Below are 51785 nucleotides of genomic sequence, written 5' to 3' on the forward strand. Positions count from 1 at the left end.
GTAACATGGTCAGTTAATGTTTTTGCAGTGTAACTCTTTTAGCGATGCAACAATCTATAAAATGACATTAAATCAAAAATATCCCAGGGTGGAAAAAGGAGAAAATGCTGATGCGTGACCAAGGTGCGCTCTGCTGGAAAATACATAGCTTTTTTGCTATGAAGAAATAGGTAAAACTATTCCATATTTTTCTAGATTTTTATCTATAATCAGATCTGTTGAATCTCAAATTTCTTTTTTATCGAAGAATCAGCTTCAAAGGACACTCAAGTGAATACAAGGTAAACATGTTTTTCCTTTCATAAAATGAGTTGTTATGAAATCTGGGGGTTTTTTTTCTTATTTAAATTATTTTGTCATTTAAATAATCACCAAAGTATGATAATATTTTACAGACTACTATGAATACAGGACTTCCCTCTGAGGTTTACATTTGACATGTGAGGTCTGGGATGAATGACACTATTCTCATGACATTTAAAAAAATCAGAAAAGTGTCAGTCCTAGTACTCCAGAGCCAAAAATAAAAATAGGCAGAAATAAAGGCAGAGCTGATCAGTCTCATTCAGCTGTCTAAAATTAGTGAAATGCAAACAATAAATTAGATACAGGGTTTAAAAGAAACTGTATTTTCAAAATTCTATTCAGTGCCAAAAACTGTGGGTTATTAGTAATAAAAGAAGCAATATTATAATTTATTTCAGCTTAATGTAAAACTGCACTGTTAGCCTTAGACCCAAGGAGGAAACTACAAATAATCTGCCCAGCTTCATATGTTGGATAAGCAAATGAAAACCCTTAACTGGACTATTTATTTTTCTACAGAGATTCACATGATGTACGTAGTCTTTGTGATCCCTTAAAATTGCAGTGTGCTCTCTTGACTAGGAAAAATGCAGTAACAAGTCGTGCTGATGATATTCTTCTCTCTCTCTCTCTCTTTTTAACACCTAAATGTTGCAGGAAATGTTACAACTGAGTATTCTGTGACCAAAACTGTGCGCAGGGAAAAAAAAAAGGCAGAGTCAAGTCCGTATTGCTTCCATGTTAATTTGCGTTTATGTGGTTGGTTTACATATTATTAAAGCCACCCATCTGATCTATAACGGCAGCCCTGCTGACACTGTCTGACCCAGTTTGACAATCTGGATAGAAATTGTAGGGCTGGCTGTTCAATGTCTGTGACTTTAACAGCATTGCTTTGGGCCTGGAATCAATTCTCTCTGTTTACAGACCATTTCACAGCCCTTTACCTGCAACATCACTTGTGTCAGTCCCATAAATACTTTGGTGTATATAATGCTTGAATTAGCATAATGGTTTAGGCACAGAGCTTTAAGCACAAAGAAGGACATGTCAACATGTTCTCTTCACTTAAGCAATTAAGAGCCATTATGCTGCTTCAGTGGAAATATCATCAAGGTTAAAGACAATCCCAAACACCCCTCTAACCTTTTTATTCTAAGTCTAATAAATGAGGCATAGAAATTGAAATGTTAGTAAACAGTGCTACTTGCAAGCTCTTTTTGTATCATGTTTAATCAGACCTCTCATTCACCACTTGTGAAGTGTAAGGAAATGTGCAGGTTAACCATGGTCACAAGGTAAAAGGACTATTTTTCTTTTTGCAGAAGATCACCTCTTAGCAAAGGTTTGTTTTACATCTAATGTCAAGTTCTAGATGCTCTGACATGGCAGTGTAAAAAAAGAAAATAAAGTAAACTTATGTGTAGGTAACACACAGACTGGGTCACACATAATAATTCTTGCCAAAACCTTTCTCTGTATGTGTTGGTGGGTATCACCTCCTCTTTTTGGTGTTTACTCCAGGCTTTGTATTTTTCTCTCCATGTTACTTAAGAAAATGACCCAGTGGAAATTTGTTATTACAATGGATCTATTTTTATTTTAAGCTGGCAAGATTCAGCCAAACCCAGAACTAAGCTGTTGTTGCTCACATGTAATTCTGGTGAGATGCAGCACGGAGGAACCTAGGCACTGAGTTTTCATGGCTTGATTTTGGTGTGTGTGGTGGTTTATTTAGGTTTGGGGTTTTTTGTTGTGGGGTTTTTTTGGTTTTGGTTTTTGGTTTTGTTTTTTTTTTTAATTAATTCATAATGCTCAGTCCCTTGATTCTGAAGCCTTTGCAAAGTCTTAGGAAAAAGTGGGAGAGAAAGTGAGCAGCTGTAGCAGAGAGAGAGAAACCTCTGGTAGGGGAAAGCCCTAACAGTGCAGAGAGGAGAGAAGCCAGGCAACAGAACCCAGCAGCATGCTGCCTGCAGATGACTGAGCAGCGTTACAGAGCAATTATTTCACTCTGATACTGCCATTGTGCCAGAAGACAACAGAATAACCACTTCAACGTGTGGTGGAAGCAAGGTAACCTATAAAAACATGATTCAAAGGGAAAGAATTGCTTCCCTTGGAAAGGTTGACTGGCACCACAGACCCCAAACTCTGTATCCCCCCTCCTGCAGCAGCAAGTGCAGCCCTCAGCATGTCATTATATTAGCTAGGCAGCCCAGCATCAGCTTTTGCACTTCACAAGCCTCATCTTTAACCAAAAGTGACTATTTTGGTGGCCAAAAAAGCCACTCGGTCTCCAAGCTCAGCAGTCTTGAGTTGGTAACACCCTGGACGGTGCTTGGTAGCACCCTCCTAAGCTAAGTCCTTCTTTTCCCACTGCAGTATTTGAAGTATTTCATGTTTGGGAAACACTTGAGCTCTGTTTTGGGTTAACATAAATGTTGGAGATGAAACAACTTTCTTTTATTAATGCTTTGATTAATTTTTAGGTTTTTTATTAATGCTTTTAAAAAAATTTTTAACTAATGTTTTGAGTCACTTCCCCAGATCTTCTGGGAGAAGACAGTGAGTGGGCTACCTCAGTTGTATAAAGGCTATAACAATTATATAGCAAGCACAAGTGGTGGCTAAAAGCCAGGCTTCTCAGACATTCATTGCAGTAGTTGCTCTCTAACAATTACATGTTTCCTGCTTGCACCTCTGTAATTGCATGTCTGTTAGCTTTCCTGTCAGGAACCTCACCGGGCATCTTGGCTACTAGAAGCAACATTGTTAAACTCCCCAAGCACCAGTAGTTAGTGGCAGCTCCCTTCCTATTACCCTCAGGAAAGGGGCAAGGATCCTGAACCATCTAGCTGGGACTGTGCTTAACAGTTTCGGTGGCTTTGTGAGCACAACAGAGTTTGCAGAGTCTCACCTCCATTATTAGAGTGCTTTTTTCTCTTTTTTTTTTTAAAGCATATGATTTTTATATGCTCCAAAGAGGACAGTTTGAATCACTCTGATTTCAGTTTTCAAGAACTTCACCATTCGCCAGGAGAACATGCTGAATTTTTGTATGGATCATCTCATCCCACCTGCACCTAAACTCCATCCCCCCTCCCTACTGCCACTCCTCGCTGAGATATGGCAGCAGCTGGAAATGGCTGTTTCACTCCAGAAGAGCTTTAAACAAATCTCACCTTCATTTCAATACCATCAGCTTAAGCTGCAAACCCAGAAGCCTGATGGAAGTGAATTGCCTTCTTATTTTATGCTACCCCCTCAGGACCATCCTGAGAAGATTGCCAAATTACAGCAGAGATTTCCTCAGAATGAGGCAGAGCTGAAATTAAGTTAGTCTCACTTTTAAAGAGATCCAGCTATGGTAACTTTATAATTGAGCCATTTTGTTCTGCTCTCAATCAGCTTCAAATCGAAGGACAAATTGCTCGGAGATAGCATAGGTTGCAGTTTGAAAACTGACAATAATAAGCAAACATTACAGTCTGATTCGATCTGCTCTCACTCCAGTGTAATAACTTTCTTTGAAGGTTGGTTTGAGATACATGGTAATGCCTGGAGGCCAAGAACTTGATTTTGTTCTTCTTACAAGTTCTGTGTGCTGCAATCTCTGTACTATATATCAGCGGATGCTTGGCAGCTTCTCTTGACTAACCATGAGTGTCATCCACATTCTTCAGGTGAGAGAACCACAGAGCATAGCCAAGCTGCGCTGAGGCATTGGTGTGCAGCCATCCATATTTCATAAATCTTATGGTTTGATAAAAAGCTGCAGATTGCACATTCAAGGTGTACAGGACCATCAGGTAAGGTCCTGCAACAGGATTCCTGTTCCATGTTCAGATCTCATGAGGCAAGTTGTGTTCCTTCCCATAAAGTGACGTTCGTCTTCCATTGCAAGTGTGCTCCCATGTTTCCTGAAAAAAATATGCTAGAGGAGAGTCATTTGGTAGTGTTTGGAGCTTGGATGGGAAAACTGTTTTACAGAGCTGAGAGTGGTACGGAAGGGTCATTGCAGAAAGGTCTCTGCTTTGAGGAATAGAGGTAGTACGTTATGCACTTGCCCTGTAGGCTTCATACAGCACCTTGCAAACTGACAGCTAGTTAATAGTCCCTTTTCTCTTCTATGTTTAGAGCTACAAAGATTGTTTTTAGTATATAGTAACACTTTAGCACCTTTTGAGGATCTCAAAGCAGATATTAATTAAGCTTCCTAGCACCTATGGGAAGGGAGTAAATAGCCCAATTGCCACTTTATAGAAAGGAAATGACTAGCCAAGGTCATCCACTGAGGCAGAGCCAGGAATAGCATGTAGGCAATAAAACAAGAATTACATAGCTGCCTTTTCTCCAAAGAAAGATGACCCAAAAGAAAAGCTCACCAGAACTTTTACTCAAATTTGGGGGAAAAATATGCAAAACAATTAATAAGAATTTTCCTTTCTACACCATCAGAACTCTTGTTACATTTTCCAGCCCCAAATCTGAACGCTCTCATTCGGAGACATTGTCTGTGCTTGATGAATGAATATTATGCTCCTGGTAGGAGTCTTTGATGAGTAATTTTATTTTTTCTTTTAGCCTGATTTCCTAAACATATGGACACATGCAAATAATGTTAATTCTTATATGTTTTCTGTAGCTAAGTATTAGTCTCACTTACCTATTACAACAGCCTGCAATAGATCCAAAATTATGAATCTACAATATTTCTAGGAATTTCCTAGTTAAAGAAAAAGAAGTCAATTGCAAAGGATTATGGCTACAACTGAGGATAAATTAAAAGAAGGACTTTTGAAATGTTTTAAGTTCCAAGTCCTTTTGGGACCCAAACAGTGTTGACCAATCCCCTAGAAGTTATAAAGCTTCCAAGCAGCTGCTAGATCAAAACTCCTTGGTAGAAATAAGAATCAGAGCAGCCTCTGCAATACTGTGGGAACTGTTTCTTCTGTTGTCTTGGGCTGGAAATAGTTCGGTAGTTACTTTTCAGGGATGTTCTCAGCAATGGAAACTGAGAACTAGAAACAGAATCCAGAAAACATTTTGAGCAACAGAGCAGATCTTTGACCTTTTGAAACTTACTCATTAGAGCTCCATAACAGCAGTTGTGACTGAGATTGTGTCTTCACCTTCTGAAGCTGAGATACCTGCTGCTTGCATTCAGGTAGATTTACCATCTTCTGTTGACAGTGTGGGACCTACCACAAGAGGTCATTCACCCCAGAAAGAAAGAGCAGGCTTAGCCACAAACATTCTCATTATTTTATATCTCTCATTTGTCATTCAAACATCCCTGTCCACTTTCACCCTATATAAGAAACTGTAATTGAAAGCAAGCATCCGTTCATATGTTTTGCAGCTAGAGTGACTCTGTGATCATTTAGCTTTATCCAGGCTTTAACAAATGCTGCCACAGATGCTTATTCCACTTTTTTCTGCATGAATAAATAAAGAGCACTTATACAAATGACATGTATGTCAATCTTTACGTCACAATACTTCCTGCAGTTTTATCCCAAGTAGGAGACATCAAACTGAAGCCATTTAAGAATTAACAGCCTGTACCCAAGACAGAAAATGGAGTTTATAAAACAGGTGGATGAAGACCAGTATTCACTTGCATCACATTAAAGCAAATCTGTTTATATTTTATTTCCTATATACTGACTTGAATGTCCATTTTTACAATAATCATACTCCACGGTTTCTCTAGGGTATGTGATATTTGCAGGTGGATTGGTATGGTCTAGTAGACTTTCCATGTAAGAAATGGTCTATCAGATGAGAAGAGGGAGTCACTGTCCAGACAATTCTATAGCAATCCACCAACTGTGCCAGCCAAGGGTTTGTCTTTCCAGCCTGAATCCACACATAGGTCATAGGATTCTTTTGTAATGCCATAAGTTGTACTTAAATACAGGGAAAAGTTAGCACCCAGTGCTTTAGGCAGAGACAGTTCTCTAGATTTTTATACAACTGCACACTTACATTGGTATTGCTATCCTGGGTGCATATTAACCATGATTGAAACAACGCCCATTGGAAGTCTTAAAACCTTAACCACCAGTTTTACTTCTAAAATAAAGTAAACTGCCAAAAGTTCTGATAAAAGTGACAATTTATATTTTTAAGTAGTACATCCGGAATTTTCCTATAGCTGTAGACAAAGAAATTCTTACCCAGATAAGTATAAGAGCACCAATAAATTTAAGGTAGCTTATGCAAGTTAGGCACTAATGAATGTCATCTTCTGTTTTGTCATGAAAAAAGATCTTTCTGCTGCTAAAGGAGACTGATTTAGATTATGAATAGCTGTAGTGATTTGCAAAAATGGCTCCAGAGAGATAGACTGAGATTCCATATACTCATGGCACTTGAGGTTTCTGCCCTTTTTGTTGAAAATTAATTTGTCCTGTGGGTTATTGGATTCTAGCTCAGCCAATGTATATTGCTCAGTCATCACAAATTTACTCAAAATTTAGTGTAGCTGAAGTTCATTCAACAAGACAAAAGTCTACAGTTGAAAGCTTCTAAAAATCTTTTTTAAAAACTGGCTAACGATGTAATTGAAAGCGCTGGAATCAAAGTAGATTTACAAAATGTTTTGCAGGTATCAATAAGTGTTTTTTTATATTAAGGACACTCTTCAGTTTCCTCTTTTGGTGGTGAAAACAAATCGGTGGTTTACTGTTCCCTTGATGCAAGGGGCTTTTAGTGTTTGGCACCGCGCCTCGAACCCAAAACTTACATTCCTAAAATGAGAAAAGGTGCCTTGTAACATATTCTACAGCTTCTTACACTACTTCTTTAATTTGACACATATTATTTTTTATGGAATAGGGAGAGAAACTCTAGTTATAAAATGTCAAATGCCTCCCCTTACATACTATTGCTTTTCTTTTTTTTCCTTTTCTTTTTTATCCCTTCTTTTCTCTGTTTACCTTTGATGCATGAGTAGAAATTTTGTTTGTATTCTTAGAATTCTTATCTAGTGAGAGCAGAGCATTTACTTCTCAGGATTAAACATTGCTGATGATTGGAGATTTGGTGTCCCAAAGACAAATACGTTAAGGTTAAAAAAAAAATCTAATTCTGTTCAAATCAGCAAGTTTCTTGTTTAAATTAAAAGGCTGTAACTAATTTGATTGATGGATCCAAGTCATCTCCTAGCCTCCATGTTGGTAAATCTGACTACCAAACCACCACCAATAGGGATCTGGAGGTAAAGGTTGTCAGAAATACAACCATACAAAGGTAGCTGTGGTGCAAAAACTAACATGGGCAGTGATATAAGGAGAGATGATTAAAGAATAAGCAGATCTTAAATGTTCACAGGAGAGTGGTTTTTCATTAACTATAAAGGATAAAAACCTTCTTGAAGAGAAATAATTCTCCTTATTTTAAGCTTTATCGGAAACAGTTTCATGTCTCATTTAAATGATGGGGATTTTTAAAAAGAAAAATATAAAGGCAGATAGAACTGATGGTATATGGGAAAAGCTCATTTTGTGCACAACTACTGTGTATGGTTCCCAAGTAGTAAGTCTATAAACAGTTTGTTTGTGTTCTTTCTACTGGGAATTATGCTTTAAAAAGACAAACAAGAATTTAAAATTCAGTTTAAATTTAATAATAGAATCACTTCATACATCTCAGTAAAGTAAGAAGAAACATTCTGAATAAAAATGCGTGTAGAGTCCAAATCTCTGTTCAGCTGGCTATTTTTTATATTTAAATTTTTTTTTTTTTATTCCTAGCTCTAGTGATATATCTGAATACGACTGATCAAGTTTAAGCTATGAGGCTCTCATCTCTTTCCTTGATACACAAGGCTTATACAAGTGCAAGAAATGAGATACAGTGTGATAACCAAATCATGACACAATGGACTGGAAATTTTAGATTAATAAACCTCTTTCGGAAGAGAACTAAATAACTTTTACAGTTTTATCTATGGCTATTTGTTTCTTTGAAGATTTATGGTCCTTGCAACAGATACGCATCTTATCTTTCACTCTTCAGATTAAAGGAAGATGATTTTAAACAGGCTTCTGACTGGCATAATCTGGAATTGCAGATGATCTCCCTTTAAAAAAATGCTAAAAGTGAACTTGCAAGTCAAATGAAAATATCATTACATATGTCAGAAGGGTCTGAGAAAAAAATCTGCATACAGCTAAACAAGATCTAATCCTTATTATCGCGACCCGATATCCTCAGACAGCACTTTATCAGCCAGGTGCAATCCATAACGCTTAACAAGGAATTAAAACTTTTCATGCTGCTGCTGCTTTAATTGATTGATGCTAAAAGTTTAGAAACTAAAATCTAACCAGCTATTACAAAGCTCCTTTAACCAAGCCTTCTCCTTTGAAAGCGGGATCCTCAATTGAAACTGGCAGCCCACATTTTTAGGTTTCAAGCAGCTCTGTCATTCTAGGAGGAATGTGTCTGCCACTTCACACGATAGCTTGAGCTGAAAGACATGTACTTTGAATCAGAGAATCAATAGAACACTTAATGGACAATTAGGAGAACAGCTGTAGGACTGTCAAAGGCCCATCTGTACACAGCTCAAACAGCCTCCGCCTGGACAGGGCATGCAAAAAACACAGCTTACTGCCCCAGGGCACCCGCTCCCATTACAAAATCCCCCTTTCATTTCACATTTAATGTTAATATAGTATTCTTTTTTCATTACAAATTTTAACACGTGTAGAAAATTATGGAAATTGCTCAGGCCATTTGTCAACTTATATCATGTGAATTGATCAATAAATTTCACCACTTTGTTGTTAATGTAGATAAATTTTGGCATTTAATTAAGCTACAGTGAAAATGCGGCCACTTTTAATTTCAGCAGATGCTACCTTTTCATCTGTAATACAGGAATACATTGGCAAATACAATCCAGTCGCTAAATATTTATAGACAACATGACAATTCCAAAAAGAGTTATCATCAATGATTTTGGTTCTGAAACAATTAACGTTTAAAAGAGCTCATGTGGAAAGCTGAAATAAATTCTAAACAGCAGATTAAGTTATGGCTACACAGATACATTGCATATATGTAAAGCACATAAATCTACACGTTATAAACACATATGCCCACACTGATTATTATAGGAATACTGTCTATGGCATATATGCACAAAAACATATGTAAATTCTGATAAACTGAGGTACAAATTCCCGTATGCATAAGTACTTGTGCACTACACATACACCTTTACATATATCTCTATGAATTAGACCTATATAGTGATATTTATCTTTAATGGAACTGCTTTGCAAAAACGTAATGAGAGAGATTGATCTCAGGAAGTAACATCACAGAAGGAAACATTTCATGTATAAACAGTTTATGCAGAAAAACTAAGAGTTGACAAAGGCATTGCTGTTTATAATAATAAATGTATTTAACTTTTAAAAATACCGGATAAATTTCTAAACCACAATAATCAGGGATTAGCCTTTAAACTTCTGGATATTTTTAAAGCACACACAGATTTGGCCAGACAATAAGAAACATAAATGAACATTTTAGGCTTTCTATATGGCCTTAGGGACCCCGAGATGAAATCCTGCCTCTGACAGCCAGAGGCCCTAGACACAGCACTCAGCAGCAAGACTTGACATGATAAACTGCTGTATCTCATTTGAGTGGGTAGGGGGAGGAGGTTGCCTGGTGGTGACATTGCCAGTGCCTCTGGGGTAGGAAAAGCCTTGAAATCCTATCGCTGGCTTTGCTATAATCCCCCTGACCAAGCAGGCTCCCAGCCTGACCTGCAATTTTTGCTGAAGAACTTGCTTATCATTTAGAGGCCAACTGTGCTGGCAGCATGAACTTGTGTGCAGGAGAAACCATGGGACAGGGAAATCAGAGGTGGTCACATACACTTAATCCTTATGAAGGACTCTCAGTAACTTGAGCAGACAGGTTCAACATCTTCCCACACTCAGGCAATGAAACAATCCCATATTCAAGCACCAGGCAGGAGGGCAGACATCAAGCATCCCATAGGTAAAATTCCTCTTGTTTGACTCCATTGTGAATTTCTCAGTTGTCACTGCTGGTAAAATCATGTAACTTGATAAGAAAGAATAAAAAAGAAAGAAAGAAAGAAAGAAAGAAAAAAGACCCACTCAGACACACCAATAATTTTTAAAGTGGAGTTTCTGGTTTTGTGGATTTGTCAGCACTGCAGCATGTTTTATTTTCAGGTTTTCAGAGAAACTGGTCAGCAGATTTCTTGAAGTTGTTAGGGAGTGCAGGGAAGAGGACTGGAATACTGTTCAAATTGAGACTAACTGGCTTTCAGCCAAGGGTTTGCAATTCATACAAAGAGATCAGGGAATCCAAATACAGTAACTGTGGTTTTGAACCACAGGGAAATATCTGGACAGGACAGAATATACTCAATAAATATGGAACATTCTAACCAAATCTTGAGTCATTGAAATTATCTCATTGGCCTTTTCTCTTAAACAGAAAGCTTTGTCTCAGTTTAGCAAGGCTTTTTTGCATTACACAGCACAGGCATTTACTCCTCCTGGACTGGATCAACACATGAATTGATCAGTGCATGCCCTGTTCCTGCTGGCACTGGGATGCAGAGTCTCCTCCTGCTGAGAAGGAGCAATGTTCCAGAGGAGGTGTCTCGGCCAGGCTCTCACCGCTGCTCCTGCAATGTGCCGTCCAGCCTACCTGCGTGCAGACAGGGTCTGCTGATGTGGCTACACTTCCAACACCCTTCAAAGAGCCTGCGCATATGTACATAAAAACACTCACTAGTAGGCAGGCACACACATAAGGAGGAGAGCGGTTCCACTGGAGGATGATCCAAAGAGAGATGGTGATGGGTCTCTACGGCTTCAGCCCAGCAGTTGTAACTTCTGCCTCACATGACACTCTGGTGAGTGGAGAGAGGCCTGTTGAGATGGTATGTGTGAGCTACTTTTTTATCCTTTTTTGTGGCCTAGCACGATGACCCATGCATTTTATGACAATTTTTTCAGGTGAAATTAGAAGAACTTTGAAAAAAAATCTAGCTTAAAGGTCTAAAAAAATCTCATTGCCATCTGCTGCAGTTAAATTTCATGTGCACCCATAGTGGATCAATGGTGATACCCACTGCTGAGCTGTTATAACACTCACCCTTTCTTCCCATTTCCACAGCAGAAGCAGAGGCAGTAAGCAGAGTGTGAAAGGACCCATCCCAGCCAGTGGCACAGCACTAAACCAGCAACTACAGCTTCTACATCATGTAAGTTGGCCGTGCCACAGTATCTTCTTCAGTAAAGTGAAAAATGCTTGACAGTTTGACATAGCTGTGCTTGTTTCTCAGTCTGATGGCATTATGAGGAATATTTACCAAGTTTTTAATGGTGAAGACCTGAACCCTAGATAGGAGGAGATTATACTAGAACGAGCAACAAAAAAGTCCATTAAACGATCTTTGTTTTTAAAAGATCTCAGTAACAACAAATCCATTTGTCCATTTCATCAGTAGAGAATTTTTGTGGGAGACTCCTATTTATCTGATTTATTAGAAATGCTCCATTGAGACACAAAGCATTTTTCTAATAAACCTAGAGGTTAGCACTATTGTTTTCAGTACAGCTGACCCTTGGATTTGCTGTAAAACCAGAATCATTAGAAATGCTCCATTGGTTATACTAGAGCATTTCTAATGAATCAGAGGGTCAGCTCTATTGAAATAATTTAAAATATCTAGATTCATGAGAAAAACTCCATTGAAATGCATGGAGCGTTTCTAATAAATCCAGATTTTAGTGGAGCTCAACCCTGAATCCATTAAAACGTTATGAAAAAATAGTTAGTGAGCATGCACCTTAAGTACTTTTTTCTGTGCTAATCTCTCATTTATTTTAAAATGCGTTGTAAAAATAGCAAAAGGCATCAGCGAAAATTTGTTATTTAAAGTCTGCCATTTCCTCTACTTACCTATGAACAGAAAGCCACTGTTGCCACCAGAAAGACAGCCCCTGGTACCTCATAACATGTGCTTTGCTTGCATTGCGCTCAAGCAGCTTCCAGAAAGGGGGATGCATACACATGGGGCTATGAGCACATCACACCACACTGGGTGCAATGCACAGCCCTGGATTTACTGTAGTCCTCCCAACATTAGGCACACACCAAATGGGAGTGAGTGTTGTGAGAATTACAGAGATCCAGGTTGCAACTGTCCAGAGGGGAGCTGTTTGTTGAGATCTCTCAGGTATCTTAGCCTTTTCTCAATGTGTGACTTCACTGCAGGAGGGATCATAGTTTTCTCCACTGCCACTTAACAGAGACTGGAGCGATGCTGGTGTCAATTCCCAGCAGAAAGCTTCCTGGGTCCCCACAGCAGGTTGTTCTCAGCAGGATGCCCTTGTTCAGGGTTTACTCTGAAGGGAAGGTCCAATTCTTTAACTGGATATTAAATGCTAGTTGTCTACAGCAGCTGAAGGCAGTTACTGATCATAAGCAGCAGGTTCATGGGCATTCTCTTCCCAGAAGTCTTCACTCACAGCCAGCTTCACTAAGAATAAGAGAAATGCACATATGATGGAGGGCAGGTTTGAAGCGTTTGGCTTGTGTATCCTATAAAAGAAGCTAAGCCTGAAGTGTCTTATTCTTTACTGAGTAATAGATGTAGAAGAGGATCTCTCTATGGCTTCAGGAAGGGACATCTTAAGTAAAAGCCTCAGTACCAGGCACAGGTGTGATGCACTTAGGGCACATGTCTGGGGATGAGTTGCCAGGTACCTTGAGGCTTCCGTAGTTCACTGGTGTAATTACTGATGAAGATTATGTTGTCTATACTTAAAGAGAAATCACAGCCTGCTTTCCCTTGCAAGTTAGATGTTTATTCTTAATTTACAATCACAAGGCCAGCAGTAGAATAAGACTTTTTTATTACTGCCAATCTGAATTGGCTTTTTCTACCATTTTTACTGTACAACACTATTCAAAGCCTGGCAGACTTACAAGTTTACTTTAAGGCAGCTTCAACAGCTGTAATCTTCTAAGGGTGTGTGCCTTAAGATGAGATGGTTTTGGCTTAATGCAATTTCAGATTTTGTTCTTGCCATACAACTAAATTACATATCCATGGCAGCTGTTGTCTTTAACCTATTTTTCTATTCAACACTGCCAGCTTGATTAACTCCCTGAAAACTGCGGCCTATGGTAATAAAAAATCAGTTATTAATAGTAGCACGCTATTGGCCAGAAGATGAAAACACAAACAAGAAGTCTTTCTGGTTTATTGTTTCACAACATAACAAGAAGAAGTAAACATTGGCAAATTTACTTCAAGAGCACGCATGAGTCAGTCCCTTGGTGCCTCTCTTGAATGGTCAAACCCCTCCTCAGAGGAGAGTTGAAGCTAATTTTGGCAATTTTGCAAATGAACTTCACGTGAAATCTGCTGTGGCAAGTTTTCATGATGATGACAATGATAATGCCCACTCCTTTCTTTTTTCAAAGCTAATGCTTTGTTATTGCACCTCTTATATTTCAGAATACTGCTGAGATGCACCTGCTATAGACATGGCACTGCATGTACCAACCAGGTACAACACTGGGGAAGTGTTTGGGGAAGTGGTTTGGATCACTGACCCTCCAAAAAGGCCCTGCTCTCAGGTAACACATTTCAAAAGCTCTGAAAACATAAGCAAAAGGTGTGCTGGTATTTAAGGGCTCAGCCAATAGACCCTGAGTGAGTGGCATGGGGTTCAGTGTACCTGATTTAGTAGGTGAAAGAGATGGATTAATCATGCTGGAATTGATTAGACCAGTTATGTTAGGCTACTTTCTTCCTGGTGTTTATGATGACTGTCTGAAGCCAGGGTAAGAAAGCACCTGGAGGTTTGAACATCGCTGCTCTATAATCCTTGCAGCTTTCTAGCCCAAGTCCCAATTTCAAAGGAATTGGAAGACATTGTAAGAGGCTTCTTTTTAGTTCAAGGGCAAGTCACGTGCCACTGACAAACAGCAAACCAGTGCTGGACAAAGGAGAATCTCCTCTATGCTGTGTAACACTGGAACCTCCAACACTGCATATCCATTGTTAAGGGGTCATGACAGTAGCCACACCAGGGTGGTGTGCAGCAGGGCTCTGAACACCTCAAGCAGCTTCTCTCTTTTGCAGCTTTACAGCCTACCTTAAATGTATTTCAGAATAGTTTGCTTAAATTTAAGCACAGAAAGACAATATATTCATCACATCCCCTTTGCAAGGCTGTTCAAGGAACTAGGCTTGTGTGTGTCGTAGCGTTTTATAGCAATGGTCTTTCTATAGGTCCCCATGCTTTCAGCAAATAGCGGTGAATCTGGCTCACCTCAGATGCAGAGTGGGTTCTGTTTATTTTATGAATGCATACAGCCAGCGTATCTGCAGTTTGTCAGCTTATGGTGCTATTCGTTTAGCTGCTTTGTACCAATACACATACATATATATAAAATATCTGTGAAAAGTATATTAATATAATCCTGTCTCAACAGATTTAATTCTTAAATGCTACATATACTTGTTTAATCTCTCATTTTAGAAGTAGGAAAGGTTAGATTATAACATCAGGTTAGCTCTCTTTGAAGCAGGTAATAATTAAGTTGATTCACTGTTGCAATTACTGTCAAATCCCCCTTAATTACCACGGATTTTATAGCAGCTTCATTATACGTCTGCTGTAATGCATTGTGGCCCAAAGGAGAAGTGTTGCAGGAAATTCTGCATAGCATGTATAATTCTAACCTGCAGTTAAAGCTTCTAGTGAAAGCCTCTGCACTAAATTTATCTTTTTTTGACATTCCCCCCCCCATTATTTAAAGCAGTTGAACTGGAGTAACACCACTAAAATATATAGCTAACTTCATAAGTGAAAATTGATCTCTTCACAGGTATTAGGAATAAAACCGGAGAAATGGTAAAATTAGCAATGAATTATTCTTGGGAAACTGCTCAGCAAAAATGAAGAACAATTCTAGTCTGGTGTAACATGGGGGAGAAAACTTCTGCCCCATCCTGCAAATCATATACCCCTGAACAACCTTTCCTCGCTTGAGCAGTCCCACTGAATACAGTTTTTAAGGTAGTGAGAATTTGCCAGATCAGCCTGCTACACATCGATATTTTCACCCATTGGTTCATTATACGTTTTACAAACTGGATTATACAAATATCAGGCACATGCACAACCGATAGTTCTGGTGGTTTTTATTTCACCTGCATATTGAATATACTGTTACAGTATATTATAAAAATATTTGACAAAAATAGCAATTTGGACAATAGGAACACCTATTTTACTATCAATCACGCAAGAATTTTTAAGCAACTCTTCTTTAGAACTGACCTTCCAACTAACTTTTGTAACAACATAGCCCCATGGAACTGCTGCTCATGTGTCACTGCTTGTTTCCATTGGAAAAATCTTTACAAATCAGGGTCTTTAAATTGAGCCTGCAACAGTTCAAAACAGATAACTGAATAATGTGTCCCATGGATTCTCTTGTAATGAAGGAATTTACTCCACAGAATATATTAGATGCAGAAAGGCCTTCAGTGTCAGTGACACTATTGGCAGCTGTGTTAACAGTTAAGGAGCTGGCTTTGTACAGCAGTACAGTTATTAAATTTCTCCAGAGACCATGACTCATTAATCAAATATTCATACATCTCTGTAAATACACACTGAACAGAGAATACCCTCAGAGTTGACCATCCCAGCACAAGTGCTCTTTCATGTAACACTGACAAAATCCTGAGAACATGCGGTCATGTTTTGCATTTCTAATGCTGTATGTACTCTGTAGTACCCCAATTCCTAAAAACAGAACACAAATGATCTTACTGATCGCAAGTGTTACACAGTCACAATTAAAATTGCTTCACTATTGCTTCATACCATCTTTTTAAAAGTGAAGACAGTGAATCAATTCTTCTGTTCTTTGTTTACCATCAGACAAGTAACTTTTTCCCATACGGATGGAGAAACCCAAGGCCATGCTCCTATTAATACAAGAATTTGTATTAGCATGAAAACAACAAACCACTGGTTGAACTGTGAAGGCCAAAGAACTTCATATATTTGCAAAGACATGAGCTTGTTATATTTAACAAATACTGTATTTTGGGTTTCCGCGCTGCTGTAAAATGGCATGTCTTCTCACCTGCTCCAGGGGAGGCATAAACACGACTGAAGTTTTGACCTTGGTCAGGTTGAGATCATGGTTCAGAGCTGAAGCACCTCTCTGTGATCAGCTGAAGCTCTTCTCTATAAGCCTTTGAAAAACGACAGTTTTCTGTTTGAACTCCCCATCCTCACGCATTCATATCTAGGACTTTGGTTTTCACGGTTGTAAGTTCTGATTTACACTTCTGATTAAGGCTCTCGGAAGTAGTCAGGTGCCTGTATATAGTGTTATTTGTAAATGGGGATTATCATATTGCTGAAAGTAAATTTTTAAAATTCTGTATTATTGTGCTCTGCTAAACTCAAGGGAACAAGGTAATGGAAGGGAACAACCTGAGTCTTCAAGTCCAACCTCCTGAAACTGTGGCCAGCACAAAATTCTGAATGATCTTGATAAGCGAAGGGGGATTTATAGATAAATCCTGGAAAGAGATGAGCCTCAGATTACATTTCTTTATAGTTTTTAGAGGCTGGGACATAGAATTCACCCCTGGAACCAGTCCGAAACTGCAGATTTCAAAGAGAAATTTGTAGATTTGCGTAACATCCTTATATTCTGGAACTTGCAAATGGCCCAGTTTAAGGATTGAACTCTGATCAGAAAATACTTCCTTTTTTAGTTCCTTTTCTAATAAATATAGATACTCTAGCTTCAGCACCTCCACAGTTCCTACCACATTAATTTCAGTGCATTTTGATTTTCTTTAACAAAGCTTGACATTTACATTTTACAAAGAAAATCCTCTCCTATATTTAATTAAGGCACTGGTTGAGATAGGATGGCAATAACTACCCACACTTCTGTGTAAGACAAAATCCACGCCACCACTCCGCAAGTCAGCACATGCCAATAAAGCAGTTGTGGGTGTCTGCTGTGTGCCACGCAGAAAACAGCACAAGGCTGCAATTACAAACCCCCTTGCCTCTTGTCCGCCTAAGTCCAGGGCCTCAATCCTAGGCATCCTACAACTAAGCCTACTACCCTGCATGATCTTACTGATCCAGCAAACTGCTGGATGTGGATAAATACTTAAAACATTGACTTTAATAATGTTCCCTTGGGGCACAAGGGCTCACTGGCAGGAGCAGAGTGTAGGAAAGGAAGAGATGGAAAATAAGAATACCATGTGAATGCTGAGTGGAGAGCCCACAAAGCCTTGGTTTTAACACATGCCTACACACCCACTAGAGCTAGGCGAAAACAGCAAACATTTATTCGTGCATCGTCTTGCATAAATAAAACCCTGCTGATTTGCTTTGATGGCATTTACGACCACATTTATTCATAAACATTAGAGCGAGCAAGTTTTTATTTGCAGGAGTGTTCATAGAAAACAAAAGCGTCGTGAATTCTGGTGTGAATAAATACCAGAGAGCTCTCACACAAGAAGGGCTTCTGCAGTCGTTAAGTAAAGCCCTTTTTACTATTCACACCATGGATTCAAACAATTACAGCTGCCCGTGAACTGCTTACAAACAGGGAAGGGAACTGCTTATAAAGCTCGGTTCCAGTTAGGCAACAGAAACCATCTCATGAAGATACCCAATCATCGGGTCAAACAGTGATTACTCGGGACTCAATCCTGACTCCCTCAAATGCCTCTTTACATCTTTTTGGCAGTGCAAATAAGTTATCAGCATTTTAGGGCCTCTTCCATAATGTTGGCATGGCCTAACCAAGACGGTTGGGAGGCTGTATCACCTTCGTGCTGCCAGAAAGCAGCTACAGGCTACCAGAGGCTCCAGCTGTAGGATTCGCATAAGGAGTGTTAGGCTGAAATACTGTGTTATACCTGACTGTGCTCCACAGCCTTCCACACACATCTAGGGAAATGCACTCCATGAACCAGGAAGAAGAAATGCATCCATACTCCCATAGTAACCAACTGCAGGGTGGTTAAGGACCATAAGGTAATCTGGCATATTCTGCCCCGTTGGAGGCTCCTGGTAGCACAAGAGGAGCTGGTGCTGCAGCCTCCCCAAAAAGCCATATCACCTTGGATGAAATTGTTGCATAAACAGAACACAGGGCAGGCTGGATTTCAAATATGCTGTTTGTATTCATTTGTGGCATTATTGACCTTTCAAAATTCACTGATGGTTGCTTTTCATTCCATCATTCCAGTTAAGAGACAGTCAGTAACTCTGGAAATAAATCAGGTCTCCAGAGCAAGTCCATTTTCTTACTGTAATTAATGGCAAACAGGAGATCCCTTCCCTGCCTCCTCAAATGCTCTGTTGTGTCCTTCTGGTTGCATTGTGCATAACTGAACTGCTCACCCGCTTCTCATTACCAATGCTTCTAGGTTTGGAGGGGTAAGTTAAAGAAAAAAAAAAAACAAATCAAAAAACTTTCCTTACAGTAAAAGATTTGTAAGCCAAGACAAGGGCAAAAACCAAGACCAGGGCCTATTATTGCCTCTCCAGCACAGCTGGGCAGCGGCAGACTCTGCCCATGGCCACTGCACAGCCAGGCAGCGCTCAGAGGAAGAGGAGGATTCCTTCTTTCACATCCACATGACCTATTTTCCAACTGCATTTTCATGCCAATTGCAGATAAGTGAACCTGATGTTTAAGTGCCAGTTAATGTACATAGAGCAACCAACCACCTGTTTGCTGTTACTGCTTTAACTAAGGAGCATGTCACCATGCTAAATGTCAATCAGGTGTATTTACCACATCATTTTTAAAGTGCAAGGCCACGTAGACTCCTCTGAGAGCCAGTCAACTCACCACAAACAGATCCAGACTCACATGGTCTTGCCTTGTACAGGAATCAGGGCAGAGTGGGTTTTGTTCAGAACATGAAGCCAGCGTTGGCTTTGAAAATCAGGTGAGGGTATGTATGGTGTCACCTCAACACCAGTTGCCACTGCACCTGTAAGGAAACACAGTAGCTACCTTTATGTAGTTCTTACAGTTACCTACTCATGTTCTTGTCCTTTAGGGGTATCTCATTAATACTGTGGGAAAAATGTAACTGCCAAGGGAGACGTCCTTGGGGGACTCCCACCTAGCTGTTCTCACAGGAGCAGAGCTGCTTGGAGACCATCAGTAACAAATTAGGGTGGCCTCAGTTTTACAGCTCTGCTGAAGCATGAGGGACTGACAAGAGGGAAAACAGGTCTTTAAAAAACAGGCAGCACAAACATGCAATTCTGCTGGTAGCCACAGATAGGCACTAACAATAACAGTCTTGAGTATCTTTCTGTTTCTAGGCCTTCTGGAAGTTGGTCTACAGTTCTCCAGACCCTGTTTCTCTCTGAGGTCAGTTGTCTCTACATGAGTAAATAACTCCCTCTCCTAAATCGCTGCTTGAGAAATTGCCATTTCATGAGTCATTATGATCTCTCCAGCCTCATCTTTCCTGAGAGACATCCCTGAGGGTCTGCAGGCTACTTCCCCATAGAGTTAAACCAGCGCACTGTGTTTCTCCACCAGTCTCCAGCCCAGTCTAAGACTTCGAGTTTGAAAGTAGTCAGAAATCAGGCCTTTCATGATTGCCTGCAGGGAAGGCGAGTGCTGGCCGAAGGCGTTTTTAAAGGTCCTAAATTTGTCTTGAGATGCCAGTGGCCACAGCGCCAATGGGAAAGGGATGTGGCAGTGGGGGAGTATTTTCCACAGAGGAACTGCAGAGCCACGTCACAGGGAAGAGGCCCTTTACTTTACACTGCATGGGCTACCCGAGCTTCTGGGCCCAGCTACAGCGCTGTTTGGCAGGGACAAACACCACTTTTGCTATCAGTTCTGAGCATGACGGAGTTTTGGTTACTGGTCAGGCAGAGGCAAGTCAAAGAGGACCCTGAGGTCTCATATTGGTTTGAAGAATGAGGCCAGTATCCTTGTAGAAGGGGAAGGCAGAGTCCCAGATAATCATTTAGAGTCCTGAGGTTGTGCCAAGCTAGTATTAGATATTATAAACACACGAAGAAGTATTCCTTCTAAGGAAAAGGGAAATGGCAGAAAAGAAAAAAAAGAAAAGGTTATTAGGTGATTAAAAGCTCAGGCTTTGAAAAAAGCTACTATTTGCCACCTCTCTGGTACGTAGAGTCTGGTTCTGTCAGGCAAGCGAGTAATCAGCCGGTGATTTGTGGAAGTCCTTTAAGAAAATAGGCCACTGCTGGGTGTGTGAGTAACTAATGCTCATTTGGTTTGTGTTTGAAGGCAGCAGCAGCAACAGTGATGACACAAATTAATTGCACGGTTTTCAGGAGATAATGCAGACGAAGTAAAGAGAATTACTATGCGATTAACATAGTTTCCAATTAAAGTCCCCTGTAGTTACTGAAAAACATTAATTTCTAGTAACTTGGTAATTTAACTTGTGTCACCACTGTACACGAGTGCACCAGGGCAACATAGGGGCTTGTCTATGATTAAGGCTTGTATGGGAAACATGAAAAAAACCTGAAAATAGCCTTTAGTTTTTAACAACTATTTGTAGCAGCCTTCAAATAAATCACCACTGTGGTAAACTAAAGGATTTGCTAACAGATTAAAGGACCAAAACCGAGCTGCTGTTCCAGCACTGAAGCCTTTCTTGCCTTTAGTCAGAAAGGGGGGGAAAAAAATCCACCGTTTAAACAAACTCAGCAGAGGTGTTTCAACCATTATGTTTCTTTATCAACTAGTTGCAAAAAGACTAAACTATTTTGCCCTTCCAGAGAAGTTCCCTGTTGGGATGTCAGAACTAAATTTTTCTTTTTAACACTTACATACTATAGCTCTTATGCCCATTTCTATTACAAGAATACCAAACCAAAGGTCTTTTGGACAGCAGCTTATTTCTGGAGACACAGCTATCTTAGGTTGGTACAGGCACATGGGATTTTCTAAGGTACCTGAACTTCAGCCACGGGAGTTCAGGAAGAAGGAAAATTCATCCTTTAGTTCCAGTACTGCAGCAGGACGAGTGGCCCATGATGTACCTGCAAGTATGCAGCAGACCAAGAGGTACAAAGGCCTGGGTGTGGAAATCTTGCAGAATTATCAGGTCTGAGCAGTTTTGTTGTAGTCTGATGACAAAATGCAATCACCAAGTACTGCCATTACCGTTTTTACCATGTGCATATCCAGAAACATCTGTCTGTTTTCACCCTGCCTGTTTCAAAATGTAAGTGCACTTGGTGAGCAGACAAGAAGTCGTTCCTTTGACGTCTTCCCAATTGCCAGGCTTGTTCCCAGTAACATTATGAAGGTTGACGTCTGGAGTGGGGTAGGATGGGTAAAGTCTTCAAAAGAGATGTGGGTCTTTGTCTACATGACTCGAGGCATATATCAGTGTTGTAGAGCAACTTTCATTAAAATAAACCCCAACACATCATTGGGAAAAAAGTCCACTGTACAGCTCTATATTTTGTTTCACACACCTTAGCACTGCTTTCAGCATCATCAGAAATACTGCAGACTGCTGTGCATGAAAGCCTCTGAAGCTTATTACATTTTATTATTACTACTACAACAACAGAAGCTGTAAACGGAAAAGACATTATTGATTCAACTAATCTGCTGAATGCAGATTGTTCTTTGCCGTGCATGTGTTAGCCTCTGGGCCTGCCTGGTTTTTAACAGCCTTACACAGTAAGACTTTCAACACATGTGGGCGAGAATATTACACAGCCTTGTATTCCCCCGCAGGAAGCTTTTCTTTGAGCACCTTCCCCTTTCCCAAAGATGTCTGTCCTTTCGCCATTCCCTCTAACTCCTCTCCCCTCACGAGTGCACAGACGCTACATATTTGTAAACAGTCGTGCTTCCCTCCCTCCCTCCCTCCCTCACCTCACTCTTCAGCTATAGAGTAACAAAGCCACGTATCTACAAGTTAATCTTCCTTAAATCCACCCTGCAGGCTCCTGATCATTTTTCCTGTTCTTCTGTGCACTTCAATTAGTTAATGCCTTCCTGGTGGAAAGGTAAGCAGAAAAGAGAGCATCGGTGAAACCAGATTATACCGATTACACCCCCCTGCTCTGTGAGAGAAGCTTTTAATGATGCAGCACACGATTGCATTTTTTTTAATGCGAAAGCAAAGTACAACTTCATGTCTAATTTCCTGTCCGCTGTTACCCAAAGGAACAACTCAATGGTTTTGCATTATTTTTGCTAAAGCTACATTAACTTGTGCTTCACTAAACAGGAATCTTCTCTTTTCTAGCTCTCACTGACATTCACAATTCTCCTCATTTTGACATCTAAATTCCATAAATATGTTGTTTACTCCCTCTTCTGGTCTATTAACGAAAAATATTAAGTAAGATCAAGCCAAACATCCTCACATACATGCAGCATCTAAAAGTAATACTCTGCCAATTATTAGTAGGATTCAACAGTGCAGAGGTTACTAATTTAGACAAATGATGTGTGGGGCTTATTTTTCCTGAAAACCAGTGAACGCAATCTCATTTTGGCTTTTTGGAATATTAACTCAATTAACATGTGCAAATGCACACTCCAGCCCTGACACATGTACATACTTGATGTAGCTCTGCCTGAAATCTATCTATTAGTCACTTCTTCCCCATAAAAGGAAAAAAAGGTGCTTTAATGAATACACATGATGCTTATTATTTGGATCGGCAACATTTGTGCCTTCTGTGCCTGAACGGCACTTAGAATAGGTTAACATTTGGTTTACAACACAACAATAAAAATTGCCTTTATTGCAAATAAACAGAGTATTCACACCTTACAATATTGTTTTAGATGCAATATTATATTCACTCTTAGAGGATCTAATATTAATATAAAAGGCACATACATTTAATGTTTTCACACCTTTTTTATTTTCCAAGCAGTGTTAATATGTATTTTCAATATTGCATTTACTTTGTTAAAACATCAAGCTATTTATGTACATTTGTTTGCAATCTGAGAACACACACCATCAAGTAATCATCTGCAAAGTAATAACATTTAAAAAAAAAAATAAATCACCGCCCAGAATTTTTACCATCCACTCCCCCACTTGCTTTGATTTAAAAGCTGCACTAATAGGACAGAAGCCTTAACATTATAGTAGTTGAAACAGGAAACAAACACCACTCTCTTCTAATAATTGTCTTTAGCTGCTTTGATTGGTTGCAGTTAATATTAATAGTATAACCTTTAAAAATTGTGGGGAAAGGTAATACTTTATCTTCACTCCTCATATTAAGGCTCCAAAGCAAGCTTAATGAGAAACCATTATAAAATCATACTGCTAAGTAGTATCTTAACTCACAATTCGGCCTATATAATTATATCAGTATTGCAACTGACAATTACTACTGATATATCAAACTTACCTTTCTTACACTGTGCTGCTCAGGATGTGTGTCACGATTACAGCATTAACTATTATTTGGGCTTACAATGCAAGACAGATTAGAGTTCTAACCTCACACCACATGAATACAGAACAAAAATTTTGCTTACAAACGGAAATAATGTGGTCTCAAACCCTATGGATATGCATCCATGACACAAACCCCACGCGTACCTGGCAGCCTCTGCTCAGGATTTGTCCTGGACTGACACGACATCAGGGTCACAAGTTAGGCTTTAGGGACTAGCAAAGCTTTTTAAGAGGGCAAGACCAGGACGTAGGCACATTTCAGCATACCTGGCTCTAAACAATGCCTTCTATCCTCACTAGCACAATGTGACATCAAACTCATCCAACTAATAGTGAACAAAAATAATTAATAAGTACATTTATAAATGTCATTTTAAAGACTATTAACATATAAAACATTATCATCTTTATGAAAATAGAACAATTATAGAACAATTTCAGCATAAGCTTGCCTTTTTTGGGGAAGAAGACACATACTTCTTTTTTTTTAAAGGCAAGTGTTCTCCTGGACAGCTGCCAATAATCTTGTGTAAAATGTCCTTAAAGCAAGACAAACTCCTCTGTACTAAATCTTTTTAATCTTTTCTTTTCATCCTCAGAGAAAAGGTCATTTTCTTCATGGAGTGCACTGGAAGCAAAGTCATAGTCTCTAGAATGACCCTTTACAAAAGTAAACAAGGGATATTTCTCCTTAGATGAAGATTTCAGCATCTACAAGGTAAAATATGTACCAGATAAAACATTAATTGGAAATTAAGAAATATATTAAGTAGTGATATTTATCTGATGATGACTGCAAAGTAAAAAATGCATTTTAAATTTTTATTATCATCCTATTAAAACAAAAGCATTGCATAATCTAAACATCCCCTCCTCCCGTTAAACTTCACTTCCATTTCTTCTTCAGGTAGCTGCTAGTTTTATGCCTAACCCTGCATCTTGTTCCATACAGATCACCTCTACCCGCTGTTTGTTTCAGTGCAGCTGGCGCTCTTCTAGGAAGATAAAAAACTCTACGAAATAGTTAACGGCCACAACGCTCTCCTCAAGCACAGGTACGAATTCTGCGGCAACTAAGCATCCCAGGGAGATATTTTTATTGTAGAATCAGCATGTACAATCATCAATGCTTTTATTAAAAGTTTAAACACATACACCTATGTAAATAAGCCAATCAAGAGCACACAGCTAAAGAGACTGACGACAGTAACAGGCTGCAGTAACTAGGGTGCCAAAAATCTACATTTATAAATAAAAAACTGAGCATGTCGAAAGTGGGTGATGGGGAATGACAAATACTAAGACCAATCAGCAAAACACCTTTAATAGCAGACAAAAATCCACCAAATACTGAAAGACATAAAGACATTTGAGCCTTTCAGGCTGTTTTGGACACTTAATTTTCCACTGATTTTTTTTTTTTTTAATGATTTCTTACCTGCTTTGAAAAAACAGCACAGTGGTGCAGTGACATGCAGAACCACATTAGCCTAGAGGTATACACTGTGTGGAACTAAAATCACTAAACATAATTTCATGAGAACAATTAATCTAAAACAGTAAAAACAGTAAGAACTATTTTTAAAAAGGCAGTAAGGGAACGAAGGGGGTGTTTCTTAAAAAAAGGTCATATAGAGTAAAATCCTTGATTTTTACTGTGGTCTGAAATGTTCCACTTTACTCTTGTCTATTTTCATTTCATTTGGCTATTGTAATATGGAACCTGGGTTAAAAAGCAAGGAGATACAGGAGAGAGACACACAGAGTAATCAGCAAAAGCAAAAGGAAGAGTAAAAAATGAGCATTAGAAAGAAAAAATGTTTGTAAGAGGTACAAATGCTTTGTTTCTTGAGACAACTATATAATTGGATGCAAACCCTTTAATCTCCAAGGGCTGAATACAAGCTGGCTTAATAGGAACAGGAATTGATAGCCACATGAAGGCTGTTTGCTGGTCTGTGAAGTGGACGGGTGGACTTAGGCCAGCTCCTAATTGCAAGTTTGTGACGGAAAACTCATCCAAATACTGCATCTCAGGGAATACATGGTGACCAAACAACCGTTGCACCTTGAAAGATGGTCCCTCCAAATCAGGACAGAAATACACCTGCACCTCCACTGCCATTGTCTGTGTTCAACTTTCCGTAAAACCTCCTTCTCTACAGGCACATGTAACACCTCTCTCTGTGTACTAAGGGAGATGATGAAATATTAAATACAGAACATAAACTGGAGAGACAGGCTAATGCCTAAACAAGAGTTGAGTGGAATTTGGTTAAGAGTACTGCAATTACTATCAAGCTACATCTCACTCAGTGATCACAGACAATTTGAAACTCTAAAGAGCTCTTTAGATACCACTGTGATGATTTCTGCAAAGAAATTTATTTTCAATATACACAAAAATCAATATTTTTTAGTATTTCAGTGTTAAACTGAGACTGTCACTGTTGTCACTGCAACAATTAATTCTTTGTGCTGAACTGCATCCAAGTTCAACACTCAATCAGTCCAGTTCTTCAGAGAACTTTTCATTTCTGCTAAGAACCTGGGCTATAAACAGGCAAATGCAGTTGTAGCCCAAGTGGATTATTTATTTGCTATCCTGGGTTTCGACAGGGAAACAATTCACTGTATTACCTGAAAGACAAGCTGGGTACCAGTTAAGTAACAAAGTAGCAGCAGAGGCTGCGGCCAGTAAAAGGCAGAACCCTCGCAGGTGCTGTGCAGAGGCCAGAGCTTCTTGCTGACCTCCTGGATCTGCCACATGGTATTGAGAAGCCAGTCAGAAAATGCTGTGCCTGCTTGGTACTTGTGCTGGAAGTAAGGCTACAACCAGTCGGTAAATCCATCCTTCTCAAGTCTGGATGTTTCCAGGTCTCCTTAACCAATCAGCTATTTAATTCCAGGTATTATTAAACTATTTAACAATAGCTGCCTAACTAGCAAGTACAGAAAAAAAGGGTAACTTGAATGTGATTTGGATGGAGTTTCTCCAGTCACTTCATTTGGGCCTTTGATTTCAATGCCTTAACTTCTCCATCACTGAACATGTGGCTGAAGGTTTATCCTCAAGTAATAAAAGCTAAATCTTTTCTCCCACTTCTTACTGCCCACAAAAGCAGCAGGAACCTTAATTTTTTTAGTCTAGCCTACATACAGCACACCGCGATTATATGTGCTTTATAGTTCAGGAGTTATCATCCTCAAATTGCAAAGGGAAAAAATAACAGAAGAGCAGGAAAAAGCAAAGAATGTGAAGGAAGGATTGAAAGACCATAGAATGTTTCACGCGTTGTATTTGCAGCCAAACTTTCCTCTAATTTCAAAATTACTGTACCTTAAATACATTTATATAAAATAATGTCACTAACATTAAAGAAATTCTATCTAGAATACCAGGATAATAGCTCCAAGACTTAGGTTGGCCATGAGTATTTTCACAACACATGTTCAGAAAAAGAAATGTACTTAATACCAAACTTGAAAGAAAAGAAAGAAGGGAAAAATAGAAAGAGAACTTCCAATGCATCCGATTTTGTAATTAGGTTTTCTTTTTACCTGTTATTACATTGTTCCTTATACACGACAGAACAGGAAAACATGGAAGAATAGAAACCTTACTATTTAAACTTTCCATATATCTATTGCTTACGAACTTCTACTTCTTTAAATCTACTTCCTACCTCTCTGTGCAAGATTCAAAGAAACACCTTCAGCATCAATCAGTATCCACTAAAGATTATACACAGTATTAAGTTTAAAAATACTTTTTTGGCTATAATACTAAAACCACTTAACAGGACATTCAAAATGCTGAACAAACATTAATTCTTTGCACTGTTGTGATAACTACTGTGGTTAGAATATTAACGTGACCACCTTCTGCTGCCACTGCATCCCTTCATAGACTATTTTTTTAAAATCACAAAATAGTTATTTGCCACCACAGCTAATACGACATATTGATAATGCTGTATTTCACACACACACACTTACTGCAATAATCAAGAAAGAAAAAAAAAAAAATAATTGACATTTGGACCGAAATGAACCCATACCAGTGTTTTTAAAGTGGAAGGGCATGATCAGACAGATTTGCTGGGTGATACCTGCTCCATAGACTTCATAACATTATTACCAAATCATAAACACACCGCTTTACATTTAAATGTCATCAGAAAGAGCGCTTATGCTAACAAGAAACAATACCCAATTTTGGCTTGATGAAATACCTCCGAGGGGCCGGCGGCCTCTCCCAGTTCCCTCCCTCGGGCAGGGGCGACCCCTGCGCTCGCCGGGCGGGCTGCGGGATATTCCCATCTCAAGAGCGCCACCTCGTGGGCCCGCCGGCGCCACTCCGCCGCCTGCTCCGTCCCCGGCCGCCTCACAACGCGGCCCAGCGTCTGCCCGGCTGTTACGTATTGGTAAAATCGGATGAAATGAAAACCAACCTAGATTTCTCATGATTATAAAAGCAGAAATAAATATCAAGAAAAGAACGATGCCCATTCAGAAGAGCGACGCTGATTCTCTCCCCTTATCCATACACAGTACACACCGCTCTGGCTGAGGAATCGATTCGGTAACTTCAACACCTACCTTCGTGATTTCTTCAGAAGCCTTCTCAAAGTCCTGAACAGTTCTACAGTAAAATCCTATTGTGCAGCTCGGATCCATTTTTTTGAATGACATCTTTTTGGGAGAAGGACAGTGGAATGACTGCAAGTTCCAAGATTAAAAAACATGAAGTGCCTAGTTAAGGTTGAGAATGGTATAGGCCAATGCATTTACTTTTTTTCCCCACCAACAGCTTTAACATACAATCCCCTGGATCACTTGAATTAAAACCCAGCACACACTTTTGAAGTAATTTTTTTCACACACCCCCCATATTCGAGTAAATCCACTCTTCCCCACATGTATAAAACCTTCTGCTGTTTACACTGTATTCACCAGACTTGCACACAACACCATGGTAGTTTGAAATCTGTCAAAGGTCTGCCGCTCCGAGCAGTACTTTATGAATATTCCCAAGGCAGAGGAGGTGAATGCTCTTCTGCAAATTGAATTTGTAACAGCTTTTGCGCTATCTTACAATCACTGCTTTACTACCACTGCCCATTGCCCCTTTCCCTCCCCCAACCTCTATAAAAGACACATAATGGCATAAACCAACCTCATGCATTTTCCTTTAGTAAATTAAATTGGTTAAAAAACCCACAAAAGCAAAACCTTATTACAGTAATCCACAATTCAGGAAAAAACCAAACAACATGCCCTGCTTTATAAATGTTTTTTTTCCCTAATGTGAAATCTCTTTTCATGACAGATGATGCTCTGACAGTGCTGTGAACTGATACTACCAGCAGCCACGCTATAAGAAAAAAAACCAAACAAATATACAAAGCCCTTACCCACACTCCTCATTCACAGTTTATGGACAAAAGAGAAGTATATGCTATCTACCCTGATTATGTGTGTGTTTATTACAGGAACTGTAGTTTTGGTGAAGCTTGTTGTCTAGTAACTGAAATTATTTGGTCACCCCTGACCGTCTCTCAAAGGCAGTCCTCTCTAGTCTCCTAACATGCAGGACTACCCCACCATTCTATGTCTATTAAGCCACTACCAATCCTGCTACAGCTGCTCAGTAACAAACGCTAACACACCATGTCTGCACCACACTGCAACGGAGATACCACTGTCCTAAAATGCAGATTTTGTTTTTTATTAACTTCCCCCAGTGATCAATATTCTCCAGTGAACAGTCTGTGCTATTTCCTTTCACATTTACATGTAAGCTGTGCACAGCTCACAGCTCTTTTGGCACAGCGCTTATCAGCACAGGACCAGGACAGCTACTAACACAACAGTAACACCAGGACAGAGTAATGCAGATTTCTTACCAACACCACTGTGTTTCCTCTGTAAAGGAAAGCTGAAAACTGCTACAATCTAATTTGACTATAGCACCAGCAACCCCTGGCATCTAACATCAAGCAGCTTGTATACTAGAAAGCATTTCATCCTTTTCTTTTTTTTTTTTTCTTTTTGCCAGTCAGAAAAGTCAATCTACAGAAGATGATAGCGCTGGTTACCTAATCTGAGTGTATCTGTCAGTGTAATAGTTTTACTTACTGGAGTATTTTGTTCTTTACTTGAAATTACAAACCTGAGAGGTATTTCTATTAATCCTCTGCTTGAAAATATCAGCAAAGATGAGAAGTGCTCTTTCTACAAGATTGACTCTAGTCACTGTTTTTTCTCCTAATTCTGTTCAAATTTTACATGCAGAAATTGTATTTTGAATATTCGTTCCTAAGTCAACAAATACATAAATTGAACCCTGCCTTACGTATCACATTTCAGCATCAACACTGCAACTACAGTTGTGCTGTACTGTTCAGGGCAGTAGCGTTAATGCTACACAAATCACTGTACAACAAAGAGAAGCGGGTAGGCTTTTTTTTTTTTTTTACTCCTCCAAACAAATGGATTCTGGAAGCCAATACAGAGTGGATTGATTTCCAACTTATTCTGGACAATTTGTCAATTTTGAAAATACTCCCTACAGATAAATCTAACAAGCAACTATCCACACTAAGAAAGCAATTTCTGTTTACTTTTGACATTTCTGGACAAAGATATAATACTATTAAATGCACTAAGCATTAAATTGCAATATATTTTCCGTCTGCAGAAAAGCATTAGGATGCGATCGAGCCAAGCTGGCAGCTCGCGTACCTTCAAAATACATTTTAAAACCTTATTATTATTTGGAACTTCACATTAATGCCAGTCTGCAGCACAATCTGGAGGATAAGGCATGGGAACAGAAACCAAAAAGATGAGTATTTTTTGTAGCTTGGCCACTCAGCTACAGTGTCACCTTAAGGAATTCACTTCAGCTCTGCTTCTGTGTGCTCTTCCCATCTTTTGTCCAGCTTACCCAATTATCCTGTAAAATCTTCAGAGAAGGCTCTGTATTTTACTACAGTTCTTAGGATGAAGTGGCAAGGATCTTGGTTAAACTCTCCAGCTGCTGCCACAATACAAATAGGTAGGGCTGGGACTCACCAACTCTTCTTCCAAATATCTCAATGGGATAAATCTAAAGGCATCTCTAAAAACAATGAAGGTTTCTGTCTAGGGGATTTTCTGGTACATTTTGCTGCTATGTTCCTTTTTTAAATTCAGAACCTTTTCATTTTCTAGGGAATCTTATACTTCTATCTTACATGTCACGCTAATTAAAGCATCTTGTCAAACACAAATATTCAAAAATATGTAGTGTTTGCTTTAAGTCGGCCCTAGGATTTGACATAAGCCCTAAGTAAGTCCTTTGATATATGTAAGTACTTTTCCTAAATACTATTTGATGGTATTTTGATTAAGGTATTGTGATCAACTTCAACATACGTTAACAGATCTTTCTTTTCATAACAACAGACAGGACAATTGCAGTTCACTCCACTGTTCTCAGTTTAAGTTAACTCTTAGCTGCCATACAAAACAGAACCCGTGATGATACATAACTTCATTACATACCATTTGACTTAAGTTGACTGTTTACACTTAAAATGTAAGGTCACCTACTCAGTTCCTCAGGTGTGAGTTTAAGATTTGCATATGGCTTGCTTCCATTGTTTACAGAACTTCACTGCAAACCTTTAAGAATTCTACATTAGGTAGCTAGTATTTTAAAGGTGATGAAGATAAATACATATTCCTCTTCCTTATTTAAATGGAGTATGTTTTTTCTGAAGCTGTGTTTCCATGTTTAGGAGTGCTTAATTTCACAGAACACGGTGGCAGGAGGAACCACTACTACTAAACAACTCTGTTCTAGAGCAGCTGATGCTGTCCTAAGCACTTGATGCAGCCAGAGAGTGTTCCTACACTGAATGAAGAGTTGCTCTGAGGAGGCTGGAAGTTCATGTTGAAGTTGGACACAAGGGCAAGAAGGAGAGTTTGTATGGATGGCACCGAGTACGTCTACTGTGAGTACTGTGGCTATTGAACACTTACTTCTGCAACTGACAATGTTTCCCCATGGTACTTGTAAATTAAGTTCTTTAATAACCTCCTTTAGCTCTATCTATTTTCAAAGCGTGTTATTTGGCAAGAGGTTAAAGAAAAGGGAACACACTATTGTAAAAAAAAAAACAAAATCCAAACAACAACAACAACAAAAAAACCAAGCATGATTTTTAAGACCTAGGCATAGCCTGAAAAGATGCATTCACTACACCTAGATGCACCCAGAAAGTCGTGGCCTAGAAAGGGGTCGGGGAGAAAAGAAAGAACAAATGCAGCACCTACACTTTCAGACATGTCAGTTTCTTGGAAACTACTATTTCATAAAAACAGCTTGATTAAACATAATAACAAGACTCATTGAAAGAAACAGTTCAGACGAGTAAAATTCATCTAGTCAACCACAAACCTCACTGATAAGCCTCAAAAACTTCCACTTGTATGAAGCTAAACAAGTCACCTGCAAAGTTGTTAGGAGCAAAAGTTACATTTGAAATGATAACCACCTACTCCTGTAGAGAAATATTGCTGATTCCTGGATAAAGAAGCAGCAGGTAATTCTGCTGGAACTCTGGTTCCAACCTGAAAACAGGCTCCTACTATAGAACACTACAGTAACTCTCTCCATGGTGTTGATTGCAACTTGAATTTAAAATAACATAACCCAAAACTGACCAAAAAGACAAACCAGCAAAACCAAATCCAAGTACTACACTAAGTACTACAAATATTGTCTATTTTCTTTGATGGAAAATTACTTAAGTGAAGTTATCATCTGTTTTTGAGGTTTTCTGATCATTAAAAAGAAACAGACAAAGATTAATGAAGTAAAAATCAAAACCCCATATTGAGTTTTTAACCTCTGGTCATTTTTGTTGATTATAGGCCTATAAAGACGGGCAGAACTTTGATAAATAACATGTAACTGTAAACCCATAAAGATGCAGCTAGCTAGAACATCTCTAAATAATTAGTGTTTGATTCATATGGGAAGAAAACAGTGCCAGGTCTATATCCATACTACCTCAAGAGGGAAATCCTTTATGCTGACATCTACAAAAGATTGGCAGTAATGAGGATCCATGTAAATCAAACTGTCATCTACAAGGACAAAACAGAAGACAAGTAATTCAAAAAACACCTTATTATTACACTGCTTACAATCCAATTTCTATGCAGAACAGCTGAAAAAAAAGCCAGCAAGTAACTGCTTGCCAGGCTGATATTCATTGACTGAAGCATAGGTTTTTGCAGGACAGATTAACTTTCGCATAATCAAATATGCTTGTATAAGCAGAATTTTTATAAAGTGATGAGACTGTCATTTAATTTTTGGTGATAAAATTACTTTTACAAACACACAATTATATTCTGGAGTTTGCATATGAAAAATGTATTGTTCTACTTCATCCTGACAGGAAGAATATATTGCTTGTCATTTAAGCATCAACTAACACCACTTGAACTAGTAAAAAAGTAAATACGTAAATAAGAACTGCCAGACAGTAACAGCAAATGCTCCTGAAGTTTGGTGAAACAGATAAATTATGCCTTGTTTATGCAACAAAGGAAATTAAATGTACATTTTACAGAATCCAATTACTACATGGGGTAAATGACAAATGACTGGACTTGGGTAGATATGATGAATTAATAAGGTACTCATTTTGCTATTTTAATCATGCTATTTCCCACTGGTTCAATATTAACTTCCTAACTCTTAAAGAAAAATATTGAAGAGACATACCATATTAAAACACTAACCTTGAAATCCAGCAAAGTAATACGACTGCTTGGGTTTGCCACCAATAATACCAACACAATACTCAAGGCTTAAAATGCCCTATAAGCAAAACATTAAATAATTAGGACAGTGTTAAAAAGAGTAAATAATAAACTGAATTAAAATCTGCTCTTTCTTTACTGTTTTCAGGAAAATAATTGTTTTCTTCTTTCTTTTTTAAGAGTGACTTAATGATTTTCTGGGGCTTGACTCAATTTTTAGAAGCTTACAACTGACCAAAGTGAAAACATACCATCGGATATTCTAGAGAAAGTCCTCCCTTTTCATGAGATCCCCATACACTGAGAGAATTGGCAGTGTCATTTTGAGTGAGGAGACAAAATGTATGTCATACAAGTTGAGCACAGGTTGCTTAGTCAAAAGGTATCAAAGGATTCAGATTTACAGAGTTCATATACATTTATGTTCTGTGGCCCTGGGGGCTCTCTTCTTTTTGCATTCAAATGTAGAAGTCTGGATAGAGTATGAACTTTCACATCATACAATTACATAGCAATTAAAAGATACAGCTCTAAAATTAGCAGCCAAAAACATGGGAGGAGGGACAGACACACAACAGACAACCCCCATAAATCTTACTGGATGCTGATTGTGGGGCTAGAAGAATCAGAACCATCAGTATGTAGGAACTTTGAGAAAGAGTCATTATGCATACACCTAATGAGATTTAAAGAGGGACATGGGGTGAAACACAGGAATCATTTCAGTCTGGAGGTGTAAAGAAAGAACTCCACCCATGGCAAAGCTAGGAGCCACCAAGGACAGAAAGAGTTGAGGTATCAGCTGTGGGCTACAGTCACACCAGTGCTGCCAGTGTATTTCTGTTCATTCAACTTGAAAGAAGTTGGGTTCTGTAATATACATGTCTGTGCTGGCACACAAACCTAGCAGGCTTATCATTACATAATAAAATGTCGATTTTATGGATATACCTTCTAGTGCTGGGGAGGAAGGATTTACCTGTATGCATGCAGTTTTGCCAAGGTAAGAATATTTCAGTAGTATAACTGACTGAAATGTCTCTATCATGCACAAGGTCTGGATGTTGCCATGAGCAATGGACACCAAAGAAATCCCCCTTGATCATTTCTCTGTTAAAAGAAGTACCTAGCAAAGGAATGGAAGAAGGCATGGAGGACTTTCCTCCCTCTCTCTTCAACAGATTTCTACTCTTCTCGTTTTCATGAGGTTCTGTTTCTTACCAGGCCTCATCAGGATTTTTGTGAATATTCAGTCTTGGCTTAGCACGGCTCTCCATTAGTTATACTACCAACTCCAGTGGGAGCTGAATTTTGCCAGCATTGAGCACTTTGGAAAGCTGAGCCCAACTGTTCTAATGCAACTGAAGCCCCAAACCATTAAATACTCTGAAAACAGAACAGCCTTTAAATGTCCATAAATCACAGTGGGTTTCTTGTGGCACTAGGCAAGTGTTGGGTCCAAAAACTTGGACACTGGCCCAAACTGGGACAACAATCCAAAAGACTACTGGCTGACCTGAAGTGAAATCTCCATTAGCTGGCAGTCATATTAATATTCTCTCCTCTAACAGATCAACCAGTAAAAGTATAACCATTACATTATAATTGTATAAGTGGAGAAAATTTCTCTCAGCAAAAGGACTGATATTTTGTGTACTATTAAGACCAAAACTTCTCAAGATAAAATTTTCTCTGCTTAGACAATGATAAAATAACGTATAACAAAAACTGTTGTACTCCTCACCTGAGATGCTACAAAGACAACTTCAGCATCATTTATATGGGCTAAGAGAAAGTGCTGCTTACTTAAAATACGAATGAGAAGGCTTTTTTAGAATATGCTCCTTGGTGGCTGAGCATTACAGAACATTTTGGCAGATCAGAGGCAAAGGTCTGAAACAGCTAAGGAGGACACATCCTCTGCCAGTGAAACAGAAAGGGAGAAAAGCTACTTAGAGTAATGAATAACTGTTTAATCGATGGGAATTTTCTTGTAAAAGTGAATTATAAAATATTTATCAATTTTCATCCATAAATATAAAATCCTTTGTAAAAATTACCTCTTGTACTACATTCTAAAATCTGCATTTTTAACTTAAATCCAGACCCCAAGAAATTTAGTCACTTCTTGTGAACAGTCAAGATAGACATTGGAGTGACTAATATATGCAATTGAAAGCCCTCTTATCACAATCTCTGTTATAACAGACTGCAAAAGGCAGTACCAGGCTTTGTAAATGAGCAGCAGAAATCACCCTGGTAAAGCCGGTTGTACCAGGCAAGCTTAGACAATGTGACTGTGCTATGAAACCTCGTGCCATGCAAACATATTTTACTATGGCAAAAGAGTGGTTTTGAGAGCTAAATTGAGAAAGCCTGTGCAGGGTAAAACTAGCCAGAGATATCCATCAATAATAAAAGCCAGTATTAAAGAACTGGAGTCACTTTTCTTTCGCTGAGAAAGCCATATGAAAGTTGCAGAACCAACTGTTTGTTAGCTTACAAACGAAGGCACTATGTGTTTTCCTGGACATGACTGATTCAAAGGATTTTTTGCAGTTAACATTGAAAGTAAAGTAAGGTTGCCGTACATCATGTCTGCAACCACGGTCTTATCTCAGCTCTGTCAGAACTAATCAGAGAAGAACTAAAACCTTCCAAAACCAACTGTCTGAAAACACAAGGAAAAGAATCAGGAAAGAAAAACAATTTATTAGTTCATCACTTAAATAAAAGGCTTCATCACTCTGTCTCCTCATGCCATTAAAAAACCAAACATTTCCTAAAATTTTACAGAGAAGACACAGTCACAAAAAACAAAACAAAAAAAAACCCCAGACTCTCAGATTTTGTACATGCTACTAAACTGTGGTATTTTAAAAATTAAAACAAGAATTTAAAGACAGATAAGCAGCAGCATGGAAAATGATAAAGCAGCAGGGCTAAGAGAACAATCTCTTCCCTATGTAAAGTATTCTTGTGCTCACAAGGTAGGATTACAGTACATCTTCAGGTGTTTGCACCATAAGCAGAAGCTCTGCTGAAAAGGACAGCATAGACTTTCCTCCACTCTTCTTTCTCATTGAGTTTTACTTCTTTTAATATTAATTTTTATTTGTAGTAACTACTTGCTACTCCTTGTCACTGGCTTTAAAAACATTCATCCTAATGTCCAGACAATGAAAAAACTCTTGAAGTAGTGACTAAAGATATAAAAAATTCTAACCCCTCTCTTAAGGGGAAGAGAAAGACAAAAGAAAAAGGGAAGAACAGAGAAGCAACAACCCTAAACCATTTGACATTTAAGAAAAGAAATAAGAAACAGAATAAGGAATATGGTATCTTTATACTTTAAAATGCTGATGGATACTTAATATAGCACAACTCTAATAGCATATGTAACTAAATTACCATTTGTAATTTGAGCCACTGCATTAACGTCTTTTCAGGTAGCTACTTTAGAAGTAGGACAGTTATCGCTGCTTTACCAAGGGACATCATGTGCTCTGCAATTATGTCTGATCTTGTAATAGGGAAATTTAAAATCTGTAAAGTCAAACTTTACAACCTTCAACTGTAAAATCACCACCACACATTTAATAGGTAGAAGATTACCATCATGAAGTCGCTTTTCATATCACCTAGTGCTACTATTTGAAAAATGATTGAACTCTAGTTTCATACCTTTACAAACTCTATGTAGTCCATGTTTGTTCTCTCTCCACCGAGTCTCACAGGAACTAATATAATTACAGCTTTTGTGACTGCTTTTCCAGAATCCATAAAAGAACACTGTCTGTCAATAACATCTGAACTGTAGACTGAAAGGAGACACCCAGAAATATTCATATTTAAAATATAATTGCTAGCTTTTACAAAGACACACCTACAACATGTCATCACTTAGTTTGCCAAACTAAAACTACAGTTCTCCAAAATACTACTGTCGTCCTGAAATATAACTCTGAGTGACTGATGAAAAACAGCATTATGCCTCCTTATTTTCAGCAATATTTTGTAAAATGGTAATGTGATGCTGCTGAAATAAGATATATTGTCAGGAAAATGCAGAAGGGGTAGGTTAGGATAAAACCAATAAATATTTATTCACTTGATATAAACTTCTCTAAAAGGAGTAATTTAAAAATTGAAAGCCTACAGCTAACAGAAACATCTACACGTGAAAGGGGAAAAAAGACAATAATTGATTTTAATAAAAACTCATGTTTGCTGCCTAAAGTTAATACAACACAGTCACTGAAAATGAGTGAAAAAACTTAATGCAGTATTGCTTACTCCCTCCAAACTAAGAGAGATGTGAAAAATCATCACCAGAACAAAGCAGCGAAAAATTAATAGAATTTTAAAAGTTTCCACTGTCATTGTAAGTCAGGTGAAACTGGTTTTCACCGTATGATTAAACAGTATCTCTTTAAAACCAGTTTGACTGATTATCCAGGGACGTCGGTCTCGTCTGTCCTATCCCAAGATCAGTTATGACATAACTAAAATTTCTGGCAGCTAAACATGGCTACTGAAGTAATACATTGTGCTTAGATTTGAAAGACTATAGTCATTAGTGTAAAGTTTCACTGCACGTTTAGTTCATCTTGTCATCATTTTCTGCTCCTGAACATCCAGAGCTCTAAGCTCCTCTGCCTGTTATTGATTATTTAAAATGCCACGTTAGAGCAGCAGAAAGGTTACCACCAACTCGGGTTCACTATCCTGCTCACACCTCTGAACTCCAAGCGAAAATTACTTCTTAGTATTCTATGAGACTGGTGCAGTGTGGTTTTTTCCCCACTAGAAAAACAGGTAAAAGAATCCTGTGATGAAAAGACAAATAAAATGTAACTAACAAATCTAACTGAACTGAAGTATTTTTCAGTTGTTTGGTTGGGGTTTTCGAGTTATTTTTAGTAAGATATGGAAGTCCTTACTAGCTTATTGCTAAAACAACATCGAAGCAAGTATAAGACAGATTATTAACTGATTTAAATCCAAAATAAAAAGTTACAACAGGCAGACTGTAAGAAAAAGTTACCTTGCTGGATTTGGAATGCCACTATTTTCCACTACAAGATACCAAACAAGCAGAGCACGAAGCTTTCAAGTTGTGATGTCGGATTGTCAAAGAGAACAAACAACTGCATATATGAACAACCCCTTTGTCTACATTATCTCAATTTTGTGGATCCATTTTTGAGTTTTTATTCCTTTAGAGGTCTATTGTTAAGTGCTTACTGAAAGGCGTAAAAAGCATCTAAAATGTTTGCAAAATCTACATAATCACAACATTTACCTGTACAATCCTGAGCAACATAGACTGTTACTCCTTGTAGCTCAGGGTCTCTTGCTTCTTCAACAGCTTTTCTAAGTACAAACACAAAACTATTTAACTCATCTCTGATTTTAGAGAAATTAACAGTAAATAGACATAAATTATTTGATTTTTTTAGAAACAGGTTGGTTTTAATTTGTTGTTTGGGGTTTTTTTTGCAGTTTCTGTTTGGTTTGGTTTTTTGTTTGTTTGTTTTTTTTAATTAAAGACACCTTCCATTTCTGATAAATACAGGTTGGGGTGGGGGGTGGTTGTCTGTTTATTTTAAACACTGCCAAGATCCAGGGTATATGGCAACATGTTTTTCCCAAGCAAAGACGACAATGCCTGGCTATTTAGAAGAAACAATGAAACTCACAAAAAAAAGCCCAAAGAAATGCATTAAGTTACAATCAAATTCATATTCACTGCCTTATTTCTTTCTGTTTGTAACAATTTTCTGCCATGTGTATTGGGAAAACAAAGGCTAAATTTGCTGACAAAAATATTATGTTCAACTTGATAGATCTCTTTAGCTGACCTCTGTTCACGTAACGAGCCACAAATTAGTGCCTCATGTCTATGGAAATAAAGGCTAGCACATAAAGCTGTAAGGTTTCACCAAAACTTTCAGAAAGATAATTGCAAGATTAGGCTATTCTCAAAAGAGTAAGAGTAATGGACCTAAAAACTAAAAAGAAAATAAATGTCGATACTCTGAAGCATGATCATCAATCAAGGACAGCATTTGTAAAGAAATTAAAGTGTTCAAAACAGAAGATTAGCCTTTGACTTTAATACACGCTTGCATTAAATGGTCACTATCCCTTTATTTCACAATATATTTTGAGGAATCATTTAATACACTCATTCTCAAGTTATGAGAGCGCTATACATTGTTAGTGCTGCTGTAAGAGAGAAAGGAGACCTAGGAAAGGAGACCTTTGCAATGTTGGAAATCACCGGTGGGTTTGTGTTGAATGTAATTTTGGACCAAAGCCCGCCCTGCTCCCATTAGGTAAACAGATTGCTGCAATTTAAAGCAAGCAAAAAGAATTCTGACAGTTTCTATCATCAGAAAAAAACAGAAGAAAACACATAAAGAATGCTGACCTCACATCATTGTATGCATTTACATGTATGCACACATATACACCTGATTATTTCGGTAGAGTTTAATTTAAGATTCATATACTTTTATACTAAATTCTTCTATTCACATATTCATAGATGTATGAACTTCAGCTTCTGCTGCTTAAATGACTTATTAGTGATTCAGTTTATTGGTAAACTAGAACCCACCAAGAACATAAGCATATACGGGTATTTAAAAAAAATTCAAACCAAACAAAAAATCAGTAATATTCAAAGAAATTACGTATAAAGGCACATAGTATAGAGAAATTTGACTTTCGACTTTTTTTTAACCACACTGAATGTCACAGACCCTTTACTTTTACTGTGATATAATTATAATATTAATAGTCCCATACATTTACAGTTTCACAAGAATTTGATGTGTGCAAAGAAATGCTGAAAACATCAATTTTAGCTCTGACATTTCATTACACTATCAGTACATTACAGCCCCCAGGTTACAGTATTAAAAAAAAATCTATAATGTTATGCATGTTCCAAGGTTGAAAGAGTGGTTAGTTTTTAGAACATTTCATTAAATGCAGCTCTACTTAAAAGCCCAGGTTTGGGAGAGATACTTGGGACTCCTACTGCCCAAAGTACAGCAAAAGAGTCTTTTGGGGTTTTTGTTTTTCTGCTGAAATAAGATTGAACAAAGGCTCAGAGTTCAGTTCCTGCACCCACTGCTATTTCCCTTCCTGCCTCTGAAAAATCTCCAGGATTGCTACAAATATGGACATTTTACAAAGCCAATAATGAACGGTGAGATGCTCAGTTTAGCTGAAGTAAACTCGTAGCACTATGAAATGCTTCTCCTGCAATGTGTAAGGCGTGGTAACAATAAGAATAAAGGTATTTTTACCTTAAAATGTGTGCAACGACTGCAGGCCCATACCAATCTCCCGCAATTTTTCCAGACTTCTTTCCACATTCTATTAGCTGATGTAAGCCAAAAGCTGCCAGCGGAGAGTCGCCAAACCAAGAAATTATTTTTCTATGATAAACTTCATTTCTCATTTCACTGCCATCACAGTTTCTCTTTAATGCTTCCTGATGATGATTTGACAGGATCTTGGGTTCTCTTTCTGCTGTAAGCGATGCTTCGAATGACGCTGTCAGCTTTTTCACTGTATGGGCTGTCCATGATTCAGAATCCGAATTGTCAATGTCCAATGCATCTGGCCAGACCCAGGCTGCAGCAAAAAATTTTAGGATCCATATTAGGCTTAAGATTAACTTTTTGGAATAATTAACAAAGAACATCCCTTTCTCCCCCACGTTCCTCAGACCAGTAATATGCACTTTACATACAAATGTCAGTGTTAAAATGTAAACAAAGAATTCGAGGGAAATATGATTTGCTTTTATTTTCTGCTGAATGATAGGTGAAACAAAATACTACTAACTGTACACTTGTTAGCAATTTATGCTATCTGAGGTCAGACTCCATGATCACAGTCAGTTAAGATATAGAAGACACCCCCAATTACAAGGCACAGATTAGAACTATCTTACATATTAAAAATATGAAAGTTAACTGTTCAGTACCATCTAAAAAGTTTTATCCATGTCAAACAAGAAGTTTCAAAAGCTGTTTTTAATTCTTCTGGTTTGTCAGTTATTAAAAAAATTAGGCAAACCCGAGGAACTATTCGTATAAAAACAAACACTTCTTCCTGGCAAATTGTCAAAGGAGAGCAACAGAAAAATAGACAAGACTTCTTTATTCACTGTATTTGTGAATTCTTTACCTAGATTACAAGAACGTGTTTAAATACTATTCAGCACAGTATCTACAGTCTGCATTTCTGGGTAAAGGTTTCTCTAAACCTCCTACACGTTCCTCTCGTAGCATAATGGTGGTTCAGCGTATCTAGACAACAGTAACGCTTCCCTTGTCAGATGACTGGAAGTCTCTCCCACAAGTTCAAACAACTACTTGCAACACAGAGCATGTGAGGAAACTCCCAAAACACAGCGAACATACTGTTAGATCAGAACATACCCTGAAGGTCTACAACAAACATCCCAGAAGGCAGTGGGGAAGGCTGCCACATGCCAGTAAGCAACACACCCCACAAACCCTACGGACGGGGTGCTTTTGCTCTGTGAGCCGGATCTGGGTAAGCTCCTGGAGGTTCAGAAAGCTGCCATTACAGCAGCAAGAGGAACCATTCCAAACTAATACTGACAGAGAGCAAGAACTGCAGCCCTCCTCGTAATTCTCACTGAAGTATCCATGTAAAAGTCTTTGAGAAACAAAGAAGCACAGAGGCAACTATATTTTAATTCTAAAAATCTAAAGTGGCACTCCAGTAATGTCACAAGTATTGCTGGTAGTGGCCGTATTCCATGCCACCCACTCTTATGACAGTGTGACAACCACCCTGTGTCAACGCCTCTTAGCACAAGCAGCACCCCTCTGTGAAACCTCACGTTAATGTATTTTCACTGCAGACCCAGGCAGATGCACGCGTAAGCTCAACATAGCAACATCACAGGCCTTGCTATTCCTGTGCCGTGAGCTTCAAATTTACATCAGTGTCTCAAGCACAGCGATTTCAAAGTAAAACTTACCAGTACCTTAATACTTAAAATAAAAATTCATTTACAACATCATCCAGCAATATCTGGAACATTCCACATAGCAGTGGAAGTGTAAGTATTCCAGCTACTAACTGCAGTCAAGTTTTGCTTTGTAACAGAAACAATACCATTAACCTATAATGAAAACATCTCTGGGAAAAGAGTAAACAGCGATGAAAAACTTCACGTAAACACTTAAATCTGTTCCAAAAGCTACCCAGACCTCATAAAAAGCTTTTCAAAAGATAATTCACCAGCTGTCAGAAGACTAGGTGATGAGAAAAGTAGTCCAGAAAGACCATACATATTCCATTTTTCTATGCATTTGGATTGCCACAGAAACACTAGCACTCTGGAATCACCAAATCACTTTCCAGATTAGGATGCATGGGGGACAGTGCAAGGAATTCTTTGTAACCATGGATTTTGAAGACATAAACCTGGGGCTTTTTTGTTTCAGGTTACTTCAGAATGAGCCATTATGCATTCCTACTCACAGGCAGTCTTCTGATCAGATTTTTAAAATGTCTTTAAATGTATGTATAACAAAAGTTATATTTAAGGGATTTGTATTCTCAGCAGAAGTATTTTCATACGTTGTGATATGTGCAGTCAAGTGAAAGGGATAATGAATGTTTTATGACTTAAATATCTAAAGCAAAAGGAACATTCAGTAAGCCAATCTGACAGTTCGGTCATGACACTGCCAAGAAAGAGGACTTTGTGACACAGTTTGTTTGGGACTATGTTCACAGCTTACATCATATTTGCACAGTAAGTCCTAAGTATTATCAAAACAGGCTTTCAGAACTATCTTCTAAAGTATTCCTGGGTCCAGCAAATGGCTGAGTAAACAACACACTGTGTTCTCTCTAACACGCCTGGGTGGCTTCAGACCCATGTCTTGGATCATTTTGACAACAAGCAGTAGTGACAGGGGACATGACCGATTGTTTGAAAGGGGCAATGTGGTAGACTATGAAAGGGATTGATAAAAGCATTAAAAGAAAAGGTGGTTAACGATGAGAAGCAAAACCACCTCTATGGAGGACATGGCTCAGCTTGTAAGACTGGGGAAGACACACACCCTTAGCCTTTGAAAGCAGAACATGTTCGAAGTCTCCTAAACCTACTTCTTTCAGCTGTGACTGAGGGAGTATTTTGAGACAGGCAACGATAAGAAAAAAAGGGACATTCCTCTGTAAGTAGGGGGGGGGGAGGAAATTAAGTAGTGCAAATTTCAACACAAAGAATGATATAATGAAGTTAGATTAGAATCGTTCTATTAACTCAATATAGTAATACTAGAAGAACTGAATAATGTACAACTTTAAAACTGATAGAAGAACATCACTTTTGCCATAGCCCACAGCTATGGCTGTGGAACTCAGTTCCACACCTTGAGTTCCCAAAATGAGCAAGACTGAAGAAAAGTGGACACTTGACTGGATAATAACAATACCCAGGTATGGGATCACAAGTTTTTGTGGTATTTTACTTCACAGTTAGCTTCTGTGGAGTTTCCAGCATCTTCCTTTGACACACCTTGGTATTCCCTTTTTCAGAAATGGAAAGTAGCTCGCTCAGCTGTATCACTGCTCTGATGCCATCTAATAGTTCCAATGTTAATGAGAGGAAGTCCGGAACAAAAACCAGCATGCACTTTTGATTCTGGCTACATAAAGGCCATAACACTCCCTACAGAACACTCATGCTTATCATGCTGATATAGAGGAGATCTCTTGTAACTTACCTCTACCGAGAAAATGAAGCATAAGACCTTGAGCCAGCAGCATTTGACCAGTTCTCAGTGTGCAACCCCAACCACAGTCTGTTGTTAACGCAGACCCCTTTATCTGAGGAAATTCCTCTCTGTAAGTCAGCCATATTCTAGAAATAAAATCTTTACGAAACTCCTCAACGTTTCCTGAAATCTCCGTGTTGATTTTATCAAAATTGGACCCATCTGTAGAGAGTTCACCAGATTCTGTAAGGCAAAGCACAAAATTAAGTTATAACTTGGTATGGTACTTTTGTATGTTTTTACTTTCCTTCTAATAACAGCTATTCTATGAGAAAGATGGGGCAAACTTGCAAAAAGTAACAATCGCTTCAAATACAAGAACAGAAAAGTGGAAGGCAAACATAGCAATGTGCCAGCTGGGGAGGGGCGGGAGAAGGCAACACAGCCACATTGCTGTGCCAGTGGACTCACTGACTTGCAAGTAAGCAACTGCTTCATTCACCTGAATGCAAACTGTCAAATACATCGAGATTCTTAGAAAACTGCATACCGGAAAATGGTAACAAAGGTGTTGGTGTAGTGACTTTTTGTACAGGTGTTGTCACTATTTCATTCAGGAGTTTTGAGGAAGAAAATCTCAAATTGATGCATAAATGAAGTAAATTGCAAGTTACAGCACTAATGTTTACAGAAAGAAAAAGACTTCAGTGTAAAATCTGAATAAAGCAGGTTAGGATGGGTTGCATTAGTGGTGGTGTTGGACATTTAAATTAGTACTTTCTTAGGTTTTCGTATTCACATTTTGGATTTGGTAACTGTCTTTCTAGCAAAGTAAAAATATATCCTCAGAGCTCCTGCCAAATAAGATTGAAATGAGTTAAATGCTGTGTACACACCATCAGTTTTGAAGTGGTAACATTTTCCCAGCAGAAAGACTGGAGAGTTTCTACTGAAGTAAGTTTTTGTTTTCAACACCCAACCTAAAATAGACACAAAAAAATAGTTTAACAGTTCTACAAAACACAAATTAGAATTCTGATTCAGAAGTAACGATGAAGCCCGTATATGAATATTTGAATGTTAATACACTGGTACTGCTGCGCAGAAATCATTAGGATACAGAAATGCCAAAGCTGAGCTTAAGTTGCTTTGTCTCTATTGTGAATTCATTACCGCATAGTTGGATTCTGTGAGGTTTCCAACTCCTATAATAACATAAAAAAGCTTCACATGAGCGGTGAAAATGCATGAAGACTACTGCTTTTCCCACAGGATTAAACAAACATACCTCATCACAAAGTGAAACTGCAGGTTTCAGACACAAAAAGGGTAGTATAATATGCTGTACAAATTCAAAGGGCCAGAATTCGGTTTTTGGGTTTTGACAATGTCCCCAGACAGTAGCTTTTTCACTTAAGTCTAAATCCTATGGTGTTTTATATCGTAAGTTCGTAGAATTTCTTGAACTCTTCCTATCCCATATACAGTGTAACAACTACTATTCCCCCTCAGCCATGTGGTGGCCTTAAAGAAAGTAGAAGAAAAGTGTCTTTCCATCTTGCCAGACATCTCCAAGGGTGAGTTACAATAATTAGCAAAATTTATCAGAAACCTGGTGGTAAATCTGAGCAACCTCAGTCCTAGAGGGAAAGTAGAAAAATTAAGGTTAAGGACAGATTAGTGAAGAGCACTCTTGAAAATGCAGTTGCTTATAAACAAATTACTGATGTTCAACTGTGGAAAAGTACGTTACTCAAATGTGTGAAGTAGGTTCTTCAGTGAAGTTTGTATTTCCCACACCATCCTCTTTTTTCCAGAAAAGTACATACAAAAATAAAAGTCTTTATGCAGATGATTCCATATTATCCCTGTTTAAAAGTCTGTGCAAATTTAGTGTCATTTACATAATGTATTTACTGTTTCCAAAATAGGTTGTTGAAAAAGGAATTATGCAAATTTATCTGAAAAATGAAAAGCTAAACAAGTTTGTTTACTCAGGCTGTTTATAGTATCAAAGTAAAAATGGTTTCAAGGGCCATGTTGCATTTTCATTATTAATTAGTTATGTTTCTGAAAGATATTCCCATTCATGTCAACAAGAAACATACCATTGATTTCAATGGTGACAGCATTTTACCACACTGTTCCACTTACTGTATTTCATGTTGTGCCATGCAGACATAAACTTTGATTTTATCTTTTCTACTTCATCTGTCCCTGTGGCCTCCATATTCAAATTCTAGAGAAAAAGCCATCGCTGTCTTGTAAGACATTCAATTCTGCTACTGTAAAAACAAAAATATAAACATATCCACACACACTGAGAACACGGTATAGTGTCACCACCAGCCCACTTAGGTACTTAAGCCTAACATGACTAGAAACAGTACTAAACTTGCAGAATCCTCCACTACCAGGGACTAAGAAGCAATCACACGTTACATGAATAAGTAACAAAAACATTTATTTCCAAATACACACCAGTAAAATTAATACACAAAGCTAAATAAAATGTAATGTTCTCCAACAGCTCTCTGTTGCACAACAAATGGACCTAGAGCATGAACCCATGCCGACAGATAAGTACGCTCATTCTAATTGGTAGTGAAACAAAGAGCTATGATGGATTTCACTAAATAGAATAGATGCTATTCTTTCCTGCTGAATAGAATACAATAAGCACTTCCACACACACACAACAGGGGTTCTTAGCACCAATAAACAATACATGGTTTTAAAAAGAGCCTTAGTTTCAGATTTCTAATCAGGAATTTTCTAAGCTGAAGTTTACATGCATTGGAGGAATTGAAAGACAAAGCGCAAGATGTTTTGCTGTATGTGTACAAGGCAGAAAAAGTGTAGCACTGAAAACGCGTGTAGTAACAGTGACATAATTTTGTACAGAATTAACTTGATAGAGAGGTAACATCAAGAAATGATTAGAATACTGTCATAAAATCTGTGTTTACATCTAATTATCACTTGCAGTGCAAAAAAGGCTCTCTTCAGATTTGATCGTGTTGTCTACAGTAGTCCAGCTGTATTACAAGAACAAGAGTGGTAAAATGGTGGGAAAACCCACCACAGTGCAGGGAATGCATTTTTACTGACTCTTTCTGAACTGTGAGACAAGACGGACTTCACCTTAAAAGCAACCTAAACTGGTTGCAACCTAAACTGGTTACTACCTTTATTGCTGTTTCTAAGAAAACCGAGAAAATGGGACAGAACTCCCTTTGTAGTCTACCTGCATCATTTGTAACAGGAATTTTGCTATTAATTAATAGAGCTTCCTTCACTGCATGTAATCTGTCAATGGTTTGTTTTAAAATAGCTGATACAGGAGGTTTTCTTGATGCTATTTGGTAGCCCAAACCCTTGCACAGATAGCTGAAAAATTAAGAGCTCCTGCTTCAACAGGAGTTCTTGTAGGACATCAAAAGTTGATCAACAGTGGTGCGCCACTGCAACCCTCACCAAATTTTTAGCTAAGTTCTGATAACATCAGATGATGACGTGAACAAAAGTGAACTATCTTATTCAATTAATAAACTTGGACCAGGAGTATACACCATCACTGAAGCTACACATAACCCCCTTGCTTTAAAAGGAGAATCTAGAACTGTATTTACCCCTCCATGTGTTATTATTCTCCACTGAACTGGGATCAAAAGGAGGATGAAGACTAAACCATGTAACTTCTCTCCACTGCGAGCATATTTTAAGTAAGTAAAACTTAACCACTGATAGTATAATTGAAAAGAGTGTGAAGATGTTGGGGCGCCAATGTCTTCAGAGCCTGAGGATACTCACACAGATGCACTGTTTCTGGGATCTGCCTAGGTAGGTAGGGCAAGGAAAACAGCAGTCTACTGCCCAAGCCATCCCTAGCACATTTTTCTGCTATTCCATTGTATTATTTCATGGAAGTCTGTCACCAACTTTTTGACAAAACAAGAGGCAATGCAAGCTCACAAACATGGGGGAAGACTGACATTTTTTTGCTAGTGAAAATAACAAATGGCTACAACCCTACTTTGATTAGCCTTGTGTGAAACCAGAGTTTTATATGGGAGGGAAGAGAAAGACAACTTAAGGTTGGGGTTTTATTTCTTGCCCTTCCCCTCACCCCCTTTTTTTTTTCTTTAGAAGAAAAAAGGAAAGACTGCACAGACATGTATCACTGACTCTAGCTGGCAAAGCCAGTGAGATGAACTTCTTCAGAAGGTGTGTTTGGTCCAGCCTGTCCTCACATGATCAATCAGCGACAGTCATTTATGCAGAGGCCACTGATTGCCTTAAAAGCCAATACCTATAAAAGCTCCCTCTGGCTAAATTAGAAATGGAACAAACTCTACTGTTCCAAAAGGGCCTGAAGGAAAAATTATTGAAATGAGAAAGAAGCTCATTTTCCTTTAAAAGACAATGGTCATCGCAGCACATTTTTCTTTCATCCAGTCACACTTCTTCCCTAGCATTATGCTAAAGATGTGAATAGGACTTCTAAGAAGAATGCTAACACAAAACAGGCACATTTATTCCACTGGAAAAATGCAGGCTCTTCCCATCAATGTAGGAAGGCATCAGTAATAGCTCCACTGAGATGAATGGAACAGCATCAGGAGAAGGTCACAGGGAATATAGATTCAAGCCCGATGGGCACAATGCAACCCCCGTTATTAAATCTAAAGCTAATGGTTTCATACCGAAGTTGTCTCATTTAAGAGGTTATCTGGAACGTACATTACTAGAGCGATGTTACTTCACAGAGTAGCAGGACACACCTCTGAATGAAAAATTAAATCCTGTCCTCTCAGAGCCCCCATCACCCAGTCTTTGAGGGGGGACGATTACAGCAAAACTACTGTTTGTTAACAGTGACGGAAAAAGCTTCCTAACAACAGAATTTGTTTTTATTAACAACAGAAAAGCAACATAACCTGCCGATGCAATGGGAGCAAAAGGGACAAATTAATTCTAAATGTGACTATCTTTATTAAGAATGAAGACTCCCTTCACTTTTTCTTTTCTACCTGCAAAGAAACTGAATGACCAGCGATGACAGCAAAACCCACACAGAACTCCCTGACGGAGAGTAACACCAAGAGGTCATTTTTAAGAAGTTACCCCTTTCCGGCTGTAAACACAGACAGTTAGAAATAATACTTTGTAAAGGGCAGGAGAAGAAAAACAGCTTTTTTTTTTTTTTTTTTACTCCTATAGCGAAGACCGCACACTTCACCCACCCAGGACTTAGAGCCAAGCCAGAGCTGCTGGCGCGACGCCACCTCTCCACCGGCTGGTCGCCGCTCCGGCTCTCCGCGCCGGCGGAGGCAGGTCCCTGTATCCTCACAAGGGCTCCCGCGGGCTGCGTCAGCGGGCGGCCGGCGGGGGGATGGATCCCCAGCCGCCTCCCGGCGGGAAGCGAAAGTGGCCCCGGTGATCTCCTCACCGCCACCGAGCCGTCGGCCGCAGCGCGGTTACCGCAGCCACCCGCCGGCGGTGCGGGCACAGCCCTCCCGCCCCCTCCCTCCACCCCCCGGGGAGGGGCTCAGGGGAAGCGGGAGAGCCCCGGCCGCGCTCCCGACCTCACACCGCTCACACAGGCGGGCTGCCGGGCGCGCAGCCCCGGGCCCGGGACGCCGCCTGCGGGCACGCCCGGCAGCGGCCGCCTGGGCGCCGTCACCAGTAAGGCGCTTTACACCGCCCCGCCGCTCGCCCGGCGCCGCGGGCCGCGCTTCCCCCGCCCTGCGCCCCCCCCCCGCCGGCCGCCGCCGGCGCCAGCCGCTCACCCCTCACAGAGCTGTCGCCAGTGCGGGGCGGCGGGCGGTTAACGCCGCCCCGCTCGCGCCATCGCCGCCGCCCCCTCCGCGGCCGCCGTACAGGGGGTGGAGGAGCCGCTGGCACGGCGACCCGCTGTGAGCCCGCGGCCGACAGGCGGATGGGCGGTGGGGCCGCCGCTTACCCGCCCGGTGAGCTCCGTGGCGCAGCCGGGTGGGGAGCGGCCTCCCGGGGCTCCAGCCGTGGGGGAACGGCGCGGGACTACAGCTCCCGGCGGGCGCCGCTGCGGGAGAGGGCAGGGCCGGGTGGTGAGCCCGCGCGGGGCCTGCTGGGAGCTGTAGTCCGGCGGGAGAGCGGCCGGCGGCCGCCGCCTGCGAGGGTGGGGGGGAGGGAGGTGGGCGGCGGGGCGGGCTGAGGCGGGCCGGGCCGCAGCGGGGGATGAGCCCCCGGAACGGCGGGCGCAGGGAGGGAGGCCGGAGGCGTGGCGGGGGAAGGCCAGCCTCGCCCTTAGGCCCCGGCAGGGCCCCGCCATCGGCGGCGGCTGCATCGCCGGGCGCTCGCGGAGTCTCCAGCTGGCGTTTCAAGGCGGTTTGTTTTTTTTTTTTAAACTTGTTTCTTTTGATCTTTTGACTCCGCTACAGCAAAATGGTTCCAAAATATCTACATTCTCTGGAGACTGGTAATACTTCAATCTCCAGCCTAAACGTACGTCTTTGTTCACATGCGAAGAGTGTTTTCCAGTTCAACTTGCTGCTTTATGTCTAAAAGTCCATCAGGGTAATTGCAACTCGCCTCTCCTAGGTTAGACATGCTGAGGTTTTTTTGGGGGTATTTTTCAGTCTTTACTAAAGTAGGTTCTTCATTAATCTGTTTCTCTTAAGTAGCTTAAAAATAATCATTAGCTCCTTCAGGAGCCAGGGTTTAAAACAAACAAACAAAAAAAAAGTGCAGGATTTGAGGAGGGTGTGATTTGAATTTCTTGAATGTGTGGAACTAGCATTTCTGCTTAACATCCTTTAGAAAGACAATGTCCCTGCATTCCCTCTGTACACGGGACTCAACAGCACAAGTTTGGGTTCATGAAGAAAGTTAGGTGGTTTTTTCCATTTTGTGATTTTACTGCCTTCTGCTGGTCAAAGATGATCAGACTGAGTTTAATTTTTTATAATCAGCACATGGTTGTAGCTCATGATCTAAAATTAAGCTTCAGTACAAATACCAACAATAAATGTTTTGTGTATTTCATGTTGGTTTTTGTTATGTAATCTCGTGGGTATTTTTTACATAGTAAGGTCCATCAGTAAAGAGAATCTTAGGTATTTATGTGCAAAACAGACATCTTGTTCCAAAGGTCTAGCAATTGGAGTGGGGATGTAGGAGGTCACTTTTCCAATCTTTCCCCCGCCTTTCAGCTCACTGCTTGCCCTTGCTAACAGCATTTAATTTCTGTGTTCCTGTAAATCAGCCATAGCAATCCTCATCTCTTTCAGGAATCAGACTCTAGCAGCAAGCATCTCTGTATAGCAGAATTATAGTAA

The 51785-nt window shown here is 39.3% G+C and overlaps 1 protein-coding gene across 3 annotated transcripts; it reads right to left on the minus strand.

The window, feature by feature from the left end:
- Positions 1 to 23276: 23276 nt before the first annotated feature.
- Positions 23277 to 50567, minus strand: ATG4C (autophagy related 4C cysteine peptidase). Of its 3 annotated transcripts, none has more exons than XM_064454913.1 (11): positions 50432 to 50567; positions 46621 to 46751; positions 45363 to 45446; positions 44476 to 44709; positions 40999 to 41329; positions 38982 to 39052; positions 37361 to 37497; positions 33656 to 33734; positions 32916 to 32992; positions 28454 to 28573; positions 23277 to 24562 (listed from the first exon to the last, which is right to left on the minus strand). In XM_064454913.1, exons 2-11 carry the CDS (start codon positions 46694 to 46696, stop codon positions 24392 to 24394), a joined length of 1380 nt encoding a protein of 459 aa, XP_064310983.1. In that variant the 5' UTR covers positions 46697 to 46751; positions 50432 to 50567; the 3' UTR covers positions 23277 to 24391. The 3 variants fall into 3 exon arrangements, with proteins under 3 accessions (XP_064310983.1, XP_064310982.1, XP_064310984.1); XM_064454912.1 differs by having other exon boundaries at positions 50259 to 50567; XM_064454914.1 differs by lacking the exon at positions 50432 to 50567 and adding an exon at positions 49713 to 50144.
- Positions 50568 to 51785: the final 1218 nt, after the last annotated feature.

Source organism: Phalacrocorax carbo, chromosome 6 (genome assembly GCF_963921805.1).
Source record: "Phalacrocorax carbo chromosome 6, bPhaCar2.1, whole genome shotgun sequence".
Taxonomy (NCBI): domain Eukaryota; kingdom Metazoa; phylum Chordata; class Aves; order Suliformes; family Phalacrocoracidae; genus Phalacrocorax; species Phalacrocorax carbo.

Bases quoted from the DNA above. Each gene is read 5' to 3' on its own strand.
- ATG4C (XM_064454913.1), bottom strand. From the start codon at position 46,696: ATGGAGGCCACAGGGACAGATGAAGTAGAAAAGATAAAATCAAAGTTT. The intron at 37,498-38,981 runs GTAAATGTTGTG...GTCTCCTTTCAG, and splicing joins TGTTGCTCAGGATTGTACAG to TCTACAGTTCAGATGTTATT. The intron at 28,574-32,915 runs GTAGTATGGATA...TGGAACTTGCAG, and splicing joins TAAAGGATTTCCCTCTTGAG to TCATTCCACTGTCCTTCTCC.